General features: G+C 33.8%; 8 protein-coding genes and 1 non-coding gene across 9 annotated transcripts; 1 reads left to right on the forward strand and 8 right to left on the reverse strand.

Moving 5' to 3' along the window:
• The first annotated feature begins 1445 nt into the window (after positions 1 to 1445).
• Positions 1446 to 1564, forward strand: LOC132915394 (5S ribosomal RNA). Its single transcript, XR_009659847.1, has one exon. It is a non-coding gene; the product is annotated as a 5S ribosomal RNA (ribosomal RNA).
• Positions 1565 to 8073: 6509 nt separating this feature from the next.
• Positions 8074 to 9192, reverse strand: LOC132915302 (E3 ubiquitin-protein ligase XIAP-like). Its single transcript, XM_060975107.1, has 3 exons — positions 8551 to 9192; positions 8384 to 8468; positions 8074 to 8264 (listed from the first exon to the last, which is right to left on the reverse strand). The coding sequence occupies exons 1-3, from the start codon at positions 9190 to 9192 to the stop codon at positions 8074 to 8076; spliced, it is 918 nt and encodes a 305-aa protein (XP_060831090.1).
• A 4660-nt stretch (positions 9193 to 13852) lies between these two features.
• On the reverse strand, positions 13853 to 14971 carry LOC132915303 (E3 ubiquitin-protein ligase XIAP-like). The gene is made up of 3 exons (XM_060975108.1): positions 14330 to 14971; positions 14163 to 14247; positions 13853 to 14043 (listed from the first exon to the last, which is right to left on the reverse strand). Exons 1-3 carry the CDS (start codon positions 14969 to 14971, stop codon positions 13853 to 13855), a joined length of 918 nt encoding a protein of 305 aa, XP_060831091.1.
• Positions 14972 to 19627: 4656 nt separating this feature from the next.
• On the reverse strand, positions 19628 to 20746 carry LOC132915304 (E3 ubiquitin-protein ligase XIAP-like). The gene is made up of 3 exons (XM_060975109.1): positions 20105 to 20746; positions 19938 to 20022; positions 19628 to 19818 (listed from the first exon to the last, which is right to left on the reverse strand). The coding sequence occupies exons 1-3, from the start codon at positions 20744 to 20746 to the stop codon at positions 19628 to 19630; spliced, it is 918 nt and encodes a 305-aa protein (XP_060831092.1).
• Positions 20747 to 25408: 4662 nt separating this feature from the next.
• LOC132915305 (E3 ubiquitin-protein ligase XIAP-like) lies at positions 25409 to 26527 on the reverse strand. The gene is made up of 3 exons (XM_060975110.1): positions 25886 to 26527; positions 25719 to 25803; positions 25409 to 25599 (listed from the first exon to the last, which is right to left on the reverse strand). Exons 1-3 carry the CDS (start codon positions 26525 to 26527, stop codon positions 25409 to 25411), a joined length of 918 nt encoding a protein of 305 aa, XP_060831093.1.
• Positions 26528 to 37906: 11379 nt separating this feature from the next.
• On the reverse strand, positions 37907 to 39025 carry LOC132915307 (E3 ubiquitin-protein ligase XIAP-like). Its single transcript, XM_060975111.1, has 3 exons — positions 38384 to 39025; positions 38217 to 38301; positions 37907 to 38097 (listed from the first exon to the last, which is right to left on the reverse strand). Exons 1-3 carry the CDS (start codon positions 39023 to 39025, stop codon positions 37907 to 37909), a joined length of 918 nt encoding a protein of 305 aa, XP_060831094.1.
• A 4660-nt stretch (positions 39026 to 43685) lies between these two features.
• On the reverse strand, positions 43686 to 46480 carry LOC132915308 (E3 ubiquitin-protein ligase XIAP-like). The gene is made up of 4 exons (XM_060975112.1): positions 46093 to 46480; positions 44163 to 44395; positions 43996 to 44080; positions 43686 to 43876 (listed from the first exon to the last, which is right to left on the reverse strand). Exons 1-4 carry the CDS (start codon positions 46478 to 46480, stop codon positions 43686 to 43688), a joined length of 897 nt encoding a protein of 298 aa, XP_060831095.1.
• A 4664-nt stretch (positions 46481 to 51144) lies between these two features.
• LOC132915309 (E3 ubiquitin-protein ligase XIAP-like) lies at positions 51145 to 52263 on the reverse strand. Its single transcript, XM_060975113.1, has 3 exons — positions 51622 to 52263; positions 51455 to 51539; positions 51145 to 51335 (listed from the first exon to the last, which is right to left on the reverse strand). The coding sequence occupies exons 1-3, from the start codon at positions 52261 to 52263 to the stop codon at positions 51145 to 51147; spliced, it is 918 nt and encodes a 305-aa protein (XP_060831096.1).
• A 4662-nt stretch (positions 52264 to 56925) lies between these two features.
• Positions 56926 to 58044, reverse strand: LOC132915310 (E3 ubiquitin-protein ligase XIAP-like). Its single transcript, XM_060975114.1, has 3 exons — positions 57403 to 58044; positions 57236 to 57320; positions 56926 to 57116 (listed from the first exon to the last, which is right to left on the reverse strand). The coding sequence occupies exons 1-3, from the start codon at positions 58042 to 58044 to the stop codon at positions 56926 to 56928; spliced, it is 918 nt and encodes a 305-aa protein (XP_060831097.1).
• Positions 58045 to 72089: the final 14045 nt, after the last annotated feature.

A 72089-nucleotide genomic window follows, 5' to 3' on the forward strand; every position in this document is an offset into this window, starting at 1 on the left:
TCGTACTATTTAGGAGGAAAGCTCGGTGTGGGTGTTCCCTTTTGAACTAAGAACGCGGATTCGTTGTTCACGTTTTTCGGTAGAAAAGTGAGGGTAACGATCCGCGATGCCCATTGGTTATAGCCAATGATAATAAATAAAATACGAGGAGAAAACTTCCTGCAGATGTGGCTCATGGGTGTCCTTGTCCCTGGGAAAAATCAGCTATTTCGCTGGGCAAATCTACTTTCTCCTTAATTAGCAAGAGCGTGCAACAAACCCAAGGACCGTTCAAAGGACCATCCATAAACCGAAAATACTTATATGAATAGAAGTTAAGCTAAAAAGATTCGGTTTATGGTGGTTCATTGGGTTTATCGCAGGTCAGTGTAAGGATGGGTAGGCCTTGGCGCCCAGACCTCCAGGAACCTCGCAAGGACCATGGCATCTGGCGAACACGTGCCAGGCAGAAACTCAGTCCGTGACACCACCTTCGGCACTATCGATAGCATAAACAACCAAACGAACAACCAAAACCCATCCAACTATCAATTACAGCAAAGAACGGATCAATTAAAAGTAACACAGTTGAAAGTAATTTCAGTAAATGTCAATTCGATAATTTCAAACCAAAAAAGATACACTATGCTAACTCTAATAAATAAAGAAACCCCCGACATAGTAAACCCCTGTCTCAGAAACAAAATTGAACAAAAGACACAAAGTATTCTTCAAAAACTGTTCCATGATAAGACACGACAGACCGAACGCTAACCAAGGAAGAGGAACGGCAATCCTCATGAAAAACCCTCTCAAGTTCAAAAAAATTCAAAACGACAAAATAACAAGTTTCAAAATCCTGGAAACGGTGAACATAAAAATAAAAATAAACAATAGGGAAAACTTACTCATCGCCGCAACTTACGCAACCTACGGAAACCAGAAAGAATTTAGCGACGATAATATGTAATGTAATAAATAATATTTAATTTAGAATTACAGCTCAATAAACGGAGCAACTATTATATAATAGCGGGCGAGCTTAATGCAAAACATATCAATCTGGAAAAACCAACTAAACAACGCGAGAGGTAACTTCATTAGAAACTGGCTAGACAATGAAAGCACACACTACAAAAGAAACCTTTACAGCTCCGAGCTATCCTCTGACCCAAAAGGATGCTCATACCTGGACATATGCCTAGCAGACGCGAAGACCTAGCAGAAGACTTGGTTTTCCAGAAAATCATTTATGAAGTTCCGTCCACTTGACACGCTATTCTTTTTAAGTATACGCGTATCTACATGACGGAACATCACAATCCATTATCTGGGAAACGAAGACAGGAAAAATATTATACATTTGAATACACATCTAAAAATACCATTTATCCTCGTACATACATGCACGTTTTTTTATATTTTTGTCTATTCAATAACATGAAATAACAAAACTGACTACCTCAGCCAACGCCCATACCGCGTTGAGAATACTCGTTCTCGTCCGATCACGAAAGTCAAGCAGCGCCGGGCACGGGTAGTACTTAGATGGGTGACCGCTTGGGAACTCCGTGTGGTGTTGGCTTTTTTACTTTTTTTAACACTTATCCATCAGAACGGGCAGATCTCTCTGCGAAGAGAACATCGCTGAATGACCGAAGGGAGTGATCTCCCTTTTTGACTTTAGCAACGCGTTTTCTTTTTTGTTGTTATCGTTATTATCAGCTATTGTTTACCTGGAATTATTCCCAATTGATTGCAACTCTACTTCCGCTTTTATAAAGTACAATATGTAATAAAATACACCAATTTAGTGGTCATACAGTTAATTAAAAAGTTACACTATCAGTTATGACTAAATAAAGTTACAGTGCAACGATATCACACTGTAAAAAAATATTAAAATGCATTATGAATTTTTAACTTCACGTTCAAGTCGTGTCATTTATCTTTAGTCAAGTTTAATGTTTTTAATTTTACCTATATCTTTTTTATACTTTTAATACATACTTTTAATTTGGTATTTTGTATAAACAATATGTGAAATCGTTAAAAAAAATCATTACCGTAAAATGTAATTGACCAGTTGAATAATTTCTAGACTCCTTTATTTTTCAAGTATTAGTGAATATTAATCCTTGTTACTTGCAAAAATGCACGGTGAACAGTGTACTGGTTGGCTTGTGCGGGTGCGGTAGACAAAGAAGCGTATACCTCGCTCTGGTGCGCGCGGTTGACTAAGTGTTAATAAGCTATGATGGTATACACGAAGAAAGTATCTTTTTAGCATCAAACGATAGTCACCATACGTTGTTTCATTCTCTCATATGTACTTACTTATATATTGCTTTGTTTATATTTTTCGATAATGTTACATGTATTCAATATTCGCAATTAGAGAATGTACAAGTATTATACATACGTATGTCGTTTGAAAGAATGCAAAAATACATGTGCCGAAAATTGTGACACAAACCGAAGAGCGATGATTCCCTGCGCGCGGTGAAAATGAAGTAGAAAATGTATAATGACATTTTCCGCTTTGTTTTCGTGAAAATCAATTATGAAATTCTCTTTACTCAACTTCACAATCCATTTTCTTCAAAACGAAGCCAGGCAAGATTTTACATATCTTTTTTATCCTCCTACATAATTGTATGTCAATTTATATTGTAATATTCAATAACGAAAAGTGCTAAATAAATAATAAACTGATAAATGCTCACCATAAAAACAATCAAGGAAATAAGAGAAGGAAAGAAGATAGACACAGTGAAAGGAGAAACGAAAAGAAAAATACTATTACTAAAATCGACCACGGACCTTCTTAGCTACACAATCCTGGTTTCATGCTATATTATTTTTTATTTATATTTTTTTTTTCTTCACCAACAAGATATAACACTTTACCAAATGTCCGCAAGGACAAATTGTAAAATAACCAAAATAAAATAAAAAAAAAATATATATTTTACGATGAAAAAAAAAAAAAAAAACAATCCTGGTCTCCTTAAAGACGCAGAAACGTGACTCTCCGTCAGACCTGGCGAACAGAAACGAAAGGGCAGATAGTAGTAAAGAAAGTAAAAGCATAGAAGAGAACACACCAGGAGACACAACAGTCAGTTTCCAGTAACAAAAATGCCAACAAGAAATGGATTCGATGTGCTGCTATTACAATGGACCTCACTCTCGCAGGCAACATTCTCAAATAATAGATATAAAAGAACCCACAAGTTCAAACTGTACCTTGAAATTTCCTTTAATGTCTTTTAACGTCAATTTTGTCCCGTCGTACCTAAAATTCCATCAAATTATTATTTACGATAGCTGAGATTATGCTAACCTACTATAAAACTGTGAAAACATCTGTCTTTAACAGATATCTCATAACAAGAAAATAAAGAATATAGATAAAACTTTAGATGGAAATTAAGAGTCTATAGTATGATATTGAATTTTAAAAAGTTATAAAGGTAATGGCAGATATCAGTTGATTGATCTCTTTAACATGTGTTTTTAAAGGAACGAATAAGTAGTAAGTGCTTCGTTTACTTTGAATATGTTAATATGTTAGTTAAACCTGCCAAACCAAAGAATTGTGTAAGGACAAAACTAATTGGTCCAACACGATGATTCATCTTTTTCTTCCAAGGTTGTTCTATCTAAGAAAACCAGAGATGATAGCTATTACAGTCCAGTTTTTATCCATGATAAAATTATTTTTACAAATAAGTATACAATTTTTTCAACGTGTGAAACATCTCACACAGGGTTTCTGCAGGAAAATTCAACAGTTTGTAAGAATTTATTAATTTATTTTGAGATAAAGTTCTCTCGCGATGCGAATAATAAGACGCCGTAGCATTATGTTATATTATATTTTATCTATCATATCATGTCACTTGTCACTTTTCGCAAATGTTCCTTACCTTTGGCAACAATATACCATAGTTTGGCGCTAAAATTGTTAATTGCGTATGCACTAGATGATAGTAAAAACGAAGATTAAAGCTATTAATTATTAAAGCGATACACTTAGCTTGAAAAGCAATTAAATCTTGAAAAATATCGAGGGGATCGTTCTCGTTTGACAAATGCGAAAAAAAAGTATCGACGAAGTAAAACCATTGAAATAGACGATGCCTATGTTTTGTTACCAACAATCCTGAAATTGCTAAAATGAGTGATCATTCTCATTATTGAACGTCTGATATCTAGTGTTTATATTCGTGTTCAATGTAGCGGCGTATCTACGGTATCCGATTTCGCTTGTTTTTTCTTTAATTTTCTTTATTTTTCTCTAGCATTTTGCATTTTATGCATATTCGGTGGCAAAGATTCTTAGGGCCACAAGTGAACGTTCTAAATTTCCCATTTTTGTTGTATCTTGCTGTATGTTTCTAATTCCTAAGAAAACAGGTAGTAGAATTTCAAAAGAAAAATCTTTCCATATATAACGGTTCTATAATAACGGGTGCGTTTCTTATTCGCTTTATCTCTCCTAAGAAAATTCAGCTATTATGCTAAACATTCTATGATTGTATGGAATTTTCGTTAGCCTAAATGAGTTTTTCTCCAATACAATCGAGTGGAAAGATATGTTTTCTAAAGGTGACGAATGAGCAGATAATTTTATTCTCCTGCCTTTCCTGCCCGTATGTCTTGAAGGAAACCTCTTTATGATTAACGTCCAACGAGCCTCTATTGAATATTTGCATCAACTTCGAAGCGATACGAAGCTTTTACATTGTTGTACTTTGAAAAAATAAACTGTTATTATACTTTGAAAAATAAATTATACCGCATATCTCCTATTACTAATTATTAAATTTGATTTCCTTCACAGGACTTTTCAGATCTGTGTATACAACTATGCCTACGACTACGAAACAAGTTCTTCTGCTCTTTTCTTCTCTTATCAAAATGTAACTTTCCTAATCAAAATAATATATATCCATTAGAAATAGAAAAGGATACATCGAATATTCTTCTCCTTTTCTCTCTCTCTCTCTCTCTCTCTCTTTTATTTTCACTGTCTCTTATTAGAATTCTGTAATCCATACCAGGGTCGGTGTGACCTTTTGTGGGGCCAACTTCAAAAATTTATTATACATATATATAGATATCGCAATCATATATCGCCTTTGGTACTTTTCGCAAAAGTTCCTTGCAACAATATACCATCGTGTGGCACTAAAAGTGTTAATTGCGTATGCACTAGATGATAGTAAAAACGAAGATCGAAGCTATCAATTATTAAAGCGATACACTTAGCTTGAAAAGCAGTAAAATCTTGAAAAATATCGAGGGGAACGTTCTCGTTTGACAAATGTGAAAAAAAGTATCGACGAAGTAAAACCATTAAAATCGACGATGCCTATGTTTTGTTACTAACAATCCTGAAATTGCTAAAATGAATAATCGTTCTCATTGTTGAATGTCTTTATATTCGTGTTCAATGAAGCGGCGTATCTACGGTATCCCATTGCTCTCATTTCGCTTGTTTTTCGAATTTTTCATTATCTTTCTCTAGCATCTTGCATTTTATGCGCCTTAGGCACCAAAGATTCTGAGCTGGAAATCTAAACTGGCTTTTGTCGAGATAAATGTCATGTTGGTATCATCACTGGTTCCTAAATCCAGATTTGGTACAACTGCTTGCGATTCTCTTCTGTTTTCCCCCGTCCGTCACGTTTGTTTTTATCTGCGTAACCAATGTATCGTAAATGGTTGTGCAAGGTGGTGAAATACACAGCATACGAAACTAATTAGTTTATTAATCTGTATGAATCAATTAAATATCAAAAGCAAAACCAATGTAATAACAGCTTTAAACGGCATCTGAAAAACGATAACATCCAAGGAAACAACTTGCGATTTAAAGAGTCGTATATGGAAAAATTCAAAGGTTTATTATAAATTGATATAAAAGGATTACTCTGAACATTTGTCAATGATTTTCTATGCAATAATGTAATAATTCTATATAATAACGTTCTCTGTTAATGTTGTGCATTATGTTGTAAGCTTTTCTATATTTGCTTATCAATGAAATTTAAATTGACTTGTGTTGCAACTGTCTACCCTATTCTATAAATTATTTCAAGAAATGTAAGTATAGCAGCTGTTTCTTCCATGTTTATGTAAAAAGGTATTATATGAGTTTTCAAGTAACCGATACTTTGTGACCTCATTATTTTGTTTAACAAAACTTCAGCTGATTAATGTTTTTATAAATTAAAAATTTTAAAAATTTACAGCTATTGAAAATGTTTATTTTAGGATTTACTACCACTGCACATTTTTTCACGATATTGTACATCAATACAATCTGTTTGTCTTTTTGTACAGTTCCCCAGATCTAGCAACATGCAGACCTTCGTTAAGACCTTAAGAGGGAAAACTATTACTCTTGAAGTGGAAGTTTCTGACACAATAGGGAATGTGAAAGCTAAGATCCAAGAGAAAGAGAGTATTATTACCGCCAATGCCAGAAATCCACAATGGAAACATATACAAAATAACTAGGATATTTTAATTGAACTGTATGGCTTGCAAAGATTACAGTCCATTCGGTCACAAGATTTAAATATTAAAGTAAAGACAAAGAAGATCCTGATACTAGTCTTGAATATGTGCTTGAATTTAGTCCATTGCGCCAACAAAATGTTCATCCAACTATGAATGATGAAAATGTATTTGGGGAAAATAAACCAACGCCACCACGTTACAGGATACCTCCAAAAGCAATAATTTTCAATTCAGAAGAAGCAAAAATGTTTGTTTTACTGAAACATTATGGATTAGATCAATATGTGCCTATATTTCTTGAACAATGTATACATATATATATATATATATATATATGTATGTATGTATGTATGTATGTATGTATGTATGTATGTATGTATGTACGTATGTATGTATGTATGCATGTATGTGTAAAATTTTATTACAAATTAATATTGTAAATTTATTTTAGGTTGACATTGATTTGTTTATGACTTATAACTAATGAAGGTTTAATTGAAATTGGTATAAAAAATGAAGCTGACAGAAAAGCTATATTCGAAGTGATTAACAGATCATAAAAAATCAGCGACGCAAAAGGAATTTATTACCTTTTATTAATTATATCTAATTATATATCATTATTTTATTTGTTGTATACTAAAGCTGTTTTAATGTATAAATTTAAAAACATAATATCTTATGTTATAGCATATTAGTGTTATTTCTTATGCCAGCTTAGTACACTTGAGAACACATATGATACATTTCTATCTTTGCTTATAAAGATACATTTACATACATTCAAATACGAAATGGCTGTAAAATTGTTGTATTCTTGATATGTGATAATACTTTATTAATAAGTACACTTTTTTTTGCTTTAGGATCATGCGGAATTGAACGCACATTTAGACAATCACTCAATTCGCTATTCTTCATTTGATCTAACTGATTTATTTTTTCCATTGTCACCGCAATATTGTTTTGATACTATTTAGTAAATTATATAATAATTGTATGTAATTTTAACTTAATCATACAGAAATTAGAAACATAAATATGTGTATACTGGATAAAGATGAGCTACTGTCTTTATCAGATTTAGCCCTTGATAGTTTCTCCTTTAGCGTTAAATGTTTTTGTCTTTGATCTTTTTCTTGCGGTAGCTATTTTTAAATGGAGAAGATTACAAGCGAAGCATAAAGAATGAAAGTACAATAAGAGAAAAAGTAAGCTATGACTTTTATGATTAGAAATATATATGTATAATACAGTTTCATTTTACTAACAATAAGGGGAATAAAACAAGGAACAATTAGTTAGATTACTAAAAAATAAGTTAACTTTATTCAGGTAAGAGAAGATACATGATTCAGATTAATGTTTAATTAAGTAACAGTTAAAATAAAAGAAAAGTCAAAAATATACAGAAAAAATGTATTTGATTAGATTAATAATATGTTTCTATTTGCATATTATCACACATTTTAATGTTACGTTTTAATGTTTTAATATTTGTTAAAAATTATTATTATTTGTACATAATTACATATATACATATATATACATGTGCATGCATTAAGCAGAAGCTATACGAACTACAGCTTTAACTTCTTCCCGGCAAATTATGCATTTCAGAAAAGCAGGGGCGCAATAATTACATGTTGCGAGATGTCCGCAAGGTAGGAATGCAATTGTTGCTTCTCGTCTCATGCAAACTTTACACGATCGAGCATCCTCCAATTCCTGATTTTCTTGTTCCAGAGCAGCTAAAATAGTAAACAGTATATTTAAATATAATATATAATACAAATTTATTATACGTATACGGATTTCATACAAATTAAAGAAAAAATGATCTATCTGTGTTTTTATTTTCACTACTTACCACATTTCTCAACGAGAGTCATCTCGTCAGTTTCATTTTCATCATGGGATCTCTCATGATTGCCAACTGTAGTTTCTATTCGTGCCTGTAATAAATATAATGTACATAAGTATATATTGGAATTGTTAATTATACATATGGTTCAGGGTGTAAGTTTTTCTACTTACTTCTGTAGGAGTTTCGTAAAAGTCTTGGCCTGTTACATTCTTAATATATTCCAAACCCCGTGCTTTGATTGTATAACAACATCCAGGAGACGAAATTGCATGTCGATTCCACGGGTCTTCTCCTGGACTCCAATTGTCCATAGCAATTCCACAATGGTGACAGACAACCGTATCATTTACTCCGTTGAAGTAGAAGCCTGCATCGGCTAATTCTTCACTTTTTATATGTGTATTAGGCCATGTTGCGAATGTGCCTAATCTGGATTCGTAAGTATGATATTTCGAAGTTGCTTCTTTGCTAACTGTTCTTGATCCCAAGCGGCTCTGTCTTTTCATTGGCACATTGCCGCAATTTTGATTGCGGACGAATCCGCACTCTGGTGAATATGCCTTGTGAATTTGCATGGGAGTATTAGGCTCTAAACGGTAATTTAACTTCACTTGACACACGAAACATTTGATTGTATTCGATGTGCCCGTATAAAAGAATCCTGCTGCTGCAAGGGGAATGGCAACATATACAGGCCAGTTTCGAAAAGTCAAGAGTCTTGCTGTTTCAAAACGAAGATCACATCGTTCTTGAATGCCACGCGACGTCGATGGAACCGACGACATTGGATTAATCGTTTGCATCGGCAACATTTCTGATACTGACGACGTCGTACGAATGAACCACACGAACTATTCCACTCTTACAGTAATACTGAACCTTGAATCTTAAACCTTGCTGCTAGGACGTGCCTATTTTATACAGTGATCCCTTCATCCCACTATAGGGCACTGTGCAAAGTGCGCAAGTTGTCGACCAATCAAATGTCACTGATGCTCCACCCCTTACCGTACCGCAATGTACCGTACTATAGTAGTAGTAGAAGAGTAGAAGGAAAATATCTGTGCTAAAAATTATTAATCATCGCGGAACATGATAAAATTATTTTTACAAATAAGTATACAATTTTTTCAACGTGTGAAACATCTCACACAGGGTTTCTGCAGGAAAATTCAACAGTTTGTAAGAATTTATTAATTTATTTTGAGATAAAGTTCTCTCGCGATGCGAATAATAAGACGCCGTAGCATTATGTTATATTATATTTTATCTATCATATCATGTCACTTGTCACTTTTCGCAAATGTTCCTTACCTTTGGCAACAATATACCATAGTTTGGCGCTAAAATTGTTAATTGCGTATGCACTAGATGATAGTAAAAACGAAGATTAAAGCTATTAATTATTAAAGCGATACACTTAGCTTGAAAAGCAATTAAATCTTGAAAAATATCGAGGGGATCGTTCTCGTTTGACAAATGCGAAAAAAAAGTATCGACGAAGTAAAACCATTGAAATAGACGATGCCTATGTTTTGTTACCAACAATCCTGAAATTGCTAAAATGAGTGATCATTCTCATTATTGAACGTCTGATATCTAGTGTTTATATTCGTGTTCAATGTAGCGGCGTATCTACGGTATCCGATTTCGCTTGTTTTTTCTTTAATTTTCTTTATTTTTCTCTAGCATTTTGCATTTTATGCATATTCGGTGGCAAAGATTCTTAGGGCCACAAGTGAACGTTCTAAATTTCCCATTTTTGTTGTATCTTGCTGTATGTTTCTAATTCCTAAGAAAACAGGTAGTAGAATTTCAAAAGAAAAATCTTTCCATATATAACGGTTCTATAATAACGGGTGCGTTTCTTATTCGCTTTATCTCTCCTAAGAAAATTCAGCTATTATGCTAAACATTCTATGATTGTATGGAATTTTCGTTAGCCTAAATGAGTTTTTCTCCAATACAATCGAGTGGAAAGATATGTTTTCTAAAGGTGACGAATGAGCAGATAATTTTATTCTCCTGCCTTTCCTGCCCGTATGTCTTGAAGGAAACCTCTTTATGATTAACGTCCAACGAGCCTCTATTGAATATTTGCATCAACTTCGAAGCGATACGAAGCTTTTACATTGTTGTACTTTGAAAAAATAAACTGTTATTATACTTTGAAAAATAAATTATACCGCATATCTCCTATTACTAATTATTAAATTTGATTTCCTTCACAGGACTTTTCAGATCTGTGTATACAACTATGCCTACGACTACGAAACAAGTTCTTCTGCTCTTTTCTTCTCTTATCAAAATGTAACTTTCCTAATCAAAATAATATATATCCATTAGAAATAGAAAAGGATACATCGAATATTCTTCTCCTTTTCTCTCTCTCTCTCTCTCTCTCTCTCTCTTTTATTTTCACTGTCTCTTATTAGAATTCTGTAATCCATACCAGGGTCGGTGTGACCTTTTGTGGGGCCAACTTCAAAAATTTATTATACATATATATAGATATCGCAATCATATATCGTCTTTGGTACTTTTCGCAAAAGTTCCTTGCAACAATATACCATCGTGTGGCACTAAAAGTGTTAATTGCGTATGCACTAGATGATAGTAAAAACGAAGATCGAAGCTATCAATTATTAAAGCGATACACTTAGCTTGAAAAGCAGTAAAATCTTGAAAAATATCGAGGGGAACGTTCTCGTTTGACAAATGTGAAAAAAAGTATCGACGAAGTAAAACCATTAAAATCGACGATGCCTATGTTTTGTTACTAACAATCCTGAAATTGCTAAAATGAATAATCGTTCTCATTGTTGAATGTCTTTATATTCGTGTTCAATGAAGCGGCGTATCTACGGTATCCCATTGCTCTCATTTCGCTTGTTTTTCGAATTTTTCATTATCTTTCTCTAGCATCTTGCATTTTATGCGCCTTAGGCACCAAAGATTCTGAGCTGGAAATCTAAACTGGCTTTTGTCGAGATAAATGTCATGTTGGTATCATCACTGGTTCCTAAATCCAGATTTGGTACAACTGCTTGCGATTCTCTTCTGTTTTCCCCCGTCCGTCACGTTTGTTTTTATCTGCGTAACCAATGTATCGTAAATGGTTGTGCAAGGTGGTGAAATACACAGCATACGAAACTAATTAGTTTATTAATCTGTATGAATCAATTAAATATCAAAAGCAAAACCAATGTAATAACAGCTTTAAACGGCATCTGAAAAACGATAACATCCAAGGAAACAACTTGCGATTTAAAGAGTCGTATATGGAAAAATTCAAAGGTTTATTATAAATTGATATAAAAGGATTACTCTGAACATTTGTCAATGATTTTCTATGCAATAATGTAATAATTCTATATAATAACGTTCTCTGTTAATGTTGTGCATTATGTTGTAAGCTTTTCTATATTTGCTTATCAATGAAATTTAAATTGACTTGTGTTGCAACTGTCTACCCTATTCTATAAATTATTTCAAGAAATGTAAGTATAGCAGCTGTTTCTTCCATGTTTATGTAAAAAGGTATTATATGAGTTTTCAAGTAACCGATACTTTGTGACCTCATTATTTTGTTTAACAAAACTTCAGCTGATTAATGTTTTTATAAATTAAAAATTTTAAAAATTTACAGCTATTGAAAATGTTTATTTTAGGATTTACTACCACTGCACATTTTTTCACGATATTGTACATCAATACAATCTGTTTGTCTTTTTGTACAGTTCCCCAGATCTAGCAACATGCAGACCTTCGTTAAGACCTTAAGAGGGAAAACTATTACTCTTGAAGTGGAAGTTTCTGACACAATAGGGAATGTGAAAGCTAAGATCCAAGAGAAAGAGAGTATTATTACCGCCAATGCCAGAAATCCACAATGGAAACATATACAAAATAACTAGGATATTTTAATTGAACTGTATGGCTTGCAAAGATTACAGTCCATTCGGTCACAAGATTTAAATATTAAAGTAAAGACAAAGAAGATCCTGATACTAGTCTTGAATATGTGCTTGAATTTAGTCCATTGCGCCAACAAAATGTTCATCCAACTATGAATGATGAAAATGTATTTGGGGAAAATAAACCAACGCCACCACGTTACAGGATACCTCCAAAAGCAATAATTTTCAATTCAGAAGAAGCAAAAATGTTTGTTTTACTGAAACATTATGGATTAGATCAATATGTGCCTATATTTCTTGAACAATGTATACATATATATATATATATATATATATGTATGTATGTATGTATGTATGTATGTATGTATGTATGTACGTATGTATGTATGTATGCATGTATGTGTAAAATTTTATTACAAATTAATATTGTAAATTTATTTTAGGTTGACATTGATTTGTTTATGACTTATAACTAATGAAGGTTTAATTGAAATTGGTATAAAAAATGAAGCTGACAGAAAAGCTATATTCGAAGTGATTAACAGATCATAAAAAATCAGCGACGCAAAAGGAATTTATTACCTTTTATTAATTATATCTAATTATATATCATTATTTTATTTGTTATATACTAAAGCTGTTTTAATGTATAAATTTAAAAACATAATATCTTATGTTATAGCATATTAGTGTTATTTCTTATGCCAGCTTAGTACACTTGAGAACACATATGATACATTTCTATCTTTGCTTATAAAGATACATTTACATACATTCAAATACGAAATGGCTGTAAAATTGTTGTATTCTTGATATGTGATAATACTTTATTAATAAGTACACTTTTTTTTGCTTTAGGATCATGCGGAATTGAACGCACATTTAGACAATCACTCAATTCGCTATTCTTCATTTGATCTAACTGATTTATTTTTTCCATTGTCACCGCAATATTGTTTTGATACTATTTAGTAAATTATATAATAATTGTATGTAATTTTAACTTAATCATACAGAAATTAGAAACATAAATATGTGTATACTGGATAAAGATGAGCTACTGTCTTTATCAGATTTAGCCCTTGATAGTTTCTCCTTTAGCGTTAAATGTTTTTGTCTTTGATCTTTTTCTTGCGGTAGCTATTTTTAAATGGAGAAGATTACAAGCGAAGCATAAAGAATGAAAGTACAATAAGAGAAAAAGTAAGCTATGACTTTTATGATTAGAAATATATATGTATAATACAGTTTCATTTTACTAACAATAAGGGGAATAAAACAAGGAACAATTAGTTAGATTACTAAAAAATAAGTTAACTTTATTCAGGTAAGAGAAGATACATGATTCAGATTAATGTTTAATTAAGTAACAGTTAAAATAAAAGAAAAGTCAAAAATATACAGAAAAAATGTATTTGATTAGATTAATAATATGTTTCTATTTGCATATTATCACACATTTTAATGTTACGTTTTAATGTTTTAATATTTGTTAAAAATTATTATTATTTGTACATAATTACATATATACATATATATACATGTGCATGCATTAAGCAGAAGCTATACGAACTACAGCTTTAACTTCTTCCCGGCAAATTATGCATTTCAGAAAAGCAGGGGCGCAATAATTACATGTTGCGAGATGTCCGCAAGGTAGGAATGCAATTGTTGCTTCTCGTCTCATGCAAACTTTACACGATCGAGCATCCTCCAATTCCTGATTTTCTTGTTCCAGAGCAGCTAAAATAGTAAACAGTATATTTAAATATAATATATAATACAAATTTATTATACGTATACGGATTTCATACAAATTAAAGAAAAAATGATCTATCTGTGTTTTTATTTTCACTACTTACCACATTTCTCAACGAGAGTCATCTCGTCAGTTTCATTTTCATCATGGGATCTCTCATGATTGCCAACTGTAGTTTCTATTCGTGCCTGTAATAAATATAATGTACATAAGTATATATTGGAATTGTTAATTATACATATGGTTCAGGGTGTAAGTTTTTCTACTTACTTCTGTAGGAGTTTCGTAAAAGTCTTGGCCTGTTACATTCTTAATATATTCCAAACCCCGTGCTTTGATTGTATAACAACATCCAGGAGACGAAATTGCATGTCGATTCCACGGGTCTTCTCCTGGACTCCAATTGTCCATAGCAATTCCACAATGGTGACAGACAACCGTATCATTTACTCCGTTGAAGTAGAAGCCTGCATCGGCTAATTCTTCACTTTTTATATATGTATTAGGCCATGTTGCGAATGTGCCTAATCTGGATTCGTAAGTATGATATTTCGAAGTTGCTTCTTTGCTAACTGTTCTTGATCCCAAGCGGCTCTGTCTTTTCATTGGCACATTGCCGCAATTTTGATTGCGGACGAATCCGCACTCTGGTGAATATGCCTTGTGAATTTGCATGGGAGTATTAGGCTCTAAACGGTAATTTAACTTCACTTGACACACGAAACATTTGATTGTATTCGATGTGCCCGTATAAAAGAATCCTGCTGCTGCAAGGGGAATGGCAACATATACAGGCCAGTTTCGAAAAGTCAAGAGTCTTGCTGTTTCAAAACGAAGATCACATCGTTCTTGAATGCCACGCGACGTCGATGGAACCGACGACATTGGATTAATCGTTTGCATCGGCAACATTTCTGATACTGACGACGTCGTACGAATGAACCACACGAACTATTCCACTCTTACAGTAATACTGAACCTTGAATCTTAAACCTTGCTGCTAGGACGTGCCTATTTTATACAGTGATCCCTTCATCCCACTATAGGGCACTGTGCAAAGTGCGCAAGTTGTCGACCAATCAAATGTCACTGATGCTCCACCCCTTACCGTACCGCAATGTACCGTACTATAGTAGTAGTAGAAGAGTAGAAGGAAAATATCTGTGCTAAAAATTATTAATCATCGCGGAACATGATAAAATTATTTTTACAAATAAGTATACAATTTTTTCAACGTGTGAAACATCTCACACAGGGTTTCTGCAGGAAAATTCAACAGTTTGTAAGAATTTATTAATTTATTTTGAGATAAAGTTCTCTCGCGATGCGAATAATAAGACGCCGTAGCATTATGTTATATTATATTTTATCTATCATATCATGTCACTTGTCACTTTTCGCAAATGTTCCTTACCTTTGGCAACAATATACCATAGTTTGGCGCTAAAATTGTTAATTGCGTATGCACTAGATGATAGTAAAAACGAAGATTAAAGCTATTAATTATTAAAGCGATACACTTAGCTTGAAAAGCAATTAAATCTTGAAAAATATCGAGGGGATCGTTCTCGTTTGACAAATGCGAAAAAAAAGTATCGACGAAGTAAAACCATTGAAATAGACGATGCCTATGTTTTGTTACCAACAATCCTGAAATTGCTAAAATGAGTGATCATTCTCATTATTGAACGTCTGATATCTAGTGTTTATATTCGTGTTCAATGTAGCGGCGTATCTACGGTATCCGATTTCGCTTGTTTTTTCTTTAATTTTCTTTATTTTTCTCTAGCATTTTGCATTTTATGCATATTCGGTGGCAAAGATTCTTAGGGCCACAAGTGAACGTTCTAAATTTCCCATTTTTGTTGTATCTTGCTGTATGTTTCTAATTCCTAAGAAAACAGGTAGTAGAATTTCAAAAGAAAAATCTTTCCATATATAACGGTTCTATAATAACGGGTGCGTTTCTTATTCGCTTTATCTCTCCTAAGAAAATTCAGCTATTATGCTAAACATTCTATGATTGTATGGAATTTTCGTTAGCCTAAATGAGTTTTTCTCCAATACAATCGAGTGGAAAGATATGTTTTCTAAAGGTGACGAATGAGCAGATAATTTTATTCTCCTGCCTTTCCTGCCCGTATGTCTTGAAGGAAACCTCTTTATGATTAACGTCCAACGAGCCTCTATTGAATATTTGCATCAACTTCGAAGCGATACGAAGCTTTTACATTGTTGTACTTTGAAAAAATAAACTGTTATTATACTTTGAAAAATAAATTATACCGCATATCTCCTATTACTAATTATTAAATTTGATTTCCTTCACAGGACTTTTCAGATCTGTGTATACAACTATGCCTACGACTACGAAACAAGTTCTTCTGCTCTTTTCTTCTCTTATCAAAATGTAACTTTCCTAATCAAAATAATATATATCCATTAGAAATAGAAAAGGATACATCGAATATTCTTCTCCTTTTCTCTCTCTCTCTCTCTCTCTCTCTCTCTTTTATTTTCACTGTCTCTTATTAGAATTCTGTAATCCATACCAGGGTCGGTGTGACCTTTTGTGGGGCCAACTTCAAAAATTTATTATACATATATATAGATATCGCAATCATATATCGTCTTTGGTACTTTTCGCAAAAGTTCCTTGCAACAATATACCATCGTGTGGCACTAAAAGTGTTAATTGCGTATGCACTAGATGATAGTAAAAACGAAGATCGAAGCTATCAATTATTAAAGCGATACACTTAGCTTGAAAAGCAGTAAAATCTTGAAAAATATCGAGGGGAACGTTCTCGTTTGACAAATGTGAAAAAAAGTATCGACGAAGTAAAACCATTAAAATCGACGATGCCTATGTTTTGTTACTAACAATCCTGAAATTGCTAAAATGAATAATCGTTCTCATTGTTGAATGTCTTTATATTCGTGTTCAATGAAGCGGCGTATCTACGGTATCCCATTGCTCTCATTTCGCTTGTTTTTCGAATTTTTCATTATCTTTCTCTAGCATCTTGCATTTTATGCGCCTTAGGCACCAAAGATTCTGAGCTGGAAATCTAAACTGGCTTTTGTCGAGATAAATGTCATGTTGGTATCATCACTGGTTCCTAAATCCAGATTTGGTACAACTGCTTGCGATTCTCTTCTGTTTTCCCCCGTCCGTCACGTTTGTTTTTATCTGCGTAACCAATGTATCGTAAATGGTTGTGCAAGGTGGTGAAATACACAGCATACGAAACTAATTAGTTTATTAATCTGTATGAATCAATTAAATATCAAAAGCAAAACCAATGTAATAACAGCTTTAAACGGCATCTGAAAAACGATAACATCCAAGGAAACAACTTGCGATTTAAAGAGTCGTATATGGAAAAATTCAAAGGTTTATTATAAATTGATATAAAAGGATTACTCTGAACATTTGTCAATGATTTTCTATGCAATAATGTAATAATTCTATATAATAACGTTCTCTGTTAATGTTGTGCATTATGTTGTAAGCTTTTCTATATTTGCTTATCAATGAAATTTAAATTGACTTGTGTTGCAACTGTCTACCCTATTCTATAAATTATTTCAAGAAATGTAAGTATAGCAGCTGTTTCTTCCATGTTTATGTAAAAAGGTATTATATGAGTTTTCAAGTAACCGATACTTTGTGACCTCATTATTTTGTTTAACAAAACTTCAGCTGATTAATGTTTTTATAAATTAAAAATTTTAAAAATTTACAGCTATTGAAAATGTTTATTTTAGGATTTACTACCACTGCACATTTTTTCACGATATTGTACATCAATACAATCTGTTTGTCTTTTTGTACAGTTCCCCAGATCTAGCAACATGCAGACCTTCGTTAAGACCTTAAGAGGGAAAACTATTACTCTTGAAGTGGAAGTTTCTGACACAATAGGGAATGTGAAAGCTAAGATCCAAGAGAAAGAGAGTATTATTACCGCCAATGCCAGAAATCCACAATGGAAACATATACAAAATAACTAGGATATTTTAATTGAACTGTATGGCTTGCAAAGATTACAGTCCATTCGGTCACAAGATTTAAATATTAAAGTAAAGACAAAGAAGATCCTGATACTAGTCTTGAATATGTGCTTGAATTTAGTCCATTGCGCCAACAAAATGTTCATCCAACTATGAATGATGAAAATGTATTTGGGGAAAATAAACCAACGCCACCACGTTACAGGATACCTCCAAAAGCAATAATTTTCAATTCAGAAGAAGCAAAAATGTTTGTTTTACTGAAACATTATGGATTAGATCAATATGTGCCTATATTTCTTGAACAATGTATACATATATATATATATATATATATATGTATGTATGTATGTATGTATGTATGTATGTATGTATGTACGTATGTATGTATGTATGCATGTATGTGTAAAATTTTATTACAAATTAATATTGTAAATTTATTTTAGGTTGACATTGATTTGTTTATGACTTATAACTAATGAAGGTTTAATTGAAATTGGTATAAAAAATGAAGCTGACAGAAAAGCTATATTCGAAGTGATTAACAGATCATAAAAAATCAGCGACGCAAAAGGAATTTATTACCTTTTATTAATTATATCTAATTATATATCATTATTTTATTTGTTGTATACTAAAGCTGTTTTAATGTATAAATTTAAAAACATAATATCTTATGTTATAGCATATTAGTGTTATTTCTTATGCCAGCTTAGTACACTTGAGAACACATATGATACATTTCTATCTTTGCTTATAAAGATACATTTACATACATTCAAATACGAAATGGCTGTAAAATTGTTGTATTCTTGATATGTGATAATACTTTATTAATAAGTACACTTTTTTTTGCTTTAGGATCATGCGGAATTGAACGCACATTTAGACAATCACTCAATTCGCTATTCTTCATTTGATCTAACTGATTTATTTTTTCCATTGTCACCGCAATATTGTTTTGATACTATTTAGTAAATTATATAATAATTGTATGTAATTTTAACTTAATCATACAGAAATTAGAAACATAAATATGTGTATACTGGATAAAGATGAGCTACTGTCTTTATCAGATTTAGCCCTTGATAGTTTCTCCTTTAGCGTTAAATGTTTTTGTCTTTGATCTTTTTCTTGCGGTAGCTATTTTTAAATGGAGAAGATTACAAGCGAAGCATAAAGAATGAAAGTACAATAAGAGAAAAAGTAAGCTATGACTTTTATGATTAGAAATATATATGTATAATACAGTTTCATTTTACTAACAATAAGGGGAATAAAACAAGGAACAATTAGTTAGATTACTAAAAAATAAGTTAACTTTATTCAGGTAAGAGAAGATACATGATTCAGATTAATGTTTAATTAAGTAACAGTTAAAATAAAAGAAAAGTCAAAAATATACAGAAAAAATGTATTTGATTAGATTAATAATATGTTTCTATTTGCATATTATCACACATTTTAATGTTACGTTTTAATGTTTTAATATTTGTTAAAAATTATTATTATTTGTACATAATTACATATATATATATACATGTGCATGCATTAAGCAGAAGCTATACGAACTACAGCTTTAACTTCTTCCCGGCAAATTATGCATTTCAGAAAAGCAGGGGCGCAATAATTACATGTTGCGAGATGTCCGCAAGGTAGGAATGCAATTGTTGCTTCTCGTCTCATGCAAACTTTACACGATCGAGCATCCTCCAATTCCTGATTTTCTTGTTCCAGAGCAGCTAAAATAGTAAACAGTATATTTAAATATAATATATAATACAAATTTATTATACGTATACGGATTTCATACAAATTAAAGAAAAAATGATCTATCTGTGTTTTTATTTTCACTACTTACCACATTTCTCAACGAGAGTCATCTCGTCAGTTTCATTTTCATCATGGGATCTCTCATGATTGCCAACTGTAGTTTCTATTCGTGCCTGTAATAAATATAATGTACATAAGTATATATTGGAATTGTTAATTATACATATGGTTCAGGGTGTAAGTTTTTCTACTTACTTCTGTAGGAGTTTCGTAAAAGTCTTGGCCTGTTACATTCTTAATATATTCCAAACCCCGTGCTTTGATTGTATAACAACATCCAGGAGACGAAATTGCATGTCGATTCCACGGGTCTTCTCCTGGACTCCAATTGTCCATAGCAATTCCACAATGGTGACAGACAACCGTATCATTTACTCCGTTGAAGTAGAAGCCTGCATCGGCTAATTCTTCACTTTTTATATGTGTATTAGGCCATGTTGCGAATGTGCCTAATCTGGATTCGTAAGTATGATATTTCGAAGTTGCTTCTTTGCTAACTGTTCTTGATCCCAAGCGGCTCTGTCTTTTCATTGGCACATTGCCGCAATTTTGATTGCGGACGAATCCGCACTCTGGTGAATATGCCTTGTGAATTTGCATGGGAGTATTAGGCTCTAAACGGTAATTTAACTTCACTTGACACACGAAACATTTGATTGTATTCGATGTGCCCGTATAAAAGAATCCTGCTGCTGCAAGGGGAATGGCAACATATACAGGCCAGTTTCGAAAAGTCAAGAGTCTTGCTGTTTCAAAACGAAGATCACATCGTTCTTGAATGCCACGCGACGTCGATGGAACCGACGACATTGGATTAATCGTTTGCATCGGCAACATTTCTGATACTGACGACGTCGTACGAATGAACCACACGAACTATTCCACTCTTACAGTAATACTGAACCTTGAATCTTAAACCTTGCTGCTAGGACGTGCCTATTTTATACAGTGATCCCTTCATCCCACTATAGGGCACTGTGCAAAGTGCGCAAGTTGTCGACCAATCAAATGTCACTGATGCTCCACCCCTTACCGTACCGCAATGTACCGTACTATAGTAGTAGTAGAAGAGTAGAAGGAAAATATCTGTGCTAAAAATTATTAATCATCGCGGAACATGATAAAATTATTTTTACAAATAAGTATACAATTTTTTCAACGTGTGAAACATCTCACACAGGGTTTCTGCAGGAAAATTCAACAGTTTGTAAGAATTTATTAATTTATTTTGAGATAAAGTTCTCTCGCGATGCGAATAATAAGACGCCGTAGCATTATGTTATATTATATTTTATCTATCATATCATGTCACTTGTCACTTTTCGCAAATGTTCCTTACCTTTGGCAACAATATACCATAGTTTGGCGCTAAAATTGTTAATTGCGTATGCACTAGATGATAGTAAAAACGAAGATTAAAGCTATTAATTATTAAAGCGATACACTTAGCTTGAAAAGCAATTAAATCTTGAAAAATATCGAGGGGATCGTTCTCGTTTGACAAATGCGAAAAAAAAGTATCGACGAAGTAAAACCATTGAAATAGACGATGCCTATGTTTTGTTACCAACAATCCTGAAATTGCTAAAATGAGTGATCATTCTCATTATTGAACGTCTGATATCTAGTGTTTATATTCGTGTTCAATGTAGCGGCGTATCTACGGTATCCGATTTCGCTTGTTTTTTCTTTAATTTTCTTTATTTTTCTCTAGCATTTTGCATTTTATGCATATTCGGTGGCAAAGATTCTTAGGGCCACAAGTGAACGTTCTAAATTTCCCATTTTTGTTGTATCTTGCTGTATGTTTCTAATTCCTAAGAAAACAGGTAGTAGAATTTCAAAAGAAAAATCTTTCCATATATAACGGTTCTATAATAACGGGTGCGTTTCTTATTCGCTTTATCTCTCCTAAGAAAATTCAGCTATTATGCTAAACATTCTATGATTGTATGGAATTTTCGTTAGCCTAAATGAGTTTTTCTCCAATACAATCGAGTGGAAAGATATGTTTTCTAAAGGTGACGAATGAGCAGATAATTTTATTCTCCTGCCTTTCCTGCCCGTATGTCTTGAAGGAAACCTCTTTATGATTAACGTCCAACGAGCCTCTATTGAATATTTGCATCAACTTCGAAGCGATACGAAGCTTTTACATTGTTGTACTTTGAAAAAATAAACTGTTATTATACTTTGAAAAATAAATTATACCGCATATCTCCTATTACTAATTATTAAATTTGATTTCCTTCACAGGACTTTTCAGATCTGTGTATACAACTATGCCTACGACTACGAAACAAGTTCTTCTGCTCTTTTCTTCTCTTATCAAAATGTAACTTTCCTAATCAAAATAATATATATCCATTAGAAATAGAAAAGGATACATCGAATATTCTTCTCCTTTTCTCTCTCTCTCTCTCTCTCTCTCTCTCTTTTATTTTCACTGTCTCTTATTAGAATTCTGTAATCCATACCAGGGTCGGTGTGACCTTTTGTGGGGCCAACTTCAAAAATTTATTATACATATATATAGATATCGCAATCATATATCGTCTTTGGTACTTTTCGCAAAAGTTCCTTGCAACAATATACCATCGTGTGGCACTAAAAGTGTTAATTGCGTATGCACTAGATGATAGTAAAAACGAAGATCGAAGCTATCAATTATTAAAGCGATACACTTAGCTTGAAAAGCAGTAAAATCTTGAAAAATATCGAGGGGAACGTTCTCGTTTGACAAATGTGAAAAAAAGTATCGACGAAGTAAAACCATTAAAATCGACGATGCCTATGTTTTGTTACTAACAATCCTGAAATTGCTAAAATGAATAATCGTTCTCATTGTTGAATGTCTTTATATTCGTGTTCAATGAAGCGGCGTATCTACGGTATCCCATTGCTCTCATTTCGCTTGTTTTTCGAATTTTTCATTATCTTTCTCTAGCATCTTGCATTTTATGCGCCTTAGGCACCAAAGATTCTGAGCTGGAAATCTAAACTGGCTTTTGTCGAGATAAATGTCATGTTGGTATCATCACTGGTTCCTAAATCCAGATTTGGTACAACTGCTTGCGATTCTCTTCTGTTTTCCCCCGTCCGTCACGTTTGTTTTTATCTGCGTAACCAATGTATCGTAAATGGTTGTGCAAGGTGGTGAAATACACAGCATACGAAACTAATTAGTTTATTAATCTGTATGAATCAATTAAATATCAAAAGCAAAACCAATGTAATAACAGCTTTAAACGGCATCTGAAAAACGATAACATCCAAGGAAACAACTTGCGATTTAAAGAGTCGTATATGGAAAAATTCAAAGGTTTATTATAAATTGATATAAAAGGATTACTCTGAACATTTGTCAATGATTTTCTATGCAATAATGTAATAATTCTATATAATAACGTTCTCTGTTAATGTTGTGCATTATGTTGTAAGCTTTTCTATATTTGCTTATCAATGAAATTTAAATTGACTTGTGTTGCAACTGTCTACCCTATTCTATAAATTATTTCAAGAAATGTAAGTATAGCAGCTGTTTCTTCCATGTTTATGTAAAAAGGTATTATATGAGTTTTCAAGTAACCGATACTTTGTGACCTCATTATTTTGTTTAACAAAACTTCAGCTGATTAATGTTTTTATAAATTAAAAATTTTAAAAATTTACAGCTATTGAAAATGTTTATTTTAGGATTTACTACCACTGCACATTTTTTCACGATATTGTACATCAATACAATCTGTTTGTCTTTTTGTACAGTTCCCCAGATCTAGCAACATGCAGACCTTCGTTAAGACCTTAAGAGGGAAAACTATTACTCTTGAAGTGGAAGTTTCTGACACAATAGGGAATGTGAAAGCTAAGATCCAAGAGAAAGAGAGTATTATTACCGCCAATGCCAGAAATCCACAATGGAAACATATACAAAATAACTAGGATATTTTAATTGAACTGTATGGCTTGCAAAGATTACAGTCCATTCGGTCACAAGATTTAAATATTAAAGTAAAGACAAAGAAGATCCTGATACTAGTCTTGAATATGTGCTTGAATTTAGTCCATTGCGCCAACAAAATGTTCATCCAACTATGAATGATGAAAATGTATTTGGGGAAAATAAACCAACGCCACCACGTTACAGGATACCTCCAAAAGCAATAATTTTCAATTCAGAAGAAGCAAAAATGTTTGTTTTACTGAAACATTATGGATTAGATCAATATGTGCCTATATTTCTTGAACAATGTATACATATATATATATATATATATATGTATGTATGTATGTATGTATGTATGTATGTATGTATGTATGTATGTACGTATGTATGTATGTATGCATGTATGTGTAAAATTTTATTACAAATTAATATTGTAAATTTATTTTAGGTTGACATTGATTTGTTTATGACTTATAACTAATGAAGGTTTAATTGAAATTGGTATAAAAAATGAAGCTGACAGAAAAGCTATATTCGAAGTGATTAACAGATCATAAAAAATCAGCGACGCAAAAGGAATTTATTACCTTTTATTAATTATATCTAATTATATATCATTATTTTATTTGTTATATACTAAAGCTGTTTTAATGTATAAATTTAAAAACATAATATCTTATGTTATAGCATATTAGTGTTATTTCTTATGCCAGCTTAGTACACTTGAGAACACATATGATACATTTCTATCTTTGCTTATAAAGATACATTTACATACATTCAAATACGAAATGGCTGTAAAATTGTTGTATTCTTGATATGTGATAATACTTTATTAATAAGTACACTTTTTTTTGCTTTAGGATCATGCGGAATTGAACGCACATTTAGACAATCACTCAATTCGCTATTCTTCATTTGATCTAACTGATTTATCTTTTCCATTGTCACCGCAATATTGTTTTGATACTATTTAGTAAATTATATAATAATTGTATGTAATTTTAACTTAATCATACAGAAATTAGAAACATAAATATGTGTATACTGGATAAAGATGAGCTACTGTCTTTATCAGATTTAGCCCTTGATAGTTTCTCCTTTAGCGTTAAATGTTTTTGTCTTTGATCTTTTTCTTGCGGTAGCTATTTTTAAATGGAGAAGATTACAAGCGAAGCATAAAGAATGAAAGTACAATAAGAGAAAAAGTAAGCTATGACTTTTATGATTAGAAATATATATGTATAATACAGTTTCATTTTACTAACAATAAGGGGAATAAAACAAGGAACAATTAGTTAGATTACTAAAAAATAAGTTAACTTTATTCAGGTAAGAGAAGATACATGATTCAGATTAATGTTTAATTAAGTAACAGTTAAAATAAAAGAAAAGTCAAAAATATACAGAAAAAATGTATTTGATTAGATTAATAATATGTTTCTATTTGCATATTATCACACATTTTAATGTTACGTTTTAATGTTTTAATATTTGTTAAAAATTATTATTATTTGTACATAATTACATATATATATATACATGTGCATGCATTAAGCAGAAGCTATACGAACTACAGCTTTAACTTCTTCCCGGCAAATTATGCATTTCAGAAAAGCAGGGGCGCAATAATTACATGTTGCGAGATGTCCGCAAGGTAGGAATGCAATTGTTGCTTCTCGTCTCATGCAAACTTTACACGATCGAGCATCCTCCAATTCCTGATTTTCTTGTTCCAGAGCAGCTAAAATAGTAAACAGTATATTTAAATATAATATATAATACAAATTTATTATACGTATACGGATTTCATACAAATTAAAGAAAAAATGATCTATCTGTGTTTTTATTTTCACTACTTACCACATTTCTCAACGAGAGTCATCTCGTCAGTTTCATTTTCATCATGGGATCTCTCATGATTGCCAACTGTAGTTTCTATTCGTGCCTGTAATAAATATAATGTACATAAGTATATATTGGAATTGTTAATTATACATATGGTTCAGGGTGTAAGTTTTTCTACTTACTTCTGTAGGAGTTTCGTAAAAGTCTTGGCCTGTTACATTCTTAATATATTCCAAACCCCGTGCTTTGATTGTATAACAACATCCAGGAGACGAAATTGCATGTCGATTCCACGGGTCTTCTCCTGGACTCCAATTGTCCATAGCAATTCCACAATGGTGACAGACAACCGTATCATTTACTCCGTTGAAGTAGAAGCCTGCATCGGCTAATTCTTCACTTTTTATATGTGTATTAGGCCATGTTGCGAATGTGCCTAATCTGGATTCGTAAGTATGATATTTCGAAGTTGCTTCTTTGCTAACTGTTCTTGATCCCAAGCGGCTCTGTCTTTTCATTGGCACATTGCCGCAATTTTGATTGCGGACGAATCCGCACTCTGGTGAATATGCCTTGTGAATTTGCATGGGAGTATTAGGCTCTAAACGGTAATTTAACTTCACTTGACACACGAAACATTTGATTGTATTCGATGTGCCCGTATAAAAGAATCCTGCTGCTGCAAGGGGAATGGCAACATATACAGGCCAGTTTCGAAAAGTCAAGAGTCTTGCTGTTTCAAAACGAAGATCACATCGTTCTTGAATGCCACGCGACGTCGATGGAACCGACGACATTGGATTAATCGTTTGCATCGGCAACATTTCTGATACTGACGACGTCGTACGAATGAACCACACGAACTATTCCACTCTTACAGTAATACTGAACCTTGAATCTTAAACCTTGCTGCTAGGACGTGCCTATTTTATACAGTGATCCCTTCATCCCACTATAGGGCACTGTGCAAAGTGCGCAAGTTGTCGACCAATCAAATGTCACTGATGCTCCACCCCTTACCGTACCGCAATGTACCGTACTATAGTAGTAGTAGAAGAGTAGAAGGAAAATATCTGTGCTAAAAATTATTAATCATCGCGGAACATGATAAAATTATTTTTACAAATAAGTATACAATTTTTTCAACGTGTGAAACATCTCACACAGGGTTTCTGCAGGAAAATTCAACAGTTTGTAAGAATTTATTAATTTATTTTGAGATAAAGTTCTCTCGCGATGCGAATAATAAGACGCCGTAGCATTATGTTATATTATATTTTATCTATCATATCATGTCACTTGTCACTTTTCGCAAATGTTCCTTACCTTTGGCAACAATATACCATAGTTTGGCGCTAAAATTGTTAATTGCGTATGCACTAGATGATAGTAAAAACGAAGATTAAAGCTATTAATTATTAAAGCGATACACTTAGCTTGAAAAGCAATTAAATCTTGAAAAATATCGAGGGGATCGTTCTCGTTTGACAAATGCGAAAAAAAAGTATCGACGAAGTAAAACCATTGAAATAGACGATGCCTATGTTTTGTTACCAACAATCCTGAAATTGCTAAAATGAGTGATCATTCTCATTATTGAACGTCTGATATCTAGTGTTTATATTCGTGTTCAATGTAGCGGCGTATCTACGGTATCCGATTTCGCTTGTTTTTTCTTTAATTTTCTTTATTTTTCTCTAGCATTTTGCATTTTATGCATATTCGGTGGCAAAGATTCTTAGGGCCACAAGTGAACGTTCTAAATTTCCCATTTTTGTTGTATCTTGCTGTATGTTTCTAATTCCTAAGAAAACAGGTAGTAGAATTTCAAAAGAAAAATCTTTCCATATATAACGGTTCTATAATAACGGGTGCGTTTCTTATTCGCTTTATCTCTCCTAAGAAAATTCAGCTATTATGCTAAACATTCTATGATTGTATGGAATTTTCGTTAGCCTAAATGAGTTTTTCTCCAATACAATCGAGTGGAAAGATATGTTTTCTAAAGGTGACGAATGAGCAGATAATTTTATTCTCCTGCCTTTCCTGCCCGTATGTCTTGAAGGAAACCTCTTTATGATTAACGTCCAACGAGCCTCTATTGAATATTTGCATCAACTTCGAAGCGATACGAAGCTTTTACATTGTTGTACTTTGAAAAAATAAACTGTTATTATACTTTGAAAAATAAATTATACCGCATATCTCCTATTACTAATTATTAAATTTGATTTCCTTCACAGGACTTTTCAGATCTGTGTATACAACTATGCCTACGACTACGAAACAAGTTCTTCTGCTCTTTTCTTCTCTTATCAAAATGTAACTTTCCTAATCAAAATAATATATATCCATTAGAAATAGAAAAGGATACATCGAATATTCTTCTCCTTTTCTCTCTCTCTCTCTCTCTCTCTCTCTCTTTTATTTTCACTGTCTCTTATTAGAATTCTGTAATCCATACCAGGGTCGGTGTGACCTTTTGTGGGGCCAACTTCAAAAATTTATTATACATATATATAGATATCGCAATCATATATCGTCTTTGGTACTTTTCGCAAAAGTTCCTTGCAACAATATACCATCGTGTGGCACTAAAAGTGTTAATTGCGTATGCACTAGATGATAGTAAAAACGAAGATCGAAGCTATCAATTATTAAAGCGATACACTTAGCTTGAAAAGCAGTAAAATCTTGAAAAATATCGAGGGGAACGTTCTCGTTTGACAAATGTGAAAAAAAGTATCGACGAAGTAAAACCATTAAAATCGACGATGCCTATGTTTTGTTACTAACAATCCTGAAATTGCTAAAATGAATAATCGTTCTCATTGTTGAATGTCTTTATATTCGTGTTCAATGAAGCGGCGTATCTACGGTATCCCATTGCTCTCATTTCGCTTGTTTTTCGAATTTTTCATTATCTTTCTCTAGCATCTTGCATTTTATGCGCCTTAGGCACCAAAGATTCTGAGCTGGAAATCTAAACTGGCTTTTGTCGAGATAAATGTCATGTTGGTATCATCACTGGTTCCTAAATCCAGATTTGGTACAACTGCTTGCGATTCTCTTCTGTTTTCCCCCGTCCGTCACGTTTGTTTTTATCTGCGTAACCAATGTATCGTAAATGGTTGTGCAAGGTGGTGAAATACACAGCATACGAAACTAATTAGTTTATTAATCTGTATGAATCAATTAAATATCAAAAGCAAAACCAATGTAATAACAGCTTTAAACGGCATCTGAAAAACGATAACATCCAAGGAAACAACTTGCGATTTAAAGAGTCGTATATGGAAAAATTCAAAGGTTTATTATAAATTGATATAAAAGGATTACTCTGAACATTTGTCAATGATTTTCTATGCAATAATGTAATAATTCTATATAATAACGTTCTCTGTTAATGTTGTGCATTATGTTGTAAGCTTTTCTATATTTGCTTATCAATGAAATTTAAATTGACTTGTGTTGCAACTGTCTACCCTATTCTATAAATTATTTCAAGAAATGTAAGTATAGCAGCTGTTTCTTCCATGTTTATGTAAAAAGGTATTATATGAGTTTTCAAGTAACCGATACTTTGTGACCTCATTATTTTGTTTAACAAAACTTCAGCTGATTAATGTTTTTATAAATTAAAAATTTTAAAAATTTACAGCTATTGAAAATGTTTATTTTAGGATTTACTACCACTGCACATTTTTTCACGATATTGTACATCAATACAATCTGTTTGTCTTTTTGTACAGTTCCCCAGATCTAGCAACATGCAGACCTTCGTTAAGACCTTAAGAGGGAAAACTATTACTCTTGAAGTGGAAGTTTCTGACACAATAGGGAATGTGAAAGCTAAGATCCAAGAGAAAGAGAGTATTATTACCGCCAATGCCAGAAATCCACAATGGAAACATATACAAAATAACTAGGATATTTTAATTGAACTGTATGGCTTGCAAAGATTACAGTCCATTCGGTCACAAGATTTAAATATTAAAGTAAAGACAAAGAAGATCCTGATACTAGTCTTGAATATGTGCTTGAATTTAGTCCATTGCGCCAACAAAATGTTCATCCAACTATGAATGATGAAAATGTATTTGGGGAAAATAAACCAACGCCACCACGTTACAGGATACCTCCAAAAGCAATAATTTTCAATTCAGAAGAAGCAAAAATGTTTGTTTTACTGAAACATTATGGATTAGATCAATATGTGCCTATATTTCTTGAACAATGTATACATATATATGTCGGAGATGAAAGGACACCGGGTTTCCGTTGGAGTTGCTTGGAAAACCTCAATACCGTAACATTTAAGAAATAACCCAACACAGTCATTCGAAATTTGTGACAATGAGCCTTTGGGCTCGAGGCGACCATCGGTCGCCGAAGCGTGGCCACGGTCGCGGGATGAACGTTCCGCTTAACAGAGATATGAAGTTACATAGCTTTCCTTTAAAGAATTGGCAGTACCGACACTTGACAATAAAACATTGTAACAGTTCCGCGGCTCGTCACACAGAGACCGCATTCTTTGAGTAAGATGATCGCCAGATGCAGATGCATCATTCACAGTTTATGCTCAGATAGTCTGAGGAGCCGCCACAAATCTTAGGACTTAGTCCTTCCGATTGACAAACAGTCTTTGTTCTATCCGCCCGTAAATCTGTCACCTATTGCGGAAAGATATGGGAGATCAGATTTCCTCACGTGCGACGCTTCCCGCCAGGAACTCTCTCTCAAAGGCGGTTAGCATCTTTTGCTAACCGCCGATATAGAAATTAACCAATTAACAGCAACGCCCATTTTCCCTCACCCTCCGTGTGGAGGCTTTCTTTGACGAATCCGATGATCTCGTGCCCTTAGGCACATCCCATCATAGTCTTCCTCTGCAGCGTCGTCGTGACGGAAAGTCATTCCCTTTCTGGCAGTCTCATTAGCTATACGCCTAGTGTGCTTGTACGATCGGTGAATAATCTACGAGTCGAATCCGACTTAGACTTCGAAGCAAAGTATATTCGTTATCCCGTGGACCGTGGATTCGCTTTATCGAACCTAGGGCCATTGTCATTAGCGTCCAGCTACCGCGTCCGATTGTCAATCTTGTATCAGCCATACTTGTGTAATAAATATCGGTGCGACAACCATGAACAACATTGGTGAAGATTCATTAAACGCCCCTAACGCCAACCCGACATCAGAAGTGGGATCACCACCGTCTACAATTAAGGAGCAGCTTCTGGCCATCGCGAGTGAATTGAAAGAGCAAGAGGCGGGTGCGGAACCTAAGGGAGTATCACCACCGCCTACAATTATGGGGGAGCTTCGGGACATCAAGTGCCAATTGAGAGAGCAAAGGGTGAGTGCGGATCCTAAGGAAATATCATTGCCGCATTTCAATCCCGAAGTCGAGGGCGCCGATCCGCTCGCGTGGTGCTCACTTGTTAGTCAGTTCATGGACGAAAGGCCCATCCGTAGCGACGAGCTATTTTTCATTCTAAGCCGTACAATGGGCGGTAGTGCCGCACCATGGTTCGCGCGGTTACCGTTCGGTAAGGGCTTCACCTGGACCAAATTTAAGGAATTTTTCTTTATGCGCTATGGTGGTAAAGAGACGGCAACCTCAGCCCTAATAAAGATGGTGGCCGAACCTCAGCAGGAGGACGAATCCATAGGAGCCTATGGTGTTCGTCTCCGTTCCCTCTTCGGGGCAAGGTGGGGTCATCTGAACGTGGACGAGACGATCAACGCCGCCGTTCTTCATCACCTGAGTCTGCGCGACGAACGTATCGAGAAATTAGCGCTTACAAGTGACATCAAGACTCTGGACCAATTTTGGACGGAAATGAATGCTTTCCACTACGCGAAGAAGAGGCTGGCGCCTTCGTCAGGAAATCCATCAACGGGCCCCGAAGTTAAACGGCAGAAGCTACCTGACCCCCGGATCAAGTGTCGTCACTGTGGTATTCCCGGGCATAAGATAGCGGAGTGTCGTACGAGAATGAGAACCGAGAGACAGGAGAAAAGCCGACCGGCTGGATCGTCCAAGGTGTCGTGCTTCAAGTGTCGCGGAGAGGGCCACATCGCACCCAACTGCCCGCTGCAGCAGAAAACAAATCGCAACCCCGATAACGAACGTCGAGTCAACTCCTGCGTGGTGGAGTCTTCAACTGGTAAATTAAGCCATCTGGGTGAGTCGTTCTCGTTTTATTTCGATTCTGGAGCCGAATGTTCGCTAATCAAAGAGTCCGTAGCCTCGAAATTTTCCGGCAAAAGAACGACCGAAGTAGTAGTAATGCGAGGGATAGGAAATCACCGTATTAATTGCACGTCTCAAATTGCATCCATAGTACGTATTAATGGTTTTGCGTTGGAAATAATTTTTCACATCCTTGCCGACGGCTACCTAAATTACGACATCATGATAGGCCGCGAAATTTTGAGCCAAGGTTTTAACGTAAATATTACCCAAAATAGCCTCAGTATCTGCAGGGCAAAAGCTGCCAATGTTTACAATGTAACCGCCGAAAGTAAAATCGATATTAATGGGGTCGACACCGAGGTGTTCGGCAAAGACAAAGACCGATTGATCTCCATCCTCGAAGAATTCAAAAGTTCATTTATTACGGGTTTCCCGCGTGCACGAGTAAATACGGGACAGTTAGAGATACGTCTGATCGATCCTAATATCACCGTACAAAGAAGCCCCTACAGGCTTAGCGAGGCAGAGCGAAGCATAGTGCGCGAACGAATAAGCGAATTAATTAAGGCAGAAATTATAAGGCCTAGTAACTCACCGTTCGCGAGCCCTATGTTACTCGTAAAGAAGAAGGACGGCTCGGATAGGTTGTGCGTAGATTTTCGAGAGCTAAACAAAAATACGGTCGCGGACCGATATCCTCTACCTCTTATCGCGGATCAAATCGCGAGATTGCAAAGGGCGAAGTACTTCATTAGCCTCGACATGGCCAGCGGGTTCCATCAAATCCCCATTCATCCCAATTCGACAGAATATACAGCGTTTGTCACCCCCGACGGGCAATACGAGTATACGACGATGCCGTTTGGATTGAAAAAACGCACCGTCCGTTTTCCAGAGGGCTATTCTCAATGCCTTGGGCGGCCTCGCCCACTCGTACGTCGTTGTCTACCTGGATGACGTCCTAATCATCGCTGAATCGGTAGATCAGGCTCTAGAAAGATTACGCATCGTACTAGGTACCCTCGTAAACGCCGGGTTCTCCTTCAATTTTTCGAAGTGTTCCTTTCTCAAGACGTCTGTACTTTATCTCGGGTACGTAGTTCATAACGGAGAAGTTCGCCCAAATCCGGGTAAAATACAAGCCTTGAGTTCTCTACCGGCACCAACGACCGTCGCTCAACTTAGGCAGTTCATAGGTTTAGCCTCCTATTTCCGAAAATTCGTCCCTAAATTTTCGCAGGTAATGAAACCATTATACGCACTTACCTCCGGTATTAAAAACCTAACTTGGACAGATAGACACGAAACCATAAGGCAAAAAATAATTTCCATCCTGACCAACGAGCCGGTGTTGATGATATTTGACCCGAACTACCCGATAGAATTACATACTGACGCTAGTTCGGACGGATACGGCGCTATTTTAATGCACAAAATCGACGGCAGAAACCGAGTAATAGAATATTACAGTAAGAGAACGAGCCCCGCGGAATCCAGATATCATTCATATGAACTAGAGACCCTGGCAGTCGTAAACGCCGTTAAACAGTTTCGCCACTATTTACACGGACGGGAATTTCTCGTTGTCACTGATTGTAACTCGTTAAAAGCAGCTCGTAATAAAGTAAGTCTAAGTGACAGGGTTCATAGGTGGTGGGCTTACTTGCAAACTTTCACTTTCGACATTATGTATCGAGAAGGCAAACGAATGGCCCACGTAGATTTCTTCTCGCGTAATCTTGTAGACACCGACCGCGCCCCCACCAACAAGATCGAAGAAAAGAAAATTAATCTGGCCGAAATCTCGGAAGATTGGCTACTAGCGGAACAACGTCGCGACCCTCAAATTTCTGAAATCGTCAACAAACTGCGAAACGACGAGCTCGCGGAAGACATTGCGAGTACGTATGAGTTACGATCCGGTACCCTTTACCGTAAAATACAAAGGAGAGGCAAGACCCTCTGCCTGTCCATCGTACCAAGAGGGTTTAGGTGGTCCGTCATTAACCACATACACCAGTCAATTATGCACTTAGGTTGGGATAAAACGCTCGAGAAACTGTACGAGTATTACTGGTTCGAAGGGATGGCGAAATATGTTCGCAAATTCGTAGAGAACTGTCATGCTTGTCAGATTTCTAAGGCGAATTCAGGCAAAGTGCAAGTTGAATTACATCCCATACCTAAGACCAGCATACCTTGGCATACCATTCACGTAGACATAACGGGAAAGCTGAGCGGCAAGAACGACTCGAAAGAATACGTCATTGTCCTGATCGATGCCTTTACCAAATTTGTATACTTACACCACACTCGTAAAATAGACTCACTTAGCACCGTTAAGGCACTTAAGTCCGCCATATTTCTATTCGGCAGTCCCTCTCGGATAATAGCAGATCAAGGGCGATGTTTTACCGGCAAAGAATTTCAAGATTTTTGTAAGGATAGACAAATTAAACTCCACCTAATAGCAACCGGTGCTAGTAGAGCGAATGGACAAGTAGAGCGTACTATGGGTACATTAAAGAATATGTTTACAACAGTAGAAACGACCGGGCGATCATGGCAAGACGCGATCGGCGAAATACAGTTAGCTTTAAATTGCACCACTCATCGTGTGACTAAATCGAGTCCGCTAGAATTATTAATTGGTAAAACAGCGAGACCCTACGGGTTACTACTATCTGAAAATACCGAAGAAAAGGAAATAGATATCTGCAACGTAAGACAACAGGCCATACGAAATATGGAAGATAGCGCTAAGTATGATAAGGAAAGATTCGATAAAACGAAAGCCAAAGTAGTTAAATTCAATCTCGGTGACTTTGTATTAAAGAAAAACGAGGAAAGGAACCAAACGAAACTAGATCCGAAATTTAGCGGTCCATTTGTGATAGCGGAAATTTTGGAAGGAGATAGGTACATTTTAAAAACACTAGACGGCAAACGGTCATATAAATACAGCCATGATAGGTTAAAGAAAATGCCAGATAGTCGCGTTCCTATTGAGTTGGACGTCTGCGGTGATGACGAGAACAGTGACCATGACGATGCGAGTACCTCGGTCCCAGAGGATCATGCTGACCACAGCACTTAGCAGAAAGAGTTTGCATATGCCAGTGTGGCGATATGGTAAAGGACAATGTCTTCATACATGTCCAGTGCGGTAATCAGGTGTCGGATCGAACATAGTGGCTCACATACGCCTTACGGGGGGCATACGGCCCAAACAAAGTAAGTGCGGAATCAACACACCGTTACCGAATTCGATTCAAGTATCATGGAAATAACATCTAACGTAGTGTGGCGATATGGCAAAGGACAATGTCTTCATACATGTCCAGTGCGGTAATCAGGTGACGGATCGAACATAGTGGCACACACACGCTTACGGGGGGCATACGACCCAAACAAAGTAAGTGTGGGATCAACACACCGTTACCGAATTCAATTCAAGTATCGTTAACACTACGGAGATAACATCTAACATAGTGTTTGAACAAAAGCTCAGTGTGGTATCATGATCCAGAGAACTGAGGGTCGTCCAGGTGCGAGATCGAGAATGGTCCATCATGTCATTACGCCCAGACTGATGATTCACAAAATGCGACTAGCACTTCGAATATCAATCGTAACGTTACGGGTTTCCACTCTCTTTTAACTCTTTCGTTATCAAACGTCCGACCAGAATTTTTGCTGTCAAACTGGACCCTTGACCTATTCTGACACTTAACTAAATTGTAAATAACGACAGTTATATTGAGCCTAACATTGGGAAAATCCAATATTCTAGATACACCCGAGGACGTGTGATAGTCAGGATGGCCGTGTCGGAGATGAAAGGACACCGGGTTTCCGTTGGAGTTGCTTGGAAAACCTCAATACCGTAACATTTAAGAAATAACCCAACACAGTCATTCGAAATTTGTGACAATGAGCCTTTGGGCTCGAGGCGACCATCGGTCGCCGAAGCGTGGCCACGGTCGCGGGATGAACGTTCCGCTTAACAGAGATATGAAGTTACATAGCTTTCCTTTAAAGAATTGGCAGTACCGACACTTGACAATAAAACATTGTAACAGTTCCGCGGCTCGTCACACAGAGACCGCATTCTTTGAGTAAGATGATCGCCAGATGCAGATGCATCATTCACAGTTTATGCTCAGATAGTCTGAGGAGCCGCCACAAATCTTAGGACTTAGTCCTTCCGATTGACAAACAGTCTTTGTTCTATCCGCCCGTAAATCTGTCACCTATTGCGGAAAGATATGGGAGATCAGATTTCCTCACGTGCGACGCTTCCCGCCAGGAACTCTCTCTCAAAGGCGGTTAGCATCTTTTGCTAACCGCCGATATAGAAATTAACCAATTAACAGCAACGCCCATTTTCCCTCACCCTCCGTGTGGAGGCTTTCTTTGACGAATCCGATGATCTCGTGCCCTTAGGCACATCCCATCATAGTCTTCCTCTGCAGCGTCGTCGTGACGGAAAGTCATTCCCTTTCTGGCAGTCTCATTAGCTATACGCCTAGTGTGCTTGTACGATCGGTGAATAATCTACGAGTCGAATCCGACTTAGACTTCGAAGCAAAGTATATTCGTTATCCCGTGGACCGTGGATTCGCTTTATCGAACCTAGGGCCATTGTCATTAGCGTCCAGCTACCGCGTCCGATTGTCAATCTTGTATCAGCCATACTTGTGTAATAAATATCGGTGCGACAACCATGAACAACATTGGTGAAGATTCATTAAACGCCCCTAACGCCAACCCGACATATATATATATATATATATATGTATGTATGTATGTATGTATGTACGTATGTATGTATGTATGCATGTATGTGTAAAATTTTATTACAAATTAATATTGTAAATTTATTTTAGGTTGACATTGATTTGTTTATGACTTATAACTAATGAAGGTTTAATTGAAATTGGTATAAAAAATGAAGCTGACAGAAAAGCTATATTCGAAGTGATTAACAGATCATAAAAAATCAGCGACGCAAAAGGAATTTATTACCTTTTATTAATTATATCTAATTATATATCATTATTTTATTTGTTATATACTAAAGCTGTTTTAATGTATAAATTTAAAAACATAATATCTTATGTTATAGCATATTAGTGTTATTTCTTATGCCAGCTTAGTACACTTGAGAACACATATGATACATTTCTATCTTTGCTTATAAAGATACATTTACATACATTCAAATACGAAATGGCTGTAAAATTGTTGTATTCTTGATATGTGATAATACTTTATTAATAAGTACACTTTTTTTTGCTTTAGGATCATGCGGAATTGAACGCACATTTAGACAATCACTCAATTCGCTATTCTTCATTTGATCTAACTGATTTATTTTTTCCATTGTCACCGCAATATTGTTTTGATACTATTTAGTAAATTATATAATAATTGTATGTAATTTTAACTTAATCATACAGAAATTAGAAACATAAATATGTGTATACTGGATAAAGATGAGCTACTGTCTTTATCAGATTTAGCCCTTGATAGTTTCTCCTTTAGCGTTAAATGTTTTTGTCTTTGATCTTTTTCTTGCGGTAGCTATTTTTAAATGGAGAAGATTACAAGCGAAGCATAAAGAATGAAAGTACAATAAGAGAAAAAGTAAGCTATGACTTTTATGATTAGAAATATATATGTATAATACAGTTTCATTTTACTAACAATAAGGGGAATAAAACAAGGAACAATTAGTTAGATTACTAAAAAATAAGTTAACTTTATTCAGGTAAGAGAAGATACATGATTCAGATTAATGTTTAATTAAGTAACAGTTAAAATAAAAGAAAAGTCAAAAATATACAGAAAAAATGTATTTGATTAGATTAATAATATGTTTCTATTTGCATATTATCACACATTTTAATGTTACGTTTTAATGTTTTAATATTTGTTAAAAATTATTATTATTTGTACATAATTACATATATACATATATATACATGTGCATGCATTAAGCAGAAGCTATACGAACTACAGCTTTAACTTCTTCCCGGCAAATTATGCATTTCAGAAAAGCAGGGGCGCAATAATTACATGTTGCGAGATGTCCGCAAGGTAGGAATGCAATTGTTGCTTCTCGTCTCATGCAAACTTTACACGATCGAGCATCCTCCAATTCCTGATTTTCTTGTTCCAGAGCAGCTAAAATAGTAAACAGTATATTTAAATATAATATATAATACAAATTTATTATACGTATACGGATTTCATACAAATTAAAGAAAAAATGATCTATCTGTGTTTTTATTTTCACTACTTACCACATTTCTCAACGAGAGTCATCTCGTCAGTTTCATTTTCATCATGGGATCTCTCATGATTGCCAACTGTAGTTTCTATTCGTGCCTGTAATAAATATAATGTACATAAGTATATATTGGAATTGTTAATTATACATATGGTTCAGGGTGTAAGTTTTTCTACTTACTTCTGTAGGAGTTTCGTAAAAGTCTTGGCCTGTTACATTCTTAATATATTCCAAACCCCGTGCTTTGATTGTATAACAACATCCAGGAGACGAAATTGCATGTCGATTCCACGGGTCTTCTCCTGGACTCCAATTGTCCATAGCAATTCCACAATGGTGACAGACAACCGTATCATTTACTCCGTTGAAGTAGAAGCCTGCATCGGCTAATTCTTCACTTTTTATATATGTATTAGGCCATGTTGCGAATGTGCCTAATCTGGATTCGTAAGTATGATATTTCGAAGTTGCTTCTTTGCTAACTGTTCTTGATCCCAAGCGGCTCTGTCTTTTCATTGGCACATTGCCGCAATTTTGATTGCGGACGAATCCGCACTCTGGTGAATATGCCTTGTGAATTTGCATGGGAGTATTAGGCTCTAAACGGTAATTTAACTTCACTTGACACACGAAACATTTGATTGTATTCGATGTGCCCGTATAAAAGAATCCTGCTGCTGCAAGGGGAATGGCAACATATACAGGCCAGTTTCGAAAAGTCAAGAGTCTTGCTGTTTCAAAACGAAGATCACATCGTTCTTGAATGCCACGCGACGTCGATGGAACCGACGACATTGGATTAATCGTTTGCATCGGCAACATTTCTGATACTGACGACGTCGTACGAATGAACCACACGAACTATTCCACTCTTACAGTAATACTGAACCTTGAATCTTAAACCTTGCTGCTAGGACGTGCCTATTTTATACAGTGATCCCTTCATCCCACTATAGGGCACTGTGCAAAGTGCGCAAGTTGTCGACCAATCAAATGTCACTGATGCTCCACCCCTTACCGTACCGCAATGTACCGTACTATAGTAGTAGTAGAAGAGTAGAAGGAAAATATCTGTGCTAAAAATTATTAATCATCGCGGAACATGATAAAATTATTTTTACAAATAAGTATACAATTTTTTCAACGTGTGAAACATCTCACACAGGGTTTCTGCAGGAAAATTCAACAGTTTGTAAGAATTTATTAATTTATTTTGAGATAAAGTTCTCTCGCGATGCGAATAATAAGACGCCGTAGCATTATGTTATATTATATTTTATCTATCATATCATGTCACTTGTCACTTTTCGCAAATGTTCCTTACCTTTGGCAACAATATACCATAGTTTGGCGCTAAAATTGTTAATTGCGTATGCACTAGATGATAGTAAAAACGAAGATTAAAGCTATTAATTATTAAAGCGATACACTTAGCTTGAAAAGCAATTAAATCTTGAAAAATATCGAGGGGATCGTTCTCGTTTGACAAATGCGAAAAAAAAGTATCGACGAAGTAAAACCATTGAAATAGACGATGCCTATGTTTTGTTACCAACAATCCTGAAATTGCTAAAATGAGTGATCATTCTCATTATTGAACGTCTGATATCTAGTGTTTATATTCGTGTTCAATGTAGCGGCGTATCTACGGTATCCGATTTCGCTTGTTTTTTCTTTAATTTTCTTTATTTTTCTCTAGCATTTTGCATTTTATGCATATTCGGTGGCAAAGATTCTTAGGGCCACAAGTGAACGTTCTAAATTTCCCATTTTTGTTGTATCTTGCTGTATGTTTCTAATTCCTAAGAAAACAGGTAGTAGAATTTCAAAAGAAAAATCTTTCCATATATAACGGTTCTATAATAACGGGTGCGTTTCTTATTCGCTTTATCTCTCCTAAGAAAATTCAGCTATTATGCTAAACATTCTATGATTGTATGGAATTTTCGTTAGCCTAAATGAGTTTTTCTCCAATACAATCGAGTGGAAAGATATGTTTTCTAAAGGTGACGAATGAGCAGATAATTTTATTCTCCTGCCTTTCCTGCCCGTATGTCTTGAAGGAAACCTCTTTATGATTAACGTCCAACGAGCCTCTATTGAATATTTGCATCAACTTCGAAGCGATACGAAGCTTTTACATTGTTGTACTTTGAAAAAATAAACTGTTATTATACTTTGAAAAATAAATTATACCGCATATCTCCTATTACTAATTATTAAATTTGATTTCCTTCACAGGACTTTTCAGATCTGTGTATACAACTATGCCTACGACTACGAAACAAGTTCTTCTGCTCTTTTCTTCTCTTATCAAAATGTAACTTTCCTAATCAAAATAATATATATCCATTAGAAATAAAAAAGGATACATCGAATATTCTTCTCCTTTTCTCTCTCTCTCTCTCTCTCTCTCTTTTATTTTCACTGTCTCTTATTAGAATTCTGTAATCCATACCAGGGTCGGTGTGACCTTTTGTGGGGCCAACTTCAAAAATTTATTATACATATATATAGATATCGCAATCATATATCGCCTTTGGTACTTTTCGCAAAAGTTCCTTGCAACAATATACCATCGTGTGGCACTAAAAGTGTTAATTGCGTATGCACTAGATGATAGTAAAAACGAAGATCGAAGCTATCAATTATTAAAGCGATACACTTAGCTTGAAAAGCAGTAAAATCTTGAAAAATATCGAGGGGAACGTTCTCGTTTGACAAATGTGAAAAAAAGTATCGACGAAGTAAAACCATTAAAATCGACGATGCCTATGTTTTGTTACTAACAATCCTGAAATTGCTAAAATGAATAATCGTTCTCATTGTTGAATGTCTTTATATTCGTGTTCAATGAAGCGGCGTATCTACGGTATCCCATTGCTCTCATTTCGCTTGTTTTTCGAATTTTTCATTATCTTTCTCTAGCATCTTGCATTTTATGCGCCTTAGGCACCAAAGATTCTGAGCTGGAAATCTAAACTGGCTTTTGTCGAGATAAATGTCATGTTGGTATCATCACTGGTTCCTAAATCCAGATTTGGTACAACTGCTTGCGATTCTCTTCTGTTTTCCCCCGTCCGTCACGTTTGTTTTTATCTGCGTAACCAATGTATCGTAAATGGTTGTGCAAGGTGGTGAAATACACAGCATACGAAACTAATTAGTTTATTAATCTGTATGAATCAATTAAATATCAAAAGCAAAACCAATGTAATAACAGCTTTAAACGGCATCTGAAAAACGATAACATCCAAGGAAACAACTTGCGATTTAAAGAGTCGTATATGGAAAAATTCAAAGGTTTATTATAAATTGATATAAAAGGATTACTCTGAACATTTGTCAATGATTTTCTATGCAATAATGTAATAATTCTATATAATAACGTTCTCTGTTAATGTTGTGCATTATGTTGTAAGCTTTTCTATATTTGCTTATCAATGAAATTTAAATTGACTTGTGTTGCAACTGTCTACCCTATTCTATAAATTATTTCAAGAAATGTAAGTATAGCAGCTGTTTCTTCCATGTTTATGTAAAAAGGTATTATATGAGTTTTCAAGTAACCGATACTTTGTGACCTCATTATTTTGTTTAACAAAACTTCAGCTGATTAATGTTTTTATAAATTAAAAATTTTAAAAATTTACAGCTATTGAAAATGTTTATTTTAGGATTTACTACCACTGCACATTTTTTCACGATATTGTACATCAATACAATCTGTTTGTCTTTTTGTACAGTTCCCCAGATCTAGCAACATGCAGACCTTCGTTAAGACCTTAAGAGGGAAAACTATTACTCTTGAAGTGGAAGTTTCTGACACAATAGGGAATGTGAAAGCTAAGATCCAAGAGAAAGAGAGTATTATTACCGCCAATGCCAGAAATCCACAATGGAAACATATACAAAATAACTAGGATATTTTAATTGAACTGTATGGCTTGCAAAGATTACAGTCCATTCGGTCACAAGATTTAAATATTAAAGTAAAGACAAAGAAGATCCTGATACTAGTCTTGAATATGTGCTTGAATTTAGTCCATTGCGCCAACAAAATGTTCATCCAACTATGAATGATGAAAATGTATTTGGGGAAAATAAACCAACGCCACCACGTTACAGGATACCTCCAAAAGCAATAATTTTCAATTCAGAAGAAGCAAAAATGTTTGTTTTACTGAAACATTATGGATTAGATCAATATGTGCCTATATTTCTTGAACAATGTATACATATATATATATATATATATATATGTATGTATGTATGTATGTATGTATGTATGTATGTATGTATGTATGTACGTATGTATGTATGTATGCATGTATGTGTAAAATTTTATTACAAATTAATATTGTAAATTTATTTTAGGTTGACATTGATTTGTTTATGACTTATAACTAATGAAGGTTTAATTGAAATTGGTATAAAAAATGAAGCTGACAGAAAAGCTATATTCGAAGTGATTAACAGATCATAAAAAATCAGCGACGCAAAAGGAATTTATTACCTTTTATTAATTATATCTAATTATATATCATTATTTTATTTGTTGTATACTAAAGCTGTTTTAATGTATAAATTTAAAAACATAATATCTTATGTTATAGCATATTAGTGTTATTTCTTATGCCAGCTTAGTACACTTGAGAACACATATGATACATTTCTATCTTTGCTTATAAAGATACATTTACATACATTCAAATACGAAATGGCTGTAAAATTGTTGTATTCTTGATATGTGATAATACTTTATTAATAAGTACACTTTTTTTTGCTTTAGGATCATGCGGAATTGAACGCACATTTAGACAATCACTCAATTCGCTATTCTTCATTTGATCTAACTGATTTATTTTTTCCATTGTCACCGCAATATTGTTTTGATACTATTTAGTAAATTATATAATAATTGTATGTAATTTTAACTTAATCATACAGAAATTAGAAACATAAATATGTGTATACTGGATAAAGATGAGCTACTGTCTTTATCAGATTTAGCCCTTGATAGTTTCTCCTTTAGCGTTAAATGTTTTTGTCTTTGATCTTTTTCTTGCGGTAGCTATTTTTAAATGGAGAAGATTACAAGCGAAGCATAAAGAATGAAAGTACAATAAGAGAAAAAGTAAGCTATGACTTTTATGATTAGAAATATATATGTATAATACAGTTTCATTTTACTAACAATAAGGGGAATAAAACAAGGAACAATTAGTTAGATTACTAAAAAATAAGTTAACTTTATTCAGGTAAGAGAAGATACATGATTCAGATTAATGTTTAATTAAGTAACAGTTAAAATAAAAGAAAAGTCAAAAATATACAGAAAAAATGTATTTGATTAGATTAATAATATGTTTCTATTTGCATATTATCACACATTTTAATGTTACGTTTTAATGTTTTAATATTTGTTAAAAATTATTATTATTTGTACATAATTACATATATATATATACATGTGCATGCATTAAGCAGAAGCTATACGAACTACAGCTTTAACTTCTTCCCGGCAAATTATGCATTTCAGAAAAGCAGGGGCGCAATAATTACATGTTGCGAGATGTCCGCAAGGTAGGAATGCAATTGTTGCTTCTCGTCTCATGCAAACTTTACACGATCGAGCATCCTCCAATTCCTGATTTTCTTGTTCCAGAGCAGCTAAAATAGTAAACAGTATATTTAAATATAATATATAATACAAATTTATTATACGTATACGGATTTCATACAAATTAAAGAAAAAATGATCTATCTGTGTTTTTATTTTCACTACTTACCACATTTCTCAACGAGAGTCATCTCGTCAGTTTCATTTTCATCATGGGATCTCTCATGATTGTCAACTGTAGTTTCTATTCGTGCCTGTAATAAATATAATGTACATAAGTATATATTGGAATTGTTAATTATACATATGGTTCAGGGTGTAAGTTTTTCTACTTACTTCTGTAGGAGTTTCGTAAAAGTCTTGGCCTGTTACATTCTTAATATATTCCAAACCCCGTGCTTTGATTGTATAACAACATCCAGGAGACGAAATTGCATGTCGATTCCACGGGTCTTCTCTTGGACTCCAATTGTCCATAGCAATTCCACAATGGTGACAGACAACCGTATCATTTACTCCGTTGAAGTAGAAGCCTGCATCGGCTAATTCTTCACTTTTTATATACAGTGCTGGACAAAAGTATTGGCACAGCAAGATTGTTATGATACAAATGCTTATAACTATTAAACAAATTGATTTAAACAAAAAACTTTTTGACGTATTTATTTATTATCTATCCTAGTTTATTACATAACAAGAGCAACAATATAAATAAAATAATACGCAAAATAATAACAAAAATATATTTTTTGAACATTTTATGGGTGGACAAAAGTATTGGCACAGTAGAATATTTACGCTTATAACTAATTACATAATAAACTTCTAATATTTTGTTGGCAGTCCTTTTCTTTTAAGGACTTCCTTTAATCTTCTTAATTATAACACTCGATCAGTGAAACTGGAGACTTCAGTTATTAAACAACAAAAAACCAAGAAAGAGTAATAATGTCTAGAAAAACGAAAGAAACCACAATTGAAGAAAGAAAAATAATATTAAATTTATATAAGATGAATAAATCTTACAACGAAATTGCACAAATCATAAACAGAAGTCGTTTTACTGTGCGTTCAGTCATAAAACGCTTTAAAAGTGAAGAAAATCTAGAGAATCAAATTAGGAGTGGTCGCCCTTCTAAGGTAACAATTCGAGAAAAAAGGAAAATCGTAAATATTGTAAAGAAGGATCCAAAAACTAATTCGACTGAAATTGCTTCGATGTTAAAAGCTGAGTGTGAAAAAGAAGTAAGTACCAAAACTGTACGTAGGGTATTGAAGGATGCCGGTTATTCTGCCCGTGCAGCACGAAGAAAGCCCTACATCAGTAAAATAAACCAAAAGAAAAGAGTGGAATTCGCGAAAGAGTTTGTTACGAAAGATACTGATTTTTGGGAAAAGATCATGTTTTCAGATGAAAGTAAGTTTAATATTTTTAAATCTGACGGCAGAATATTAGTATGGCGAAAACCCAACACAGAGATGGACGAACTGAATCTGCAAGCCACCATGAAACATGGGGGTGGTGGTTTAATGGTGTGGGGATGTATGGCATCATCGGGTGTAGGAGAACTTATATTCATTGATGAGATAATGGATAAATATGTATATTTAAATATACTCAAGCAAAATCTTTTGAAAAGTACTCAAAAATTAAACCTCCCCAGGGATTTCTATTTTCAGCAGGATCGAGATCCTAAACATATGGCGTATATTGTTCGTCAGTGGATAATATATAATACTGCCCACACATTAAACACACCACCTCAAAGTCCCGATATGAATCCCATTGAGCACGTGTGGAACGAATTGGAAAAAAGAATTAGGAAACATAATATCACAAGCAAGTCTGAACTGAAGAAAGTTCTTCTGCAGGAATGGAGCAATATTGTACCTGAATTCACTAAAAAATTAGTCCACTCGATGCCCAGAAGATTAAAGGAAGTCCTTAAAAGAAAAGGACTGCCAACAAAATATTAGAAGTTTATTATGTAATTAGTTATAAGCGTAAATATTCTACTGTGCCAATAGTTTTGTCCACCCATAAAATGTTCAAAAAATATATTTTTGTTATTATTTTGCGTATTATTTTATTTATATTGTTGCTCTTGTTATGTAATAAACTAGAATAGATAATAAATAAATACGTCAAAAAGTTTTTTGTTTAAATCAATTTGTTTAGTAGTTATAAGCATTTCTATCATAACAATCATGCTGTGCCAATACTTTTGTCCAGCACTGTATGTATTAGGCCATGTTGCGAATGTGCCTAATCTGGATTCGTAAGTATGATATTTCGAAGTTGCTTCTTTGCTAACTGTTCTTGATCCCAAGCGGCTCTGTCTTTTCATTGGCACATTGCCGCAATTTTGATTGCGGACGAATCCGCACTCTGGTGAATATGCCTTGTGAATTTGCATGGGAGTATTAGGCTCTAAACGGTAATTTAACTTCACTTGACACACGAAACATTTGATTGTATTCGATGTGCCCGTATAAAAGAATCCTGCTGCTGCAAGGGGAATGGCAACATATACAGGCCAGTTTCGAAAAGTCAAGAGTCTTGCTGTTTCAAAACGAAGATCACATCGTTCTTGAATGCCACGCGACGTCGATGGAACCGACGACATTGGATTAATCGTTTGCATCGGCAACATTTCTGATACTGACGACGTCGTACGAATGAACCACACGAACTATTCCACTCTTACAGTAATACTGAACCTTGAATCTTAAACCTTGCTGCTAGGACGTGCCTATTTTATACAGTGATCCCTTCATCCCACTATAGGGCACTGTGCAAAGTGCGCAAGTTGTCGACCAATCAAATGTCACTGATGCTCCACCCCTTACCGTACCGCAATGTACCGTACTATAGTAGTAGTAGAAGAGTAGAAGGAAAATATCTGTGCTAAAAATTATTAATCATCGCGGAACATGATAAAATTATTTTTACAAATAAGTATACAATTTTTTCAACGTGTGAAACATCTCACACAGGGTTTCTGCAGGAAAATTCAACAGTTTGTAAGAATTTATTAATTTATTTTGAGATAAAGTTCTCTCGCGATGCGAATAATAAGACGCCGTAGCATTATGTTATATTATATTTTATCTATCATATCATGTCACTTGTCACTTTTCGCAAATGTTCCTTACCTTTGGCAACAATATACCATAGTTTGGCGCTAAAATTGTTAATTGCGTATGCACTAGATGATAGTAAAAACGAAGATTAAAGCTATTAATTATTAAAGCGATACACTTAGCTTGAAAAGCAATTAAATCTTGAAAAATATCGAGGGGATCGTTCTCGTTTGACAAATGCGAAAAAAAAGTATCGACGAAGTAAAACCATTGAAATAGACGATGCCTATGTTTTGTTACCAACAATCCTGAAATTGCTAAAATGAGTGATCATTCTCATTATTGAACGTCTGATATCTAGTGTTTATATTCGTGTTCAATGTAGCGGCGTATCTACGGTATCCGATTTCGCTTGTTTTTTCTTTAATTTTCTTTATTTTTCTCTAGCATTTTGCATTTTATGCATATTCGGTGGCAAAGATTCTTAGGGCCACAAGTGAACGTTCTAAATTTCCCATTTTTGTTGTATCTTGCTGTATGTTTCTAATTCCTAAGAAAACAGGTAGTAGAATTTCAAAAGAAAAATCTTTCCATATATAACGGTTCTATAATAACGGGTGCGTTTCTTATTCGCTTTATCTCTCCTAAGAAAATTCAGCTATTATGCTAAACATTCTATGATTGTATGGAATTTTCGTTAGCCTAAATGAGTTTTTCTCCAATACAATCGAGTGGAAAGATATGTTTTCTAAAGGTGACGAATGAGCAGATAATTTTATTCTCCTGCCTTTCCTGCCCGTATGTCTTGAAGGAAACCTCTTTATGATTAACGTCCAACGAGCCTCTATTGAATATTTGCATCAACTTCGAAGCGATACGAAGCTTTTACATTGTTGTACTTTGAAAAAATAAACTGTTATTATACTTTGAAAAATAAATTATACCGCATATCTCCTATTACTAATTATTAAATTTGATTTCCTTCACAGGACTTTTCAGATCTGTGTATACAACTATGCCTACGACTACGAAACAAGTTCTTCTGCTCTTTTCTTCTCTTATCAAAATGTAACTTTCCTAATCAAAATAATATATATCCATTAGAAATAGAAAAGGATACATCGAATATTCTTCTCCTTTTCTCTCTCTCTCTCTCTCTCTCTCTCTCTTTTATTTTCACTGTCTCTTATTAGAATTCTGTAATCCATACCAGGGTCGGTGTGACCTTTTGTGGGGCCAACTTCAAAAATTTATTATACATATATATAGATATCGCAATCATATATCGTCTTTGGTACTTTTCGCAAAAGTTCCTTGCAACAATATACCATCGTGTGGCACTAAAAGTGTTAATTGCGTATGCACTAGATGATAGTAAAAACGAAGATCGAAGCTATCAATTATTAAAGCGATACACTTAGCTTGAAAAGCAGTAAAATCTTGAAAAATATCGAGGGGAACGTTCTCGTTTGACAAATGTGAAAAAAAGTATCGACGAAGTAAAACCATTAAAATCGACGATGCCTATGTTTTGTTACTAACAATCCTGAAATTGCTAAAATGAATAATCGTTCTCATTGTTGAATGTCTTTATATTCGTGTTCAATGAAGCGGCGTATCTACGGTATCCCATTGCTCTCATTTCGCTTGTTTTTCGAATTTTTCATTATCTTTCTCTAGCATCTTGCATTTTATGCGCCTTAGGCACCAAAGATTCTGAGCTGGAAATCTAAACTGGCTTTTGTCGAGATAAATGTCATGTTGGTATCATCACTGGTTCCTAAATCCAGATTTGGTACAACTGCTTGCGATTCTCTTCTGTTTTCCCCCGTCCGTCACGTTTGTTTTTATCTGCGTAACCAATGTATCGTAAATGGTTGTGCAAGGTGGTGAAATACACAGCATACGAAACTAATTAGTTTATTAATCTGTATGAATCAATTAAATATCAAAAGCAAAACCAATGTAATAACAGCTTTAAACGGCATCTGAAAAACGATAACATCCAAGGAAACAACTTGCGATTTAAAGAGTCGTATATGGAAAAATTCAAAGGTTTATTATAAATTGATATAAAAGGATTACTCTGAACATTTGTCAATGATTTTCTATGCAATAATGTAATAATTCTATATAATAACGTTCTCTGTTAATGTTGTGCATTATGTTGTAAGCTTTTCTATATTTGCTTATCAATGAAATTTAAATTGACTTGTGTTGCAACTGTCTACCCTATTCTATAAATTATTTCAAGAAATGTAAGTATAGCAGCTGTTTCTTCCATGTTTATGTAAAAAGGTATTATATGAGTTTTCAAGTAACCGATACTTTGTGACCTCATTATTTTGTTTAACAAAACTTCAGCTGATTAATGTTTTTATAAATTAAAAATTTTAAAAATTTACAGCTATTGAAAATGTTTATTTTAGGATTTACTACCACTGCACATTTTTTCACGATATTGTACATCAATACAATCTGTTTGTCTTTTTGTACAGTTCCCCAGATCTAGCAACATGCAGACCTTCGTTAAGACCTTAAGAGGGAAAACTATTACTCTTGAAGTGGAAGTTTCTGACACAATAGGGAATGTGAAAGCTAAGATCCAAGAGAAAGAGAGTATTATTACCGCCAATGCCAGAAATCCACAATGGAAACATATACAAAATAACTAGGATATTTTAATTGAACTGTATGGCTTGCAAAGATTACAGTCCATTCGGTCACAAGATTTAAATATTAAAGTAAAGACAAAGAAGATCCTGATACTAGTCTTGAATATGTGCTTGAATTTAGTCCATTGCGCCAACAAAATGTTCATCCAACTATGAATGATGAAAATGTATTTGGGGAAAATAAACCAACGCCACCACGTTACAGGATACCTCCAAAAGCAATAATTTTCAATTCAGAAGAAGCAAAAATGTTTGTTTTACTGAAACATTATGGATTAGATCAATATGTGCCTATATTTCTTGAACAATGTATACATATATATATATATATATATATATGTATGTATGTATGTATGTATGTATGTATGTATGTATGTATGTATGTACGTATGTATGTATGTATGCATGTATGTGTAAAATTTTATTACAAATTAATATTGTAAATTTATTTTAGGTTGACATTGATTTGTTTATGACTTATAACTAATGAAGGTTTAATTGAAATTGGTATAAAAAATGAAGCTGACAGAAAAGCTATATTCGAAGTGATTAACAGATCATAAAAAATCAGCGACGCAAAAGGAATTTATTACCTTTTATTAATTATATCTAATTATATATCATTATTTTATTTGTTATATACTAAAGCTGTTTTAATGTATAAATTTAAAAACATAATATCTTATGTTATAGCATATTAGTGTTATTTCTTATGCCAGCTTAGTACACTTGAGAACACATATGATACATTTCTATCTTTGCTTATAAAGATACATTTACATACATTCAAATACGAAATGGCTGTAAAATTGTTGTATTCTTGATATGTGATAATACTTTATTAATAAGTACACTTTTTTTTGCTTTAGGATCATGCGGAATTGAACGCACATTTAGACAATCACTCAATTCGCTATTCTTCATTTGATCTAACTGATTTATTTTTTCCATTGTCACCGCAATATTGTTTTGATACTATTTAGTAAATTATATAATAATTGTATGTAATTTTAACTTAATCATACAGAAATTAGAAACATAAATATGTGTATACTGGATAAAGATGAGCTACTGTCTTTATCAGATTTAGCCCTTGATAGTTTCTCCTTTAGCGTTAAATGTTTTTGTCTTTGATCTTTTTCTTGCGGTAGCTATTTTTAAATGGAGAAGATTACAAGCGAAGCATAAAGAATGAAAGTACAATAAGAGAAAAAGTAAGCTATGACTTTTATGATTAGAAATATATATGTATAATACAGTTTCATTTTACTAACAATAAGGGGAATAAAACAAGGAACAATTAGTTAGATTACTAAAAAATAAGTTAACTTTATTCAGGTAAGAGAAGATACATGATTCAGATTAATGTTTAATTAAGTAACAGTTAAAATAAAAGAAAAGTCAAAAATATACAGAAAAAATGTATTTGATTAGATTAATAATATGTTTCTATTTGCATATTATCACACATTTTAATGTTACGTTTTAATGTTTTAATATTTGTTAAAAATTATTATTATTTGTACATAATTACATATATATATATACATGTGCATGCATTAAGCAGAAGCTATACGAACTACAGCTTTAACTTCTTCCCGGCAAATTATGCATTTCAGAAAAGCAGGGGCGCAATAATTACATGTTGCGAGATGTCCGCAAGGTAGGAATGCAATTGTTGCTTCTCGTCTCATGCAAACTTTACACGATCGAGCATCCTCCAATTCCTGATTTTCTTGTTCCAGAGCAGCTAAAATAGTAAACAGTATATTTAAATATAATATATAATACAAATTTATTATACGTATACGGATTTCATACAAATTAAAGAAAAAATGATCTATCTGTGTTTTTATTTTCACTACTTACCACATTTCTCAACGAGAGTCATCTCGTCAGTTTCATTTTCATCATGGGATCTCTCATGATTGCCAACTGTAGTTTCTATTCGTGCCTGTAATAAATATAATGTACATAAGTATATATTGGAATTGTTAATTATACATATGGTTCAGGGTGTAAGTTTTTCTACTTACTTCTGTAGGAGTTTCGTAAAAGTCTTGGCCTGTTACATTCTTAATATATTCCAAACCCCGTGCTTTGATTGTATAACAACATCCAGGAGACGAAATTGCATGTCGATTCCACGGGTCTTCTCCTGGACTCCAATTGTCCATAGCAATTCCACAATGGTGACAGACAACCGTATCATTTACTCCGTTGAAGTAGAAGCCTGCATCGGCTAATTCTTCACTTTTTATATGTGTATTAGGCCATGTTGCGAATGTGCCTAATCTGGATTCGTAAGTATGATATTTCGAAGTTGCTTCTTTGCTAACTGTTCTTGATCCCAAGCGGCTCTGTCTTTTCATTGGCACATTGCCGCAATTTTGATTGCGGACGAATCCGCACTCTGGTGAATATGCCTTGTGAATTTGCATGGGAGTATTAGGCTCTAAACGGTAATTTAACTTCACTTGACACACGAAACATTTGATTGTATTCGATGTGCCCGTATAAAAGAATCCTGCTGCTGCAAGGGGAATGGCAACATATACAGGCCAGTTTCGAAAAGTCAAGAGTCTTGCTGTTTCAAAACGAAGATCACATCGTTCTTGAATGCCACGCGACGTCGATGGAACCGACGACATTGGATTAATCGTTTGCATCGGCAACATTTCTGATACTGACGACGTCGTACGAATGAACCACACGAACTATTCCACTCTTACAGTAATACTGAACCTTGAATCTTAAACCTTGCTGCTAGGACGTGCCTATTTTATACAGTGATCCCTTCATCCCACTATAGGGCACTGTGCAAAGTGCGCAAGTTGTCGACCAATCAAATGTCACTGATGCTCCACCCCTTACCGTACCGCAATGTACCGTACTATAGTAGTAGTAGAAGAGTAGAAGGAAAATATCTGTGCTAAAAATTATTAATCATCGCGGAACATGATAAAATTATTTTTACAAATAAGTATACAATTTTTTCAACGTGTGAAACATCTCACACAGGGTTTCTGCAGGAAAATTCAACAGTTTGTAAGAATTTATTAATTTATTTTGAGATAAAGTTCTCTCGCGATGCGAATAATAAGACGCCGTAGCATTATGTTATATTATATTTTATCTATCATATCATGTCACTTGTCACTTTTCGCAAATGTTCCTTACCTTTGGCAACAATATACCATAGTTTGGCGCTAAAATTGTTAATTGCGTATGCACTAGATGATAGTAAAAACGAAGATTAAAGCTATTAATTATTAAAGCGATACACTTAGCTTGAAAAGCAATTAAATCTTGAAAAATATCGAGGGGATCGTTCTCGTTTGACAAATGCGAAAAAAAAGTATCGACGAAGTAAAACCATTGAAATAGACGATGCCTATGTTTTGTTACCAACAATCCTGAAATTGCTAAAATGAGTGATCATTCTCATTATTGAACGTCTGATATCTAGTGTTTATATTCGTGTTCAATGTAGCGGCGTATCTACGGTATCCGATTTCGCTTGTTTTTTCTTTAATTTTCTTTATTTTTCTCTAGCATTTTGCATTTTATGCATATTCGGTGGCAAAGATTCTTAGGGCCACAAGTGAACGTTCTAAATTTCCCATTTTTGTTGTATCTTGCTGTATGTTTCTAATTCCTAAGAAAACAGGTAGTAGAATTTCAAAAGAAAAATCTTTCCATATATAACGGTTCTATAATAACGGGTGCGTTTCTTATTCGCTTTATCTCTCCTAAGAAAATTCAGCTATTATGCTAAACATTCTATGATTGTATGGAATTTTCGTTAGCCTAAATGAGTTTTTCTCCAATACAATCGAGTGGAAAGATATGTTTTCTAAAGGTGACGAATGAGCAGATAATTTTATTCTCCTGCCTTTCCTGCCCGTATGTCTTGAAGGAAACCTCTTTATGATTAACGTCCAACGAGCCTCTATTGAATATTTGCATCAACTTCGAAGCGATACGAAGCTTTTACATTGTTGTACTTTGAAAAAATAAACTGTTATTATACTTTGAAAAATAAATTATACCGCATATCTCCTATTACTAATTATTAAATTTGATTTCCTTCACAGGACTTTTCAGATCTGTGTATACAACTATGCCTACGACTACGAAACAAGTTCTTCTGCTCTTTTCTTCTCTTATCAAAATGTAACTTTCCTAATCAAAATAATATATATCCATTAGAAATAGAAAAGGATACATCGAATATTCTTCTCCTTTTCTCTCTCTCTCTCTCTCTCTCTCTTTTATTTTCACTGTCTCTTATTAGAATTCTGTAATCCATACCAGGGTCGGTGTGACCTTTTGTGGGGCCAACTTCAAAAATTTATTATACATATATATAGATATCGCAATCATATATCGCCTTTGGTACTTTTCGCAAAAGTTCCTTGCAACAATATACCATCGTGTGGCACTAAAAGTGTTAATTGCGTATGCACTAGATGATAGTAAAAACGAAGATCGAAGCTATCAATTATTAAAGCGATACACTTAGCTTGAAAAGCAGTAAAATCTTGAAAAATATCGAGGGGAACGTTCTCGTTTGACAAATGTGAAAAAAAGTATCGACGAAGTAAAACCATTAAAATCGACGATGCCTATGTTTTGTTACTAACAATCCTGAAATTGCTAAAATGAATAATCGTTCTCATTGTTGAATGTCTTTATATTCGTGTTCAATGAAGCGGCGTATCTACGGTATCCCATTGCTCTCATTTCGCTTGTTTTTCGAATTTTTCATTATCTTTCTCTAGCATCTTGCATTTTATGCGCCTTAGGCACCAAAGATTCTGAGCTGGAAATCTAAACTGGCTTTTGTCGAGATAAATGTCATGTTGGTATCATCACTGGTTCCTAAATCCAGATTTGGTACAACTGCTTGCGATTCTCTTCTGTTTTCCCCCGTCCGTCACGTTTGTTTTTATCTGCGTAACCAATGTATCGTAAATGGTTGTGCAAGGTGGTGAAATACACAGCATACGAAACTAATTAGTTTATTAATCTGTATGAATCAATTAAATATCAAAAGCAAAACCAATGTAATAACAGCTTTAAACGGCATCTGAAAAACGATAACATCCAAGGAAACAACTTGCGATTTAAAGAGTCGTATATGGAAAAATTCAAAGGTTTATTATAAATTGATATAAAAGGATTACTCTGAACATTTGTCAATGATTTTCTATGCAATAATGTAATAATTCTATATAATAACGTTCTCTGTTAATGTTGTGCATTATGTTGTAAGCTTTTCTATATTTGCTTATCAATGAAATTTAAATTGACTTGTGTTGCAACTGTCTACCCTATTCTATAAATTATTTCAAGAAATGTAAGTATAGCAGCTGTTTCTTCCATGTTTATGTAAAAAGGTATTATATGAGTTTTCAAGTAACCGATACTTTGTGACCTCATTATTTTGTTTAACAAAACTTCAGCTGATTAATGTTTTTATAAATTAAAAATTTTAAAAATTTACAGCTATTGAAAATGTTTATTTTAGGATTTACTACCACTGCACATTTTTTCACGATATTGTACATCAATACAATCTGTTTGTCTTTTTGTACAGTTCCCCAGATCTAGCAACATGCAGACCTTCGTTAAGACCTTAAGAGGGAAAACTATTACTCTTGAAGTGGAAGTTTCTGACACAATAGGGAATGTGAAAGCTAAGATCCAAGAGAAAGAGAGTATTATTACCGCCAATGCCAGAAATCCACAATGGAAACATATACAAAATAACTAGGATATTTTAATTGAACTGTATGGCTTGCAAAGATTACAGTCCATTCGGTCACAAGATTTAAATATTAAAGTAAAGACAAAGAAGATCCTGATACTAGTCTTGAATATGTGCTTGAATTTAGTCCATTGCGCCAACAAAATGTTCATCCAACTATGAATGATGAAAATGTATTTGGGGAAAATAAACCAACGCCACCACGTTACAGGATACCTCCAAAAGCAATAATTTTCAATTCAGAAGAAGCAAAAATGTTTGTTTTACTGAAACATTATGGATTAGATCAATATGTGCCTATATTTCTTGAACAATGTATACATATATATATATATATATATATATATGTATGTATGTATGTATGTATGTATGTATGTATGTATGTATGTATGTACGTATGTATGTATGTATGCATGTATGTGTAAAATTTTATTACAAATTAATATTGTAAATTTATTTTAGGTTGACATTGATTTGTTTATGACTTATAACTAATGAAGGTTTAATTGAAATTGGTATAAAAAATGAAGCTGACAGAAAAGCTATATTCGAAGTGATTAACAGATCATAAAAAATCAGCGACGCAAAAGGAATTTATTACCTTTTATTAATTATATCTAATTATATATCATTATTTTATTTGTTGTATACTAAAGCTGTTTTAATGTATAAATTTAAAAACATAATATCTTATGTTATAGCATATTAGTGTTATTTCTTATGCCAGCTTAGTACACTTGAGAACACATATGATACATTTCTATCTTTGCTTATAAAGATACATTTACATACATTCAAATACGAAATGGCTGTAAAATTGTTGTATTCTTGATATGTGATAATACTTTATTAATAAGTACACTTTTTTTTGCTTTAGGATCATGCGGAATTGAACGCACATTTAGACAATCACTCAATTCGCTATTCTTCATTTGATCTAACTGATTTATTTTTTCCATTGTCACCGCAATATTGTTTTGATACTATTTAGTAAATTATATAATAATTGTATGTAATTTTAACTTAATCATACAGAAATTAGAAACATAAATATGTGTATACTGGATAAAGATGAGCTACTGTCTTTATCAGATTTAGCCCTTGATAGTTTCTCCTTTAGCGTTAAATGTTTTTGTCTTTGATCTTTTTCTTGCGGTAGCTATTTTTAAATGGAGAAGATTACAAGCGAAGCATAAAGAATGAAAGTACAATAAGAGAAAAAGTAAGCTATGACTTTTATGATTAGAAATATATATGTATAATACAGTTTCATTTTACTAACAATAAGGGGAATAAAACAAGGAATAATTAGTTAGATTACTAAAAAATAAGTTAACTTTATTCAGGTAAGAGAAGATACATGATTCAGATTAATGTTTAATTAAGTAACAGTTAAAATAAAAGAAAAGTCAAAAATATACAGAAAAAATGTATTTGATTAGATTAATAATATGTTTCTATTTGCATATTATCACACATTTTAATGTTACGTTTTAATGTTTTAATATTTGTTAAAAATTATTATTATTTGTACATAATTACATATATATATATACATGTGCATGCATTAAGCAGAAGCTATACGAACTACAGCTTTAACTTCTTCCCGGCAAATTATGCATTTCAGAAAAGCAGGGGCGCAATAATTACATGTTGCGAGATGTCCGCAAGGTAGGAATGCAATTGTTGCTTCTCGTCTCATGCAAACTTTACACGATCGAGCATCCTCCAATTCCTGATTTTCTTGTTCCAGAGCAGCTAAAATAGTAAACAGTATATTTAAATATAATATATAATACAAATTTATTATACGTATACGGATTTCATACAAATTAAAGAAAAAATGATCTATCTGTGTTTTTATTTTCACTACTTACCACATTTCTCAACGAGAGTCATCTCGTCAGTTTCATTTTCATCATGGGATCTCTCATGATTGCCAACTGTAGTTTCTATTCGTGCCTGTAATAAATATAATGTACATAAGTATATATTGGAATTGTTAATTATACATATGGTTCAGGGTGTAAGTTTTTCTACTTACTTCTGTAGGAGTTTCGTAAAAGTCTTGGCCTGTTACATTCTTAATATATTCCAAACCCCGTGCTTTGATTGTATAACAACATCCAGGAGACGAAATTGCATGTCGATTCCACGGGTCTTCTCCTGGACTCCAATTGTCCATAGCAATTCCACAATGGTGACAGACAACCGTATCATTTACTCCGTTGAAGTAGAAGCCTGCATCGGCTAATTCTTCACTTTTTATATATGTATTAGGCCATGTTGCGAATGTGCCTAATCTGGATTCGTAAGTATGATATTTCGAAGTTGCTTCTTTGCTAACTGTTCTTGATCCCAAGCGGCTCTGTCTTTTCATTGGCACATTGCCGCAATTTTGATTGCGGACGAATCCGCACTCTGGTGAATATGCCTTGTGAATTTGCATGGGAGTATTAGGCTCTAAACGGTAATTTAACTTCACTTGACACACGAAACATTTGATTGTATTCGATGTGCCCGTATAAAAGAATCCTGCTGCTGCAAGGGGAATGGCAACATATACAGGCCAGTTTCGAAAAGTCAAGAGTCTTGCTGTTTCAAAACGAAGATCACATCGTTCTTGAATGCCACGCGACGTCGATGGAACCGACGACATTGGATTAATCGTTTGCATCGGCAACATTTCTGATACTGACGACGTCGTACGAATGAACCACACGAACTATTCCACTCTTACAGTAATACTGAACCTTGAATCTTAAACCTTGCTGCTAGGACGTGCCTATTTTATACAGTGATCCCTTCATCCCACTATAGGGCACTGTGCAAAGTGCGCAAGTTGTCGACCAATCAAATGTCACTGATGCTCCACCCCTTACCGTACCGCAATGTACCGTACTATAGTAGTAGTAGAAGAGTAGAAGGAAAATATCTGTGCTAAAAATTATTAATCATCGCGGAACATGATAAAATTATTTTTACAAATAAGTATACAATTTTTTCAACGTGTGAAACATCTCACACAGGGTTTCTGCAGGAAAATTCAACAGTTTGTAAGAATTTATTAATTTATTTTGAGATAAAGTTCTCTCGCGATGCGAATAATAAGACGCCGTAGCATTATGTTATATTATATTTTATCTATCATATCATGTCACTTGTCACTTTTCGCAAATGTTCCTTACCTTTGGCAACAATATACCATAGTTTGGCGCTAAAATTGTTAATTGCGTATGCACTAGATGATAGTAAAAACGAAGATTAAAGCTATTAATTATTAAAGCGATACACTTAGCTTGAAAAGCAATTAAATCTTGAAAAATATCGAGGGGATCGTTCTCGTTTGACAAATGCGAAAAAAAAGTATCGACGAAGTAAAACCATTGAAATAGACGATGCCTATGTTTTGTTACCAACAATCCTGAAATTGCTAAAATGAGTGATCATTCTCATTATTGAACGTCTGATATCTAGTGTTTATATTCGTGTTCAATGTAGCGGCGTATCTACGGTATCCGATTTCGCTTGTTTTTTCTTTAATTTTCTTTATTTTTCTCTAGCATTTTGCATTTTATGCATATTCGGTGGCAAAGAGTCTTAGGGCCACAAGTGAACGTTCTAAATTTCCCATTTTTGTTGTATCTTGCTGTATGTTTCTAATTCCTAAGAAAACAGGTAGTAGAATTTCAAAAGAAAAATCTTTCCATATATAACGGTTCTATAATAACGGGTGCGTTTCTTATTCGCTTTATCTCTCCTAAGAAAATTCAGCTATTATGCTAAACATTCTATGATTGTATGGAATTTTCGTTAGCCTAAATGAGTTTTTCTCCAATACAATCGAGTGGAAAGATATGTTTTCTAAAGGTGACGAATGAGCAGATAATTTTATTCTCCTGCCTTTCCTGCCCGTATGTCTTGAAGGAAACCTCTTTATGATTAACGTCCAACGAGCCTCTATTGAATATTTGCATCAACTTCGAAGCGATACGAAGCTTTTACATTGTTGTACTTTGAAAAAATAAACTGTTATTATACTTTGAAAAATAAATTATACCGCATATCTCCTATTACTAATTATTAAATTTGATTTCCTTCACAGGACTTTTCAGATCTGTGTATACAACTATGCCTACGACTACGAAACAAGTTCTTCTGCTCTTTTCTTCTCTTATCAAAATGTAACTTTCCTAATCAAAATAATATATATCCATTAGAAATAGAAAAGGATACATCGAATATTCTTCTCCTTTTCTCTCTCTCTCTCTCTCTCTCTCTCTTTTATTTTCACTGTCTCTTATTAGAATTCTGTAATCCATACCAGGGTCGGTGTGACCTTTTGTGGGGCCAACTTCAAAAATTTATTATACATATATATAGATATCGCAATCATATATCGTCTTTGGTACTTTTCGCAAAAGTTCCTTGCAACAATATACCATCGTGTGGCACTAAAAGTGTTAATTGCGTATGCACTAGATGATAGTAAAAACGAAGATCGAAGCTATCAATTATTAAAGCGATACACTTAGCTTGAAAAGCAGTAAAATCTTGAAAAATATCGAGGGGAACGTTCTCGTTTGACAAATGTGAAAAAAAGTATCGACGAAGTAAAACCATTAAAATCGACGATGCCTATGTTTTGTTACTAACAATCCTGAAATTGCTAAAATGAATAATCGTTCTCATTGTTGAATGTCTTTATATTCGTGTTCAATGAAGCGGCGTATCTACGGTATCCCATTGCTCTCATTTCGCTTGTTTTTCGAATTTTTCATTATCTTTCTCTAGCATCTTGCATTTTATGCGCCTTAGGCACCAAAGATTCTGAGCTGGAAATCTAAACTGGCTTTTGTCGAGATAAATGTCATGTTGGTATCATCACTGGTTCCTAAATCCAGATTTGGTACAACTGCTTGCGATTCTCTTCTGTTTTCCCCCGTCCGTCACGTTTGTTTTTATCTGCGTAACCAATGTATCGTAAATGGTTGTGCAAGGTGGTGAAATACACAGCATACGAAACTAATTAGTTTATTAATCTGTATGAATCAATTAAATATCAAAAGCAAAACCAATGTAATAACAGCTTTAAACGGCATCTGAAAAACGATAACATCCAAGGAAACAACTTGCGATTTAAAGAGTCGTATATGGAAAAATTCAAAGGTTTATTATAAATTGATATAAAAGGATTACTCTGAACATTTGTCAATGATTTTCTATGCAATAATGTAATAATTCTATATAATAACGTTCTCTGTTAATGTTGTGCATTATGTTGTAAGCTTTTCTATATTTGCTTATCAATGAAATTTAAATTGACTTGTGTTGCAACTGTCTACCCTATTCTATAAATTATTTCAAGAAATGTAAGTATAGCAGCTGTTTCTTCCATGTTTATGTAAAAAGGTATTATATGAGTTTTCAAGTAACCGATACTTTGTGACCTCATTATTTTGTTTAACAAAACTTCAGCTGATTAATGTTTTTATAAATTAAAAATTTTAAAAATTTACAGCTATTGAAAATGTTTATTTTAGGATTTACTACCACTGCACATTTTTTCACGATATTGTACATCAATACAATCTGTTTGTCTTTTTGTACAGTTCCCCAGATCTAGCAACATGCAGACCTTCGTTAAGACCTTAAGAGGGAAAACTATTACTCTTGAAGTGGAAGTTTCTGACACAATAGGGAATGTGAAAGCTAAGATCCAAGAGAAAGAGAGTATTATTACCGCCAATGCCAGAAATCCACAATGGAAACATATACAAAATAACTAGGATATTTTAATTGAACTGTATGGCTTGCAAAGATTACAGTCCATTCGGTCACAAGATTTAAATATTAAAGTAAAGACAAAGAAGATCCTGATACTAGTCTTGAATATGTGCTTGAATTTAGTCCATTGCGCCAACAAAATGTTCATCCAACTATGAATGATGAAAATGTATTTGGGGAAAATAAACCAACGCCACCACGTTACAGGATACCTCCAAAAGCAATAATTTTCAATTCAGAAGAAGCAAAAATGTTTGTTTTACTGAAACATTATGGATTAGATCAATATGTGCCTATATTTCTTGAACAATGTATACATATATATATATATATATATATATGTATGTATGTATGTATGTATGTATGTATGTATGTATGTATGTATGTATGTATGTACGTATGTATGTATGTATGCATGTATGTGTAAAATTTTATTACAAATTAATATTGTAAATTTATTTTAGGTTGACATTGATTTGTTTATGACTTATAACTAATGAAGGTTTAATTGAAATTGGTATAAAAAATGAAGCTGACAGAAAAGCTATATTCGAAGTGATTAACAGATCATAAAAAATCAGCGACGCAAAAGGAATTTATTACCTTTTATTAATTATATCTAATTATATATCATTATTTTATTTGTTATATACTAAAGCTGTTTTAATGTATAAATTTAAAAACATAATATCTTATGTTATAGCATATTAGTGTTATTTCTTATGCCAGCTTAGTACACTTGAGAACACATATGATACATTTCTATCTTTGCTTATAAAGATACATTTACATACATTCAAATACGAAATGGCTGTAAAATTGTTGTATTCTTGATATGTGATAATACTTTATTAATAAGTACACTTTTTTTTGCTTTAGGATCATGCGGAATTGAACGCACATTTAGACAATCACTCAATTCGCTATTCTTCATTTGATCTAACTGATTTATTTTTTCCATTGTCACCGCAATATTGTTTTGATACTATTTAGTAAATTATATAATAATTGTATGTAATTTTAACTTAATCATACAGAAATTAGAAACATAAATATGTGTATACTGGATAAAGATGAGCTACTGTCTTTATCAGATTTAGCCCTTGATAGTTTCTCCTTTAGCGTTAAATGTTTTTGTCTTTGATCTTTTTCTTGCGGTAGCTATTTTTAAATGGAGAAGATTACAAGCGAAGCATAAAGAATGAAAGTACAATAAGAGAAAAAGTAAGCTATGACTTTTATGATTAGAAATATATATGTATAATACAGTTTCATTTTACTAACAATAAGGGGAATAAAACAAGGAACAATTAGTTAGATTACTAAAAAATAAGTTAACTTTATTCAGGTAAGAGAAGATACATGATTCAGATTAATGTTTAATTAAGTAATTAAAATGTGTGATAATATGCAAATAGAAACATATTATTAATCTAATCAAATACATTTTTTCTGTATATTTTTGACTTTTCTTTTATTTTAACTGTTACTTAATTAACTAAAGATGAATTTTTTGAACTCTCGAGGAACCGACATAATGTCTATATAGCAAAAGCAAGAGAAATCACTGAATCAAACAAAAGGCGGTATCAAAGAGATCAGATTCGGAAAATTTAAAAACACGAACTATATTCCAAGTAAAAGACAAAGTATGGGTACATAACGATCACAAAACCAACAAACCAAGGCTAGGACCTGCAGAAATCCTCTCCTCTAATCCACCCACCTATCTTATCGAATATTCCAACGGTCATACGCAAAGAATCCACGGTAACAGGCTAAAACCCTACTTTTCAGGAAGAAGACCATAACGTGGATCATTATAACACTCGAATACATTAAAAGCGATCTAGTAGTATGACCACTAAATTACGCCAACATTTTCTTGGAATACAGCGACGATTGCTATCTGTACAACGAACAAATATATATCACCTTTATAGTAGGCCTTAACGATCCAATTGATCAAGTTGATAGATTACAACTCGTAACAGATTTAATAGACCGTCAATGTAAACCACCTTGCGATCACATACCAGAAATAAGCAGCCTAAAATTTAAATACAGAAATCTTCAAAACCTGACTCGGCGACTCAAATTATTATCGCGTTATAGAAGCAAACGCGGATTGGTCAATGTCATAGGCTCAGTATCCAAAACTTTATTCGGAACTCTCGACGAAAGGGACCTAGAACTCATTAACGAAAACATCGACACATTATTTGACTCCAACAACGAAATAGAAACAATCCTTAGTGACCAAGCCGCCCTTATCGAACGCGTGCTAGACGACACCAAAACAGATCAACTTGAAAACCTTGCCAACGATATACACAAGATTGAAAACCACAATGAAAAAAACGAAATATTAGTCTCCCTAGTAATTGAAACTGAATCTACCATATCGGAACTCCATGTTATCATCGACGAAATTTTTAACACTGTCACGTTAGGAAAACAAGGAATCATAAATCCACAAGTTGTAGAACCTGAACAACTCTTAAAAACACTTGACCAAATAACGAGACAAAACATTATGACTAATCATATCGAACCTTCAGCTCAAAATTTTCAACCAATTCTAGATCTAAGTAAACTAAAAATATATATACAATAACTGTGCCGGTATTGGAAAAGAATGAATGGAAAATAACTAAAATTTATCCGATACCTTCCAAACAAAACTCTGTATTCATTGCGCCTGTAATAGAAACTGACTTGATATTAACCAACTCGGAACAATACATCTTTGCCGATAGTCACTACTTAGACAAATATTGTAAACGAACAGCAATCATCCACATTTGTAAAAGAACTCAACCGAGCCGACCTCCATTAAATTACCAGAGATTCATTTGCCTACTTTTGATGGCACCATCGAGAATTCGTATTTCTTTTACGACCCTTTCTCGTCTACGATAGATCGGAATAAACAATTAACACCGATACAAAAATTCCACTATTTCCGATCATCCTTGACTGGACAGGCCGCGCGAAGCATTCAATCGTTAGACGTAACCACTTTTGAGGAATCCAGGAAACTCACCCATCCTCCGCAAATAATCCCTCCAATTGGCTGTCCGCATAGTGGGTGGGCGCGTAACCCTATACAAAAAGCCAACTTGTTTGCAAGTCACCTAACTAATGTCTGAAGTAACGGAATACTTGCACTCTCCTTTCCAGATGTCTCCTCCTATTGAACCTTTCTCATCTCTGGAAGTTATAGAACTAATCCGTCGTCTAAACTCCAGGAAAGCATCGGGACATGATCAGATAAGTAAGAAAGCTATCAAGGAGCTTCTCATAAAAGGGATTGCTCTCATTACCTCTATTTTTAATGCAATTCGTCGCCTTGAATACTATCCTAATCTTGGAAAATATCAGGAATTACTCTTATCCCTAAACTTGGAAAACCTCACAATCTGCTTACTAAAAGGCATCACTGCTTTCCCCACTCCGTAGCAAGATCCTTTAAACGAAGTCTACTCTTTATTCTTCTTCCCATTCGCGATCAGACGCGCGCAACCGCGATGTTAAGACACGACTCTGCGACTACAAAGTATATGGAACACATGCATATATTTGTATACGTACTATGCACGCGTGCGAAATAGTCGTGCGCGACTGAACGTCGATGATGGAACATCAGGAATCCTTACTGCAGATTTTTTATTTATTTATTTATTTATTTATCTAATGCATATCACTATTAACTTATAGTACTTGTTACGTCGCCCGACTCTCTACCTGGGCCGGACCTCACATCGCGGACGGATGGCAGCCAGATGTCCGCACATCCTTATCGCGTACTCTTGAAAACACTCGCAGCCCGACTATAAATCACAGAAAATTCTGGCGAAAGTCTTTCATTGCAAACAAGGGCTTTTCCACGAAAGCGTTTTCCAAGGTTTCTGGTTAGCATCTGGAAAACACGTGAACGCTAAGTGTTCACACGTGCGATGCCTCCTACTCCCAACTTTCCATCGAGGGTGGCTAATACCCTTCCTAGTCCATCGATAGTCTTACTAACCAATAGAAACAATTTCTATTACCCTCACTTCTCCAACCAAAAACTGTCATCAACAAATCAGATGACTCCGTGGGTTAGACACACCCTTCCTTAGCTCACCTCCGACACAGCATCGTCACGATCAAGTTCAGTTCGTCTTCGTCGTCAATTCAGTCAACACGTCTACAACGATCGCTCAGTCCAACGAACTCACTGAGAAGCATCGTAAAGTCGCTGCTCTTCGACTAAGCAAACAGTCAAGTATCTGCTCATTATTCGGCAAGTCATTCAAATATAATTCTAGCCATCGTGGCATTAACTTCAATTCACGCGAACGAGACATTCGATTCTTCGCGTCAACATACTTCGGACGGTTCTTGCATTCATTCGGCAAGCTAGTCTAATAATCTCACACGATATCGGGATTCATCGCGTTAACCGATATCCATTATACCATATTTATATATACGTTCCAAGTGTTGTGAAAAGTGGCAAAATAAATACAAATAGATAACTGGAGACTACAGTTATTTCAATTTAACCACCCCTATTGTCGTAACTGAAATCAGGGGATCGCCCTGCTCGCGGTGTCGATCATTAGATCGTAACGGGAATTTACGACTCCCGTTGACGCTCCTAACGGAGACTCGTCTCCCCGCGACTGGACGAACAAACAGTACTAATAATATATACGTATATTATTGTATGCATTATATAACGATATATAGGGTGAAACTGTAGAAATGTTATCAACCCGCGGATTTCTATGATTTTCGGATATGTTGTAGAAATATTTTGAACAACTTTTACCTATATATTACACTGTATATAAGGAGTGAACTTGTTTAATTTTCAATATATTGTTAAGAAACTACCGGCACGATTATATTATATTTCTGCCTACGATTATTCATCCGTGACAGCGTATGCGTCGGTCTGGTTGCCAGTCGTCGGTCACTTATCTTCTGTGTATTAACATTTATTTAATTATTTCATATTTGAACCCCATACATTGATGATATTCACTTTTAATCGAGTTATAAGTTACCAGTTATAACAGACTCTTGCAGCCTCGCATGTTACGTTGTGCACGAAGCCTTTAAACCCGCCCGACCCTCGTTTTCAAAGAGAAGATAAGTGACCGGTAATCGGTAACCACTAACTAAAACTAACACATACGCTGTCACAGTTGCAGAACTGCGAATGCAGAATTCACTGTAGTGATATCGATAGTTTTTCGCGAATATCCCGAAAAGTAAGCGAATTCACTTCTTATATAGGAAATGGTTATTTGAAATATCGATTTCTACAACATATTCGAAAACATCGAAATCATGGAGTAATTAACGTTTCTGTAATTCCACCTACCAAATCGTATTCTCTTCAACGCTATTCAATTTTTATGCGAAAGATTTTTCCATGAAGTAAGTCATTTTGTAATGATGTTTGAGATGATGAAGTTAGATGCTTCATTCTATTTAGCGTAGATTATCATATATTCAAAGAAATACCTTTCTGTTTGTTCTTTAATATGACATTACTTAATTTTGATCTAACTGGGAAATGTAAACATTTTCTAATGTAATTTCAATATAAGAGCCAATGGAACTTTAAGATCATTTTCGAAAAGAACGATCCATTTGCGATCCATGGTTCCTTGCAGATATTACGTGACCCATTAGATATTCATTACACGATGAATACAAAAAATTTGGCTTTGAAATTCTATTATACGGTATCTTTCTTTAATAAATCTCCACCGATCTGAAGGTGTAGGATTAGCTACCAAAGTCATGAGATATACCCTGAACAACCAATAACCCTATAACCAAACTGCACAACATTTAATAACTTTTCTTTAATGCAATATAATTGTAATACCTTCTTACTCTTCTCATTTCCTATACTCTGTTGCTTTTGACGACATATCTTTTGTTTATCAGTTTATAACCTTAATCGAAGATAATTAAAATTAAGAATTATCGATACCTAATGAATTACACAAAAACATGTTACGAAAATCAACGTAATCACATCGAATATGTATTTACAATAACGACAACGATAAAAATTCAGGACGTCGATAAACTGGGAATGTAGTTGGATTTCACTTTTGGAGGAAGGACTTTCCATAATGTATCACTGGGTCAAGGTCAGGAACCCATAGCGGAAGAAGCCATAGAACTTTCGGCGAACGAAGGCCATTGGGTAATTTTGCAAAATGTCCATTTGGTGAAGAAATGGTTGCCTATATTAGAAAAAAAGATGGAACAATGCTCGGAGAATCCACACGATGATTATCGATTGTTCATTAGTGCGGAACCCAGTCCTGATCCTCATGAATCAATAATACCTCAGGTTATAAACAATTGTGTAATTTGAAAAAGCAAAAGACAATATGCAGGTTTAATGAAGCTTACGTATTCTTTACTCCTTTTTCTGCCCTTCCTTCTTTTTTATTTGTGTTTTTACTTATTCCTTCGTATACAAATTACATTCGTACTCGAATGATTCACGAAAATCAGTAAATGGAATACAAATACAGTTATCAGTTTGCTCTGTAGTTGCTGTTTTAACCAGAGTACCGGCTTCTTCGTTATCGTTCAGTTGACCTATATGTGATGGAATCCAGCAAAATTCTAAATTACTATTGTATTATTTGCGGCCTTTTGTTATAGTTCTGTTAATTCTTATAATTCTATTAATTTGCGTATTATTATTAAAGAGGACCTTGACCAGGGAAATATTGCACAAAAATGTAGCTCGATCCCTGATAGGAGGCAGTTTTGAGTATGCTAATAAAATGATCTTTTTCGTTAAAAATATTTTTCTGTAATCAATACGTGAACGTAAACTTCACAGTAGTTAGGACCTTTATACACTTTTTTAATACATGATGTAAATGAGGTATAAAAGCCATTGTATAAACAAAATTTATACCTAATAGTCGAGTGGAGTCAATAGATTTAATGAAGTGCTCCTTGATTTTGATTTCAATTTAGCTAGTATTAACATTAACTCTTTATGAGGAATTTTTAGAGCTGAATAAAAAAAAAGTAGTTTAATTGCTAACTTTTATATTACCAACTTAAAGGGCCAAGTGGACTTTTATCTATACTTTCTTATTAAATTAAAATTATAAAAAGATAAAGAAGTAAATAATCTTGCAAATGTAAATCAAATTCATTTCTTACGTGTATTATATAACAGAAAATAATAATATAATAAAAATGGCCAGTTCATGCAAAACATTATATTCTGTTGCCAGAAAATACTTATATATTCGTACAAATGCATCATATAGTTTTAAGACTATATCCATTGAGAAAGAAAGAAACAATTGGAAACATTTAATAATGCTACCAATTTTATACAATAATATAATTTTATATAATAACATATTATTGAATTCAAATATTTCTTTTATGATTAATTACTATATTTTCGATGTTTATTTTTCCAAAAATCAAATGATTATTGACAGTTTATGTACTATTTATGACTTATTATACATATACATACCTATAAAGATATTAGTTATAATATATTATACGTTAGACGAATATATTTGTCAAAATGAAAAAATTTAAACATTGATAATTATGTAAAAGGTTAGTTGTATAAATACTGTTGTATAATTAATAAATAAGTAATGTTGGATAATTGTATCAAAGTATTTATAATTGATAAGGGTATAATTAGGTAATTACCAATTATGTAAATAATTAATTTTCATAGTACAATTTGCTAATTGGATAATTACATAATAAAGTTTGTTCGTAATACAATTCGTAGAGCAATTCATGTGTTTAATTATATTATACGATGCTTACCATATCACAGAGCAGAAATCCATGCCATATCCTTGCTTTGCATTTTTATAAATGTTTCTAGGTGATTTCGCAGTAGCTTAACTTCTTTTTATATGTAAAAACTGTTTTTCAAGAGATAGAGCTTCTGGAGCAACCTCGGTCAATCTTTCGAAGCTAAAGCAGAACCGCTCATTTACATGAACCCTGCTTATTTTCATCTAAGTGAAATTCTCTGATTATGTTCTACGAAACATCTGCATCAACAGTTTCTTCTCTTACATAATCAGTAATATTTATCTATTTATGTATTCTTACTTTATAGTATTTCATTTTATTACATGTTTTCTTACAGCATCTCTTAATTGTAGAAAAAAGGTATAAAAAATAAATATGTACTACATAGATCTATCTATCATTTCCCTTTCATATGATAGTTCTTCCATCATTTTATGTATTTTCAGGGAGTTAGCTTTACGATAGTTACTTTTATTGATTTAATTTTATAGCTGTTAATAATAATATTTATAAAAATGTATTTAATAATTAAAGTGATTAAATAAACTGTTAAATTAATGATACAAGAATGAGATAAACTGTGTATAAACGGATATATTTCTTCTATTATATGGGAATACGTGATATTCTGTTGAAAGGTATAAAAAGCTCACTTACAATTCACTCGACTATCGTGGATTAAGATTTAGGATATTGCGCAGGAAATCAACAGATTCAATTACTAGATTGAAAAACTTGATTTCCTGATTTATCTGATACTTGCTTCGATAAAATGAAATCAATCGATTAAGAAATTTAAGATACCCAGATACCTACTACGTCATTTATATTAATACTATATTACTTATTTAATTACATCTTTATAAAAAACTAAAAGAATCATGTTTCATATGTTTACTTTGAAATTACGTTTCTTCGCCTGAAATATTTCGAAAATATTTAACATTATTATTTACATTATATAATTATTCTTATCATTATATAAAAATTATTACGGTACAGTCAAAACGTCGCTTCTAAGAATCCTATACCCTATGAATAACATTGTCTTAAAACTTGTAATAAGAACGTTTAATATAAGTTTCATCTTGTCTTGCCCTAGATATCTTACTAAAATCCAGCGAGATGTTCCTCAGGTGATTTTGGTATAGGATGTGTAGGGTGCCAGAATAATACTCGGTGGTGTTCAACTGTATATTTATCAACAATCTTCGCTTTTCGACTCTTTCGTATAATTCTCGATTCCTAGTGACCATTCTTCCTTCTGGGAAAACAATTCAACTGTTTTCTTGATCCGATTCGTTTCTTTTGTTCCTCGGTATCCCCACTACGCACGCGTTCGTTAGGCGTCCGCGACCGTTGCCACCTACGCCTTCTTCCAAATATTCCGCGGAAGGACCGTAAGGATATCGATGACTCATTAGCCCTGTCGGCACTTATGCTTCGGTGATACTTGTACTGACCGTTGGATCCGCTGGAAAATTTTATTGTTGAGTGCCGTTACATTACTAAAAGAAGATAACTACTTATTCTAAATTCTGCAGTATCGCCAAGAAACCCCGCCTATAATAATCTTTTTATCGCCTTAAATTTAAAATCTCACGATTCGCACTCTTCTGCCTAATAACCCCTGTATTATAAATTAAATTAAACGTAAAGCAAATGAAATATCACTTTCCCGACGATTTACCCTGGAATTTTAAAATTATTTCTCTGTAAAACATCGAAAATATGATTTATTATGTTTTTATTCTGTGACTTTTAAATGTTAATGGTAGAAACTGTAAAAATCTACGTCGATTTACCACAAATAGGTTCTTTGACAGACGCGGTTTCTTTTCATAGTTGAACAGCATTGTAAGCAACGAAGAAACAAATTCGCCATGATCAGTGATTCCAGTCGACGAAAACACAAAAGGGAATTGGAAGAGTGCAGATAAAATCCGCCCAAAAAGAAGAGAAAGCAAAAACCCTAGAGCGGTCCAATTAAATTAATTGCTATGTCAATTACAAGCCCTTGTCTCACCAAAGTCGTCATCAGCTCGTATTTCGTGCTACGCCGTGCATCTATTTTATCTTTTTCCTGCTCTGTTTTTTCCTGCTCCGCCCATTTTTTTACTTTTTTCTTTTTGTGCGAAAAGTCATTTGTACATAGCTAGATTGCTGTGAAATGTCACGATGATTAAATTGTGATCGCAAGTTTCTTTCACCCGATGATCCCGTGCGTTAGACACACCCTTCTTTAGCCCTCCTCCGACACAGCATCGTCACTTTCAAGTCAGTTCGTTTTCATCGTCAGAGCAATCAACAAGTCGAACAACGACTCTACCCTTAAATCAATCCGTCTGTAAGGTCTAACTGCATACATCGAGAATTCTGACGAATAAAGTCGCTTAATCCAACGAATTCATTGAGAGATATCGTAAAGTCGGATCTAATTTCTCTGACACATTAACTGTACTCATCGCCAAATACTTTGTGACGCTCATATTATTGCATGATTGCTTGTTAAATATACACGATATATTAACCTGTTAACACAGTGTTAAATTCATTGAACTACCCCTGTTATCTTAATCGAAACAAGTGAAACGAGTATTTCGCGGCGTCGATTAGCCGCATCGTAGCGAGAATTTACGCCTTTCGCTGACGCGTTTTCCTCGCGACCGCGTCACTCCGCGAACGGTCGTAACATCCGTTACAATTCATTTTTGCTACTTTTACTTTCCTTCCTTTTAAATTATCGTTGATTCTTCTAACGTATACATATGGAGTTAAATACTTGGAAAACCGGTGTCATTTTAAAGCATATAAATGAAATGAATTTCTATTTGACGAAGATGAGGAAGGAATAAAGTATTAGCTTACCGAAAAGAAAAATAGTTTATTTGCCGATGGATACTATGTTATTTGAATTGTAAAATAACTGTTACTCAATATAGTAACTGCTTAAAAAATTCTTTCTTTAAACTGCACTCAACTCTGATTCTTTTGGTCATTTCGAAGCCAATTGTATTCTTCTCGCGTTAAAATATACCTCAGGATTGAGTAAAATATGAAAAAATTACTATTGTTCTGCATAATTTTTCGTTTTAATTTGGTAGATAA

This window comes from Bombus pascuorum, chromosome 16 (genome assembly GCF_905332965.1).
Source record: "Bombus pascuorum chromosome 16, iyBomPasc1.1, whole genome shotgun sequence".
Lineage (NCBI taxonomy): Eukaryota > Metazoa > Arthropoda > Insecta > Hymenoptera > Apidae > Bombus > Bombus pascuorum.

Bases quoted from the DNA above. Each gene is read 5' to 3' on its own strand.
- LOC132915304 (XM_060975109.1), bottom strand. From the start codon at position 20,746: ATGTTGCCGATGCAAACGATTAATCCAATGTCGTCGGTTCCATCGACG. The intron at 20,023-20,104 runs GTAAGTAGAAAA...TATTTATTACAG, and splicing joins TTTACGAAACTCCTACAGAA to GCACGAATAGAAACTACAGT. The intron at 19,819-19,937 runs GTAAGTAGTGAA...TTACTATTTTAG, and splicing joins GACTCTCGTTGAGAAATGTG to CTGCTCTGGAACAAGAAAAT.
- LOC132915309 (XM_060975113.1), bottom strand. From the start codon at position 52,263: ATGTTGCCGATGCAAACGATTAATCCAATGTCGTCGGTTCCATCGACG. The intron at 51,540-51,621 runs GTAAGTAGAAAA...TATTTATTACAG, and splicing joins TTTACGAAACTCCTACAGAA to GCACGAATAGAAACTACAGT. The intron at 51,336-51,454 runs GTAAGTAGTGAA...TTACTATTTTAG, and splicing joins GACTCTCGTTGAGAAATGTG to CTGCTCTGGAACAAGAAAAT.
- LOC132915310 (XM_060975114.1), bottom strand. From the start codon at position 58,044: ATGTTGCCGATGCAAACGATTAATCCAATGTCGTCGGTTCCATCGACG. The intron at 57,321-57,402 runs GTAAGTAGAAAA...TATTTATTACAG, and splicing joins TTTACGAAACTCCTACAGAA to GCACGAATAGAAACTACAGT. The intron at 57,117-57,235 runs GTAAGTAGTGAA...TTACTATTTTAG, and splicing joins GACTCTCGTTGAGAAATGTG to CTGCTCTGGAACAAGAAAAT.
- LOC132915303 (XM_060975108.1), bottom strand. From the start codon at position 14,971: ATGTTGCCGATGCAAACGATTAATCCAATGTCGTCGGTTCCATCGACG. The intron at 14,248-14,329 runs GTAAGTAGAAAA...TATTTATTACAG, and splicing joins TTTACGAAACTCCTACAGAA to GCACGAATAGAAACTACAGT. The intron at 14,044-14,162 runs GTAAGTAGTGAA...TTACTATTTTAG, and splicing joins GACTCTCGTTGAGAAATGTG to CTGCTCTGGAACAAGAAAAT.
- LOC132915307 (XM_060975111.1), bottom strand. From the start codon at position 39,025: ATGTTGCCGATGCAAACGATTAATCCAATGTCGTCGGTTCCATCGACG. The intron at 38,302-38,383 runs GTAAGTAGAAAA...TATTTATTACAG, and splicing joins TTTACGAAACTCCTACAGAA to GCACGAATAGAAACTACAGT. The intron at 38,098-38,216 runs GTAAGTAGTGAA...TTACTATTTTAG, and splicing joins GACTCTCGTTGAGAAATGTG to CTGCTCTGGAACAAGAAAAT.
- LOC132915305 (XM_060975110.1), bottom strand. From the start codon at position 26,527: ATGTTGCCGATGCAAACGATTAATCCAATGTCGTCGGTTCCATCGACG. The intron at 25,804-25,885 runs GTAAGTAGAAAA...TATTTATTACAG, and splicing joins TTTACGAAACTCCTACAGAA to GCACGAATAGAAACTACAGT. The intron at 25,600-25,718 runs GTAAGTAGTGAA...TTACTATTTTAG, and splicing joins GACTCTCGTTGAGAAATGTG to CTGCTCTGGAACAAGAAAAT.
- LOC132915302 (XM_060975107.1), bottom strand. From the start codon at position 9,192: ATGTTGCCGATGCAAACGATTAATCCAATGTCGTCGGTTCCATCGACG. The intron at 8,469-8,550 runs GTAAGTAGAAAA...TATTTATTACAG, and splicing joins TTTACGAAACTCCTACAGAA to GCACGAATAGAAACTACAGT. The intron at 8,265-8,383 runs GTAAGTAGTGAA...TTACTATTTTAG, and splicing joins GACTCTCGTTGAGAAATGTG to CTGCTCTGGAACAAGAAAAT.
- LOC132915308 (XM_060975112.1), bottom strand. From the start codon at position 46,480: ATGTTGCCGATGCAAACGATTAATCCAATGTCGTCGGTTCCATCGACG. The intron at 44,396-46,092 runs GCACATTCGCAA...ACTTTTGTCCAG, and splicing joins TACTTACGAATCCAGATTAG to CACTGTATATAAAAAGTGAA. The intron at 44,081-44,162 runs GTAAGTAGAAAA...TATTTATTACAG, and splicing joins TTTACGAAACTCCTACAGAA to GCACGAATAGAAACTACAGT.